Here is a 59,877-nt window from a genome sequence, read left to right as displayed (position 1 = left end):
CAAGGCTAAGAGTTGCAGTATAAGATAGAGTGTTAAAATAGCATCCAAATATGTCCGTTTCCATCACTTTGGACGCTATGTTACATGTAAACAAATGAGAATTTAGAATATAAACATAGATTCAGAAAAGGGTATCAATATGATGGTTAATCTTGGATACATTTTTCGTCCCCACCCTCAGCAATATTCCCTGTATATGACAGCGGCCTTTACATAATCGGATATGGAACAGAAAAGCCAGTGATCGATAATGAGACCACCACCGCTATAAGGGCACGATGACACTAACGTTCCCAAATACGACCCCATTTGGTCGTCACGTACGACGAGCAGTCGTTGCTGGGGACATAATATAAAGGTTAATTCTTAAAGGGGCTTCCAGTTATTTACTACATGTAATAGCCCGGTACACAGTACCCCGGTTACCATGTAACGTAGTGACTAGATATATATCAGTGATGTTATCAGAGGCCTGTATTTGTATAGTACGATATACATATCCCTGACACAACAACCGCCTCTCACAAAAAAACCCAATCCACACAGGATAATATTACTGGGTCATTTTCTGATTATATCTGTCATTTTAAAACACACCATTTTGAGTTTTAAAACGCAAAGATAATGACTTTTTAAATTAAAATGCAATAATTTTGAGGGTTTATTGTTGTCTAACATTTTCCATGAAGGTCAGTGTTAGAATTTGTCTTTAGCGACCCATGTTTATCGCTGCCTTGGTTGACACTATGCATGGCCATGCTGTTGATCACTGGATTGTCTCGACCAGACTCTATTACAGACAAACAGAACGACAGACAAACGAAATCAGTAGCATTCCGTTACGGAATTATGATTGACAAACACATGCAAAATGTTGTCTGTATCGTAATACATTCACAACTTGAAATAAAGCACATTTATGTTGAGGAACATAGGATATCTAACAGTAACAATAAGCTATTTCTATCTGTGCCGAGTCAGTCCACCGACAAACTTACTCAATCGAACATCGGCGCATTTTATCAGAAGGAAAAAACATCTTCTGTATAACTGTTGTGAAACAAGTCATTTTGTTACACCTGGAATCTTAACCTAACATATCCATCATTCACAAGAGATCGTGTTGATGACATGGAATGTTTCTTTTTTTTTTAAATTATCTATTTCGTCAAACAGATGTATTCAAGGTAATGACAGCATCTAACCTCCTTCACATCGTGGGAAATATAGTGTAAACAAAGCCAGTCCCGACTTCGCTCATCTATCTAACCGAACACGCCCCGCAAACAGTGTCTCTCTACATAGTTTATTTGTGTTCAGTTAATGGCATGTCATGTCAAATCCTTTTTTGTCTGCACAGACAACCTCTTTTAACATTAATACCTACTGATGATAAATGTTTACACAAAGTCGCCAGTCAGAAATACACGACGAATTTCCCTTGAGGAGAACACGCGGAAAGCAATAAGGCAATACTTTCTTGCTGGCGTCATGTTTGACTACAGATCGGATATCATCAGGGCTACAATGATGACTACACCACCTCATTAGCATATGCATACCATGCAGAGGTGAGTGCCCAGTATGTACATATGTGTTTGCAACCAAGGCAGTTGTAATAAGTGAGTCAGTGTGAGTGAGTGAATATAGGTTTACGCCGCCTTCACCCTTCATGCACAACTTTTTGTCCACCCTGTATACTTTCTGATCTCATTCAACCCTTCACGCACACAATCCTGACCACCTTACATACTTCCTGATCTCATGCTAGCCTTCACGCACACCTTCCTGCCCACCTTACATACTTCCTGATTTCATTCCACCCTTCACGCACACCTTCCTGCCCACCTTACATACTTCCTGATCTCATTCCACCCTTCACGCACACCTTCCTGCCCACCTTACATACTTCCTGATTTCATTCCACCCTTCACGCACACCTTCCTGCCCACCTTACATACTTCCTGATCTCATTCCACCCTTCACGTAACACACCTTCCTGCCCACCTTACATACTTCCTGATCTCATTCCACCCTTCACGCACACCTACCTCCATCTTCTTACCATCGCCCACCTTACATACAATCTCCTGATCTCATTCCACCTATTCACCCTTCACGCACACCTTCCTGCACATACCTCTTATCTTTATTCCAACACCCACCTTCCTGCCCACCATACTTCCTGATCTCATCCCCATTCCACCCTTCACCACCTTCCTGCCCACCTTTACATACTTCCTGACCTTTCATTCCATCCTTCACGCACCATTCCTGCTACATACCTCCTGCTCCACCTTACATACCTTCCTGATCTCATTCCACCCTTCACGCACACCTTCCACCCCACCTTTACATACTTCCTGATCTCATCATTCCACCTTTTCACGCACACCTTACTTTCCACCTATTCCACCTACATACCTTCTTCCTGATCTCATTCCACCTTCACGCACACCTTCTTGCCCACCTTACATACTTCCTGATCTCATTCCACACTTCACGCACACCTTCCTGCCCACCTTACATACTTCCCCTGATCTGATCACGCACACCATCTTGGCCCACCTTACATACTTCCATCTCATTCCACCCTTCACGCAAACATCTTCCTGTCCACCTTACATACTTCCTGATCTCATTCCACCCTTCACGCACACATCTTCCTGGCCACCTTACATACTTCCTGATCTCATTCCACCCTTTCACATCTTCTTCTTCACGCACACCTTCCTGCCCACCTTACATACTTCCTGATCTCTCATTCCACCCTTCACGCACACCATCTCATTCCGCCCTTCACCTTCCTGATCTCATTCCACCCTTCACCCACACCTTCCTGCCCACCTTACATACTTCCTGATCTCATTCCACCCTTCACGCACACCTTCCTGCCCACCTTACATACTTCCTGATCTCATTCCACCCTTCACGCAACACCTTCCTGCCCACCTTACATACTTCCTGATCTCATTCCACCCTTCACGCACACATCTTCCTGGCCACCTTACATACTTCCTGATCTCATTCCACCCTTCACGCACACATCTTCCTGGCCACCTTACATACTTCCTGATCTCATTCCACCCTTCACGCACACCTTCCTGCCCACCTTACATACTTCCTGATCTCATTCCACCCTTCACGCACACCTTCTTGCCCACCTTACATACTTCCTGATCTCATTCCACCCTTCGCGCACACCTTCCTGCCCACCTTACATACTTCCTGATCTCATTCCACCCTTCACGCACACCTTCTTGCCCACCTTACATACTTCCTGATCTCATTCCACCCTTCACGCACACCTTCCTGCCCACCTTACATACTTCCTGATCTCATTCCACCCTTCACGCACACCTTCCTGCCCACCTTACATACTTCCTGATCTCATTCCACCCTTCACGCACACACCTTCTTGGCCACCTTACATACTTCCTGATCTCATTCCACCCTTCACGCACACCTTCCTGCCCACCTTACATACTTCCTGATCTCATTCCACCCTTCACGCACACCTTCCTGCCCACCTTACATACTTCCTGATCTCATTCCACCCTTCACGCACACCTTCCTGCCCACCTTTACATACTTCTGATCTCATTCCACCCTTCACAAACACCTTCCTGCCCACCTTTACATACTTTCCTGATCTCATTCCACCCTTCACGCACACCTTCCTGCCCACCTTACATATTCTTCCTGATCTCATTCCATTCTTCACGCGCAAACATCTTCTCCTGTGCCCCTTTACATACTTCCTGATCTCATTCCACCCTTCACGCACACCTTCCACTTTCATTCCACCTTACATACTTCCTGATCTCATTCCACCCTTCACGCACACATCTTCCTGCCACCTTACATACTTCCTGATCTCATTCCACCCCTTCACGCACACCTCTTCCTGCCACCTTACATACTTTCCTGATCTCATTCCACCCACTTCACAAACATCTTCCTGTCCACCTTACATATTTCCTGATCTCATTCCACCCTTCACGCACACATCTTCTTGGCCACCTTACATACTTCCTTATCTCATTCCACCCTTCACGCAAACATCTTCCTGTCCACCTTTACATACTTCCTGATCTCATTCCACCTTATTTACATTTTTGTCTACCCATTTCTCCGCTTCTCCTCAACCCTGCCTTTCTATTCAGTTTCCCCTTATCTCAATTGCAGCTCCTTCTTTCTAATCCCCTGTCTACCTTTACCTATATATTTCTATACACGTCTCCCTTTTCAATCCGTCTTCCTACCTCTATCTCTTTTCTTGTCTCTCCCTGTCTGCCAATTTTTCTCCCTTTCTCAAAGCTACCGTCTACCCAGTAATCCTCTTATCTCTGGCTACTCTATGCCTTCTACACATCAATCAGCCTTTCTACCATCTACCCTTCTTGCTAGGTAAGTCCTGGGACAAAATGCTGTGGCATGGGTTAAGTTAAGAGTTAAGATTAAATCTAAATAAGCACAGTCGTTATTACGCTTTGAACCAAAGCAACAACGACCATTGACCGTAATAATCCCCTGAAGCTGTAACAAAAGCATGGCTTGTGCAGAGCAGCTGCGTTTAGGGATAAATGTGTGTCTCTGTGTTATCGCAGGATAGTTCCTAACTTTTGAGCTTGAATTTATCAGATGTAATGATAAATGATATCTTACCTTTTATACTTTGAACAGGACAAATCAACACGTAAAATAAACACACATTCCCTGAGACCGATTTAGCCATTATCCACCACAAGGTGACAACAGCTGTCTGTTTGCATGTGAACTCAGGTGGAGTCAACCGCTAGGACAGTGTTGAATGGAACAGGCTGGGCTCTTCACAGGTTCCTTAATCACAGCCATACCTTATCTGCTTCCCATTCAAACGATATAGAGTGACGGGTCTTTCCAACCGTTGGTTTGTGAGTAGTTGGAGGTGGTGGAGGCTGGACCATGAAGGCTCAGGACTCCAGGGCACCGTATTTACTCAATAAACAAACTCATCAGTTATAACAATGTGTCAAGATATATTTGATACAGAATGTTTAGTCCTTGACCATGACAGTAATTACGTATTAGGGCCACAGTGTGAAAAATATCATCCCGTAGAGAGATGCGTAGCTGTATGTGTGCGTGTGTATGTGCGATGCGTGCATGCATGCATGCGTCTATTCATTCACAATGGGAACTTCAGAGTATCAGCGATAATTTTTTAAAAGAAATAACAACTCCACGATGAATTTATTTAATAAAACAACAAATCCGGTCATTATCAATTTACCAGGGTTTACATAAAACAGAACGGGAATATGTGTCGATTGCAGGAGGAAACGATGGATCACAAGACCGATAATTTAAAGAAGCTAGATGATACTTTTACATTAAAGTGGGTTAAAAATATTATGCACGTAAATGTAAGTGCGGTATTAATCTTCTTCCTCAAGTAGAAAAGCATTGTCCAACGCAGGAGAAGGTAAATATAGAACAGAATTTCAACAATAAGCAATCATGATCAAAGGAAAAAAGTCAAAGGTATTCTTGGCAAATATCCCCACTCCATGCCCCTAGCCCCCACCTCAAAACTTGACTCAGTCCTCACTTGGGTCCTTAAACATTACTGCAATCACTTGTGTGTATGTATATTTGTCTCCCTTCTCTCCTCTTTTCAATCATCTATTTACCTATTTACATTTTTGTCTACCCATTTTCTCCTTTCTCCTCAACTACCTTTCTATTCAGTTTCCCCTTATCTCAGTACGCTCCGCCTTTCTAATCCCTGTCTACCTTTACCTATATATTTCTATACACGTCTCCCTTTTCAATCACCTTCCTACCTCTATCTCTTTTCTTGTCTCTCCCTGTCTACCAATTTTCTCCTTTCTCCAAGCTACCGTCTACCCAGTAATCCTCTTATCTCTGTACTCTATGCCCCTTCTACCATCCCGTCAACCTTTCTACCATCTACCCTTCTTGCTAGGTAAGTCCTGAGACAAATGCTGTGGCATAAGGTTAAGTTAAGAGTTAAGATTAAATCTAAATAAGCACAGTATCGTTAATACGCTTTGAACCAAAACAACAACGACCATTGACCGTAATAATCCCCACAAGCTGTAACAAGCATGACTTGTGCGAAACGGCTGCGTTTAGGGATAAATGTGTGTCTCTGTGTTATCGCAGGATAGTTCTAACTTTTGAAGCTTGAATTTATCAGATGTAATGATAAATGATATCTTACCTTTTATACTTTGAACGAGACAAATCAACACGTAAATAAACACACATTCCCTGAGAACGTTGGCCATTATCACACGGGTGACAACAGCTGTCTGTTTGCATGTGAGCTCAGGTGAGTCAACCGCTAGGACGTGTTGAAGCGGAGCGGCTGGGCTCTTCACGGAGTTCACTTAATCACACACCCATACCTTATCTCTTCCCATTCAAACGATAGAGTGACGGAGTCTTTCAACCGTTGGTTTGTGATGAGTTGGAGGTGGTTGGCTGGACCGCGGGGCTCCAGGACTCCAGGGCACCGTATTTACTCCAATAAACAAACTCATCAGTTATAACAATGTGTCAAAGATATATTTGATACAGAATATTTAGTCACATGACAGTAATTACGTATTAGGGCCACAGTGTGAAAAATATCATCCCCGTAGAAGATGCATGTATGTGTGCGTGTATGTGCGTGCGTGCATGCATGCGTGTATGTATGCATTCACAATAGAACTTCAGAGTATCAGCGATAATTTTTAAAAGAAATAACAACTCACGTCAATTTATTTAATAAAACAACAAATCGGTCATTATCAATTACACCAGAGTTTACATAAAACAGAACGGGAACTTGTGTCGATTACAGGAGAAACGATGGATCACAAGACGATAATTCAAAGCTAGATGATACTTTACATTAAGTAGGTTAAAATATTATGCACGTAAATGTAAATACGTGTATCTTCTTCCTCAATGAAAACATTGTCAACGCAGAGGAAGGTAAATATAGGTAAATTTCAACAATAAGCAATCATGATCAAGGAAAAAAAGTCAAAATTATTCTTGGCAAATATCCCCACTCCATACCCCTAGCCCCACCTCAAAGCTTGACTCAGTCCTCACCCGGGTCATAAACATGCAATCACTTGTGTGTATGTACGTGCATCAAGGCACTGGGGTAAAGCGTATTATTTGTGAGACAAGTTGACCGCGAAATTGGGCGTGATGATCAATGGGTTCCAATATTAAATACGTACCATTTGACACACACACGTGCCGTTATGGGTTGTTATTGGTGGAATCTGCAAGAGATCCAAATGAGAAGTAAATGAGAAATATATACACATGAAATATCACAGACAAATGTGATTTGTTCTTAGTAATGCATTTAGACACATTGTTGTATACATAAGTACATATTGGTGCTGTACTGGTGCTGGTAGTATATGTCGACCTAGACACATTGTTGTATACATACGTACATATTGGTGCTGGTAGTATATGTCGACCTAGACACATTGTTGTATACATACGTACATATTGGTGCTGGTAGTATATGTCGACCTAGACACATTGTTGTATACATACGTACATATTGGTGCTGGTAGTATATGACGACCTAGACACATTGTTGTATACATACGTACATATTGGTGCTGTAGTGACGAGTATATGACGACCTAGACACATTGTTGTATACATACGTACATATTGGTGCTGGTAGTATATGACGACCCTAGACACATTGTTGTATACATAAGTACATATTGGTGGTGCTTGTAGTATATGACGACCTAGACACATTGTTGTATACATAAGTACATACTGGTGCTGGTAGTATATGTCGACCTAGACACATTGTTGTATACATAAGTACATATTGGTGCTTGTAGTATATGTCGACCTAGACACATTGTTGTATACATAAGTACATATTGGTGCTTGTAGTATATGTCGACCTAGACACATTGTTGTATACATAAGTACATATTGGTGCTGGTAGTATATGTCGACCTAGACACATTGTTGTATACATAAGTACATATTGGTGCTGGTAGTATATGTCGACCTAGACACATTGTTGTATACATAAGTACATATTGGTGCTTGTAGTATATGTCGACCTAGACACATTGTTGTATACATAAGTACATATTGGTGCTGGTAGTATATGTCGACCTAGACACATTGTTGTATACATACGTACATATTGGTGCTGTACTGGTGCTGGTAGTATATGTCGACCTAGACACATTGTTGTATACATAAGTACATATTGGTGCTTGTAGTATATGTCGACCTAGACACATTGTTGTATACATAAGTACATATTGGTGCTGGTAGTATATGTCGACCTAGACACATTGTTGTATACATAAGTACATATTGGTGCTGGTAGTATATGTCGACCTAGACACATTGTTGTATACATAAGTACATATTGGTGCTGGTAGTATATATGTCGACCTAGACACATTGTTGTATACATAAGTACATATTGGTGCTGGTAGTATATGTCGACCTAGACACATTGTTGTATATATAAGTACATATTGGTGCTGGTAGTATATGTCGACCTAGACACATTGTTGTATACATAAGTACATATTGGTGCTGGTAGTATATGTCGACCTAGACACATTGTTGTATACATAAGTACATATTGGTGCTGTATATGTCGACTGACACATTGTTGTGCTGGTAGTATATGTCGACCGACCTAGACACATTGTTGTATACATACGTACATATTGGTGCTGTACTGGTGCTGGTAGTATATGTCGACCTAGACACATTGTTGTATACATAAGTACATATTGGTGCTTGTAGTATATGTCGACCTAAACACATTGTTGTATACATACGTACATATTGGTGCTGGTAGTATATGTCGACCTAGAAACATTGTTGTATACATAAGTACATATTGCAAATAGTAATATATGTCGACCTAGACACTTTGTTATACACACAATATAGCGGTGGGTAGCTTACGCAGGCAAAACAAGCATTATACATCCAATCATATCTAACAGTGCTGGTCGTTATGCACACATAATTACAAGTCTGAGCATATGGATTTAATTCACACAATCCTATTTGTTTGTGAAAGTGGTTCGCCGATACTGAAACCTGGGTCAAGTATTCCAAAGCGAAACTTGCACGACACCCGACAATGGCTGTAAAATGAAGATTCAAAATATGTATGTAACCGCTGCTTTCAATTGGAAATGAACACAACAAAACATGCTAGCACCATGTATGTCCTTCGGTGTAGTGGGGACAGTTTCACCGACTGTCGTTCCTGCAATTGTTCCTGCAACTAAGCTCGTCCAAAGCCCGCTTCGATTTGTCGACTCACACCCGACAAACCTGTTCTCATACTTCCTGGTTGTGCCGGGCGTGATCATAGCTGGACAGACATGGGCTGTATTGGAAATCTCCGAGAGGCGCGTCCTGTACAATCACAATGATTGAAGGTTAGTTTGTACATTCATTTATCTGTGCTCACAAAGGCGTTTTCTGGCGAGAGAGTGAATAGCTTGGGTTTGAGGCTGAGTTGTGCCGGCAAAAGAATAATCTGCAATCACCATATTATTTACCTGCCGATATTTTGCCAAGACGTTGACTTGTTCAATGCACGATATTTCTTGCGATACATGGAAGAAAATACGTTGCACGTTAAATTGATGACGATACGATGTGTTTCATGGTACATATGGGGACACAGTGTGTATCATGGTACATACTGGGGATACTATGTGTATCATGCTACATATTGGGATACAAAGTGTATCATGGTACATATTGGGGATACTATGTGTATCATGCTACATATTGGGATACAAAGTGTATCATGGTACATATTAGGGATGCAGTGTGTATCATGGTATATATTGGGGAAACAATATGTATCGTGGTACATATTTGGGATACAAAGTGTAGCATTGTACATATTGGGATGCAAAGTGTATCATGTTACATATTGGGGATACAATCATGTGTATCACGATGCATATTGATGATACAATGTGTAGCATGGTACATATTGAGGGATACAATGTGTATCATGGTACATATTGGGGATACAATGTGTATCATGGTACATATTGGGGATACAAAGTGTATCATGGTACATATTGGGATACAATGTATCATGGTACATATTGGTGATACAATGTGCATCATGGTACATGTTGGGGGTACGATTATGTATAATGATATTTTGGTGACGATACGATTAATATGATGATACGGTGTATGTCATGGTGGAATGGTCATATGAATTGTACCATGATACATAAATGACAATACCATTAATACTAAAGTACAGTAGTATGTATATACAGCGATACCGTTGTGACGATATTATGTGTATCATGGTACATTGGCAATACGATGTATACCACGATACACAGAGACTAGTGATGATAATGATTAATAACCCCAGTACACCAGTAATGATACGATGTGGACATGGATAAAGTTGTGACGATTATATATGAGTCATGGTACATTAGTGACAATACTATGTACCCATGGTACATTATCTATGATACAATGTGAACAGCGATACAGTAGTGACAATCCAATATGTGCCGCTGTACATTGGTGACGAGTAAGGACAATACGTTAGTGATGATACGACAAGTCCAAAGATACGGAACAGCCATTTTGTACCCACGGTACATTAGTGACAATGTACCACGGTACATTGGTGACAATACGAACAGTGTTACCGCGGTACATTGGTGACAATACAGTGTGTACCGCGGTACAATACAATGTAGTGTACCGCGGTACATTGGCGACAATACAATGTGTACCGCGGTGCATTGGTGGTACAGTGTGTATTATTACCGCGGTGCATTGGTGACAATACAGTGTGTACCGCGGTACATTGGTGATTAATACAGTGTGTACCGCGGTACATTGGTGACAATACAATGTGTACCGCGGTACATTGGTGACGATACTATGAGTACAGCCATACATAACTGGCGTTGTGATGAGTAAAGATAATACGTCAGTGATGGTGCGATATGTCACCAAGATACGTTATATAATTAGTGACAATACAGTGTGTACCGCGGTACATTGGTGACAATACAGTGTGTACCGCGGTACATTAGTGACAATACAATGTGTACCGCGGTACATTGGTGACAATACAATGTGTACCGCGGTACTTTAGTGACGATACTATGAGTACAGCCATACATAACTGGCGTTGTGATGAGTAAAGATAATACGTCAGTGATGGTGCGATATGTCACCAAGATACGTTATATAATTAGTGACAATACAATGTGTACCAAGGTACATTATTGACGATACAATGTGTAACAAAAGACACCGGTAATGACACGTTGTTATTGTGATAGAATGCCATCATATTCAGTGCATGTCCAATGTTCTCGCCTTGCCATCAGGGCTGGTCTAATTCGATCTGACATTAAGGACGTAAAATTCTCAGAATTTGCAATATCGGATTCTGCCTGGGCATTACAATGTTTTCTGGATCATTAAACCTCTTATTTTTGGAGTAGTCATAATGGAACTAGCCATACTATATGTAGTTATAATGGAATAGTCATGGGAATAATCATTCTTGGAATAGTTCTATACATAGATTTGATTCTTACAATCTGGTTTGTTTGCCGAAAGTGGTTAGCTCACACTGAAACCTGGGACAAGTGTACTTCAAAGCGAAACTTGCATGATACTCGACAATCGCTGTAGTATGGTGATTTAAAATATGCATGAAGTAAGGTAAATACAACCACTGCTTTCAAATGGAAAAGAACACAGCATGTTCATATAAATATAATAACAAATATGCACATCTACATCTAAATAATCCTGATCAATTCTTTCTGCAACTAAGCTCGTCTATAGTCTGTTTGCAGTGAAAATGTACCGATGAATTTCACTTTAAACAAAAAGTAAATCAAATATAGTGAAATTAAGATTGCGAATCCTCATAATTTGACCTTGCCAATTGGACATTTAAATTTCAGAATTTTATTCAACTGAAGATAAAAGTTGTTTAACAAACGATCATAGTTTCAAATCGCTATTTGGGGTTTGTGTTACAAGGGGGTAAGCAGAATTAAATGAAACCCCGAGAACAAGATGGGTGGTTTCTACGGTAGTCTAAGTTAACGCTCATCACGCACCGCACGTGCATTTGTTTCACTGTTCCAACTACTGCGCGTACCCCCTTGTAATACAAACCAATAATAGCGATTTGAAACTATGATCGTTTGTTAAACAACTTTTATCCTAAGTTGAATAAAATTCTGAAATTTAAATGTCCAATTGTCAAGGTAAAATTCTGAGGATTCCCAATCTTAATTTCACTTTATTTGATTTACATTTTTGTTTAAAGTGAAATTCATCTGTACGTTTTCACTGCAAACAGACTATAAACCCTGCTTAGATTTGTCAACCCGGCAAACCTGTTCTCATACTTCCTGGTTGTGCCGGGCGTGATCAAAGCTGGACAGACATGGGCTGTATTGCAAATCTCCGAGAGGCGTGTCCTGTACAACCACAATGATTAAAGGTTATTTTGTACATGCATTTATGCGTATTTAAGTAAGTGAATAGCTTGGGTTTGAGGTTTAGTTGTGCTGGCTATACCTGCTGGTATTTTGCCAAGGCGTTGACTTGTTCAATACACGATATTTCCGGCGATGCATGGTTTCCAAGAGAATACGTTGCACGTTAAATTGACGACTATACGATGTGTATCATGGTATATATTGGGAATACAAAGTGTATCATGGTACATATTGCGGATACAAGTGTATCATGGTACATATTGGGGATACAAAGTATAGCATGGTGCATATTGGGGATGAATGTGCATCATGGTCCATATTGGTGATACAATGTGCATCATGGTCCATATTGGTGATACAATGTGTATCATGGTACATATTGGGGATACAATGTGTATCATGGTATATATTGGGGATACAAAGTGTATCATGGTACATATTGGGGATACAAAGTATAGCATGGTGCATATTGGGGATACAATGTGCATCATGGTCCATATTATTGATACTAACGTGCATCATGGCACATGTTGAGGATACGATGTGTATCATGGTACATATTGGGGATACGATGTATATCATGGTACATATAGGGGATACAAAGCATCATGGTACATATGTGGGATACAATGTGCATCATGGTATATATTTGTGATACATTGTGCATCATGGTACATATTGGTGATAAAATGTGCATCATGGTACATGTTGATCATACAATATGTATCATGGTACATATTGTGGATACAATGTACATCATGGTACATATTGGTGATAAAATGTGCATCATGGTACATGTTGATGATACAATATGTATCATGGTACATATTGGGGATACAATTGTATCATGGTATATATTGGGGATACAAAGTGTATTATGGTACATATTGGGGATACAAAGTATAGCATGGTGCATATTGGGGATGAATGTGCATCATGGTCCATATTGGTGATACAATGTGCATCATGGTCCATATTGGTGATACGATGTATCATGGTACATATTGGGGATGATGTATATCATGGTACATATAGGGGATAAGTGCATCATGGTACATATGGGATACAATGTGCATCATGGTATATATTTGTGATACATTGTGCATCATGGTACATATTGGTGATACAATGTGCATCATGGTACATATTGGTGATACAATGTGTATCATGGTACATATTGGGGATACAATGTGCATCATGGTACATATTGGTGATAAAATGTGCATCATGGTACATGTTGATGATACAATGTGTATCATGGTACATATTGGGGATACGATGTGTATCATGGTACATATTGGTGATACAATGTGCATCATGGTACATATTGGGGATACAATGTGTATCATGGTATATATTCCAGTGATACAATGTGTATCATGGTACATATTGGTGATACAATGTGCATCATGATACATGAGTAGTACATATTGGGGACACATCATGGTACATATTGGGATATAATGTGCATCATGGTACATATTGGGGATACAATGTGCATACAATGTGCATCATGGTATATGTTGAGGATACGATGTGTATCATGGTACATATTGATGATAAAATGTGCATAATGGTACATGTTGAGGATGCAATATGTATCATGGTACATATTGGTGATACAATGTGTATCATGGTACATATTGAGGGATACAAGTGTATCATGGTATATTGGGGATACAATGTGTATCATGGTATATATTGGGATACAATGTGCATCATGGTACATATTGTATACAATGTGTATCATGGCATATATTGGGGATACGAAGTTTATCATGGTACATATTGGGGATACAATGTGTATCATGGTACATATTGGGGATACAAAGTGTATCATGGTGCATATTGGGGATACAATGTGCATCATGGTCCATATTGGTGATACAATGTGCATCATGGTACATGTTGAGGATACGATGTGTATCATGGTACATATTGGTGATACGATGTGCATCATGGTACATATTGTTGATAAAATGTGCATAATGGTACATGTTGAGGATACAATATGTATCATGGTACATATTTGGGATACGATGTATATCATGGTACATATTGGGGATACAATGTGCATCATGGTACATGTTGGGGATACAATGTGCATCATGATACATATTTTGGATACAATGTGTATCATGGTATATATTTGTAATACAATGTGCATCATGGTACATATTGGTGATACAATGTGCATCATGGTACATATTGGGGATACACAATTGGTACATATTGGTATACAATGTGTATCATGGTACATATTGGGGATACAAGGTGCATCAAGGTATATATTGGGGATACGATGTGAATCATGGTACATATTGGTGATACAATGTGAATCATGGCACATATTGGTGATAGAATGTGCATCACGGTACATATTGGGGATACAATGTGAATCATTGTACATATTGGGGATACGATGTGTGCCATGATATTTTGGTGATGAAACCATCAATAGCATAGTGCTTTCTTAATGATACGACCTGAGCTGGGATAAACTGATGATGACACAGTGTGCATCATGGTGGGATGGTCATATGAACTGTACCATGATACACTAAGGACGATGCGATGTGTACCACTGTACATTAGTAATGATACAATTTGAACAGCGCTACAGTAGTGACAAAACAATGTGTACCGCGATACATTAATGACAATACAACGTGTACCGCGATACAGTAGTGACAATACAACGTGTACCGCGATACAGTAGTTACAATACAACGTGTACCGCGATACAGTGATGACAATACAATGTGTACCGTGTTAATTATGAATGATGCAATTGAACAGCATACAGTGGTGTCAATACAAAGTGTACCGCGTTAATTTTGAATGATACAGTTGAACAGCATACAGTGATGTCAATACAATGTGTACCGCGTTAATTATGAATGATACAATTGAACAACATACAGTGGTGTCAATACAATGTGTACCACGTCAATTATTCATGATACAATTTGAACAGCGATACCGTAGTGACAATACAATGTGTACCGCGGTACATTAGTGTCAATACAGTGTGTACCTCGGTAATTATGAATGATACAATTGAACAACATACAGTGATGTCAATCCAATGTGTACCGTGTTAATTATGAATGATACAATTGAACAGCATACAGTAGTGTCAATACAATGTGTACTCGCGTTAATTTTGAATGATACAGTTGAACAGCATACAGTGATGTCAGTACAATGTGTACCACGTTACATTATGAATGAAACAATTGAACAGCGATACAGTAGTGTCAATACAATGTGTACCGCTGTACATTAGTGTCAATCCAGTGTGTACCACGCACATTAATAACTGCCAATTTGAACAGTACCTCGATACAGTAGTGTCAATACAATGTGTACCGCGGTACATTAGTGTCAATACAGTGTGTACCACGTACATTAATAATGATGCAATTTGAACAGCGATACCGTAGTGTCAATACAATGTGTACCGTGTACATTAGTGTCAATACACGTACCACGTCACATTAATAATGATGCCAATTTGAACAGCGATACCGTAGTGTCAATACAATGTGTACCGCTGTACATTAGTGTCAATACAGTGTGTACCACGTCACATTAATAATGATGCCAATTTGAACAGCGATACCGTAGTGTCAATACAATGTGTACCGCGGTACATTAGTGTCAATACAGTGTGTACCACGTCACATTAATAATGATGCCAATTTGAACAGCGATACCGTAGTGTCAAAACAATGTGTACCGCGGTACATTAGTGTCAATACACACGTACCACGTCACATTAATAATGATGCCAATTTGAACAGCGATACAGTAGTGTCAAACAATGTGTGTACCGCGGTACATTAGTGTCAATACAGTGTGTACCACGTCACATTAATAATGATGCCAATTGAACAGCGATACCGTAGTGTCAAAACAATGTGTACCGCGGTACATTAGTGTCAATACAATGTGTACCACGTCACATTAATAATGATGCCAATTGAACAGCGATACTGTAGTGTCAATACAGTGTGTACCACGGTACATTAGTGTCAATACAGTGTGTACCACGTCACATTAATAATGATGCCAATTGAACAGCGATACTGTAGTGTCAATACAATGTGTACCGCGGTACATTAGTGTCAATACAGTGTGTACCACGTCACATTAATAATGATGCCAATTGAACAGCGATACCGTAGTGTCAATACAAGTGTGTACCACGGTACATTAGTGTCAATACAGTGTGTACCACGTCACATTAATAATGATGCCAATTTGAACAGCGATACCGTAGTGTCAATACAATGTGTACCGCTGTACATTAGTGTCAATACAGTGTGTACCACGTCACATTAATAATGATGCCAATTTGAACAGCGATACCGTAGTGTCAAAACAATGTGTACCGCTGTACATTAGTGTCAATAGAACGTGTACCACGTCACATTAATAATGATGCCAATTGAACAGCGATACCGTAGTGTCAATACAATGTGTACCGCGGTACATTAGTGTCAATACAGTGTGTACCACGTCACATTAATAATGATGCCAATTGAACAGCGATACCGTAGTGTCAATACAATGTGTACCACGGTACATTAGTGTCAATACAATGTGTACCACGTCACATTAATAATGATGCCAATTGAACAGCGATACCGTAGTAACAATGCAATGTGTACCGCGGTACATTAGTGTCAATACAGTGTGTACCACGTCACATTAATAATGATGCCAATTGGAACAGCGATACCGTAGTGTCAATACAATGTGTACCGCTGTACATTAGTGTCAATAGAATGTGTGTACCACGTCACATTAATAATGATGCCAATTGAACAGCGATACCATAGTAACAATACAATGTGTACCGCGGTACATTAGTGTCAATACAGTGTGTACCACGTCACATTAATAATGATGCCAATTGGAACAGCGATACCGTAGTGTCAAAACAATGTGTACCGCGGTACATTAGTGTCCACGGTGTATGTACCGCGTCACATAATAATGATCAATTGGAACAGCGATACCACGTCAATTAATAATGACCGCCAAGTGTCAATACAGTACCACGTCACATTAATAATAGTGAACAATGCACCGTAGTGCAAAACAGTACATTAGTGTCAATACAGTGTGTACCAGTGTACCACGGTACATTAGTGTCAATACAACGTGTACCACGTCACATTAATAATGATGCCAATTGAACAGCGATACCGTAGTAACAATGCAATGTGCAAAGCAGTACATTAGTGTCAATACAATGTGTACCACGGTACATTAGTGTCAATACAGTGTGTACCAATACGTTAACTTTGTGATAGAATGCCATCAGTTCTCGCCTTGCCAACAGGGTTGGTCTGATCCGATGTGACGCTGTTGGAATAAACGGACGTAAAATCCACGGAATGTGCAATACCGGGGTCCGCCCGGGCAATACAATGTGTCCTGGCTCATTTAACCTCTTCTGTTTGGAGTAGTTATAATGGAACCTGCCATATTATATGTTGTTATAATGAAAACATCCATATTATATATAGTTATAATGGAACTAGCCATATTATATATAGTTATAATGGAACTAGCCATATTATATGTAGTTATAATGGAACTAGCCATATTATATGTAGTTATAATGGAACTAGCCATATTATATATAGTTATCTAGCCATATTATATATAGTTATAATGGAACTAGCCATATTATATGTAGTTATAATGGAACTAGCCATATTATATATAGTTATAATGGAACTAGCCATATTATATATAGTTATAATGGAACTAGCCATATTACATATAGTTAAAGTGAAGCTAGACATATGATATATAGTTACAATGGGAATAGCAGTAAAGGGAACCGCCAATTGTCATAAAAATCTTTGAGCTATCACCACGGGAAGTTTCATCATTGGAATAGTCTTAATAGGAATAGTAATAATAATGGGAATAGTCATACTAGGAAGAGTAATAATGGGAATTGTCATACTAGGAAGAGTAATAATGGGAATTGTCATACTAGGAAGAGTAATAATGGGAAATGTCATACGAGGAAGAGTAATATTGGGAAATACTAGGAAGAGTTAATAATGGGAATAGTCATACGAGGAAGAGTAGTAATGGGAAATGTCATACGAGGAAGAGTAATAATGGAAATACTAGGAAAAGTAATAATGGTAAATGTCATACTAGGAAGAGTAAAAATGGGAAATGTCATACGAGGAAGAGTAATAATGGGAAATGTCATACTAGGAAGAGTAATAATGGGAAATGTCATACTAAGAAGAGTAATAATGGGAATTGTCATACTAGGAAGAGTAATAATGGGAATTGTCATACTAGGAAGAGTAATAATGGGAAATGTCATACTAGGAAGAGTAATAATGGGAAATGTCATACGAGGAAGAGTAATATTGGGAAATACTAGGAAGAGTTAATAATGGGAATAGTCATACGAGGAAGAGTAGTAATGGGAAATGTCATACGAGGAAGAGTAATAATGGTAAATGTCATACTAGGAAGAGTAAAAATGGGAAATGCCATATGAGGAAGAGAAATAATAGGAAATGTTATACTAGGAAGAGTAATAATAGGAAATGTCATATGAGGAAGAGTAATAATAGGAATTGCCATACTATGAAGAGTAATAATGGGAATAGTCATACAAGGCAGAGTAATAATGGGTAATGTCATACGAGGAAGAGTAAAAATGGAAATACTAGGAAGAGTTAATAATGGGAAATGTCATACTAGGAAGAGTAATAATGGGAAATGTCATACTAGGAAGAGTAATAATGGGAATTGTCATACTAGGAAGAGTAATAATGGGAATTGTCATACTAGGAAGAGTAATAATGGGAAATGTCATACTAGGAAGAGTAATAATGGGAAATGTCATACGAGGAAGAGTAATATTGGGAAATACTAGGAAGAGTTAATAATGGGAATAGTCATACGAGGAAGAGTAGTAATGGGAAATGTCATACGAGGAAGAGTAATAATGGTAAATGTCATACTAGGAAGAGTAAAAATGGGAAATGTCATACGAGGAAAAGTAATAATAGGAAAGTCATACTAGGAAGAGTAATAATGGGAAATGTCATACTAAGAAGAGTAATAATGGGAATTGTCATACTAGGAAGAGTAATAATGGGAAATGTCATACGAGGAAGAGTAATAATGAGAATTGTCATACTAGGAAGAGTAATAATGGGAAATGTCATACTAGGAAGAGTAATATTGGGAAATACTAGGAAGAGTTAATAATGGGAATAGTCATACGAGGAAGAGTGGTAATGGGAAATGTCATACGAGGAAGAGTAATAATGGAAATACTAGGAAAAGTAATAATGGTAAATGTCATACTAGGAAGAGTAAAAATGGGAAATGTCATACGAGGAAGAGTAATAATAGGAAATGTCATACTAGGAAGAGTAATAATGGAAATAGTCATACTAGGAAGAGTAATAATTGGAAATGTCAAACTAGGAAGAGTAATAATGGGAATAGTCATACTAGGAAGAGTAATAATTGGGAGATAAACCTACTGTGTGGAAAATCAGAGGTATATAACAGAAATTATAATAGCTCTAAATTTCATTTAAAACCGAACGCGTAGCGTGAGGGTTTTAAATGAACAATTTAGAGCTATTATAATTTCGTTATATACCTCTGATTTTCCAACACAGTAGGTTTATCTCCATTCTACCATGACAATTTTATGAACAATTTCAGGTGGAGCTCTTTCTTTGGTTACGAGTCAATACGTGAAGCGGCCTCGCATTCCAATCTCAAGTGGTATCGCCTGAAACGGGGTGTTTGGTGGCAAACCGTCAATGACTAACAAACTCCAGATTCAGTAATATCAAATCACGTTTTGTTTTTCAATGCATCAATCACCAATCATTAACTGATAAGTTGGAAAACATATATCAAATAAGTTTCAAAAAAGCTTGGTTCACATTTGAAAATTCCACCGTAGACCCTTTCCCCACCAGAATAGTGGCAGCAACCTCATGGCCTTGACCTTTTCTCGAAGTCATTGTTTACATTTGGAAAGATGCGACAGGAGAGCCACTGACAGTTTGCGCAAGGTTAACCTGATTGTATGACTGAGATAGTCTTTGATATCTAATTACTGGTACTGGTACAAAATTTAAGAGTAGGGGCGCTTTGCTGTAACGAGAAGTCCGTGTTGTACCGAATTTAGATACTGTTGAATTTTGCGCCCTGTCAACTTGACGATTTCACGCACCTCTACGTCTGCGTGCGACAGCTGTGGTGACTCTTACACACTCATGTGTGTACTTTGTGCTCAAATTCGATTCTACGGATATTATTTTCTACATTTTGGAAAGTGTTTTGTGACCTAGTGGCTTCAAAGTGTAGTGAATTCAAATTGAATCGGATTGGCTGGCATGTTCGCGAGTCTGTTGACAAAGAGCCAGATTTGTGGTGATATTTCCGAAAGGATGGATCAGGACACGAGGGTGTACCTCTGGGATAAACACGGTAAGGTAATTAATTATACTTTAATAGACTACTTTAGATCAAGCAGTGTAATGGATAAGAGGGATCATGACTAAGCTAAATAACTTTTTCAACGATATTATACATTTAGAAAAGAAAAAAATATGTTGGGCTAAAAACAGAACGGTTTGCAGATTCTGTAGATCTAATTGTGTTTTACTACCGCTAAATTTGAAACAGTACAAATTTCAAAATATCATTTTGTTTGAATTGATAACCCAACTGTTTATTTATGTGGACGGAAGGCATTAGAATCTAAAAATTTCTTCGGCGTTCGATGTTAATGCATCCTCCGTTACCGGATCAAGATCAGTGGCGATATCGTTGACGAAAGCTGATAATAAATTTAACACGGAAATTTTGTAGCAGTCAATTGCTGGATCTATTCTGACATAACATAGAATCAACGTAAACATATTTGTTTTTGCAGAATTTTTATTCGGAAAGCAGACGATGTTTTGATCTTGTTCGACTGAATATTTGTTTCCATGCTTTCGAAGTACTTTTGTATGTATAAACACCTATTGCTGTGATTTACGCAAGTAGTGAGTCGTGCCCGTCATCGCTAAATCCATCTTTAAAGACATATGTGTAATTTCCGACAGTAAAATCGCCGTAATTTATCGATGCATCGGTAGGTTGTTCGGTGTCCGCCATGTTAGTGGGCAGACAAAAATAGTGCATTACCGTAAACCATGTATGATTGCGCACGGAAAACAGAGACCTGTATAACGTAATTATATACTTCTGAATGACTTTAATTAACCAATCACAATCCAGTGTTTACTGAAGTCATGGTAGAATGAGAATTGTCATACTAGAAATAGTAATAACGAACAGTTAAAATGACGGATATAATCAACAAAATCAGAAACTGACTGTCTATGCTGTATAGACGTACTCATCACCGTTATCATCGTCCTCCTCCTTCTCTTCGTCAATGAGCTGGACTGGTGCTGGCATTTAGACATGGTCAAACGTTTCAAAAACTAATTTGGTATAGTATGACCTAGTATGACCTGGTCAAATCAAAATTTGATAGAAATTTAATCTGTACAAAATGGTAGAGGCCATGTGATTTCAGCTTCATTTCTTACCCCGGGCTTCATTGAACAAAACTATCAGCAAAATTACCCAGCCACAGATATATTGTACAAACTGTTAGTGTTTTACTGTTCTTTTTAACCAAGATACACTTTGTCTGACGCCTAATTAACCGTTCATAGCACGTCCATTGGTGATATACTTGACAGTAAACAACACCACTGTCGACCTACTATACGACGACGACGGCGAGGTTGTTAAATCAGCTCAAAACACCACCCTATACGTGTAACGCCTTCAAGTGGCTGATTATGCACTTGCACACACCCATATACTCTCCCACCCATTGCACACCACAAACATGTTTACGGTCTGGTAGTCTGTTACTCAGCTATTTCGCACAACGGCGTTCACAAACACTATGCTTTCAGACTGAATGTAGGTGTTATTCATATATATATGTTGGAGAAGATCCGTGTCGTGTGATTATTTCAGAAACTTCTTCTTATATATATACATTTTCGATTTCTGGAGAGAGAGGGAGCCAGTAGGGAGGTGACAGAGAGGGAGAGAGAGAGGAAGAGAGAGAGGAAGATAGTGGGCATATATATATATATATATATATATAGAGAGAGAGAGAGAGAGAGAGAGAGAGAGAGAGAGAGAGAGAGAGAGAGAGAGAGAGAAAGAGAGAGAGAGAGAGAGAGAGAGGGAGAGATAGGAGAGAGAGGAGAGAGAGTCAGTAGGCAGGAGAGAGGGAGAGAGGGGGAGAGAGTAGACAGAGAGGGAGACAGAGACAGACAAAGAGACAGGGAGGAGAGAGGGAGAGAGAAAGAGGAGGAAGGGAGAGAGGGAGAGGGACAGACAAAGAGACAGGGATTCAGTAGGGAGGAGAGAGGGGGGAAGGGAGAGAGGGAGAGGGACAGACAAAGAGGCAGAGAGAGAGGGAGGGCAGAGAGGGAGAGAGAGGACAAATGACCATTTTCGGTCACACACGAAGAGAGAAAGAAAGAGAGAAAAGGAGATAGAGGAAAAAATACGCATTACGATTGCCAGTCACGTCCGAAAATAATTTGTAGTGCGTGCCATACTCACCTGCATCAACATGCAGCGTACCTGAACAAGTGGCGAGATTTCGTTCTGCAACATTCTCTTGTCGTGGCGTGTTTCTTGTCGCATGTAGCTTGATCACCCAACTGCCACAGAATGCTTTGGGGATGTTCGTCAGTTATAACGTAAGTGTTCGTTTTTCTTACCTTCTCAATGCTTCCATTTCACAATAGGAGCAAGGTGGTACACGTATAGGAACAGACAGACAATATTATATTACATATCCAAAGCCAAGTCATACTTAATTTTATCCACAATCAATGTAATCGCGTGCCTTAGGATTCAAATGTTAAAGAATTATTGTTGCTTACGATGAATTCCCCTGTTTGGATCAGATAACAAATCTTTGATGATATTGAAGTATCAAATACCTTCCTACAAAGATTACTACCTTAGTACAAAAATTACTACCTTGGTACAAAGATTACGATCTTGTAATCTATAAGACTGATCTTCAAAGTTTTGTGAATCATGTCTTTTGTAAACTATGTATGTATCAAGAACATAAATAAATACTAGAAACTGAGTATCATTTTGGACATTCTCGGTTCGTATGGACGACTTGGTAAAGAATGCAGGAACGGCCGTTATAAATAAACACTGGGACATGATGTGGTTTTACTTGGTGCTGGGGATAATCAAAGTTTATAACCATTTTTTATTAGTAAAACTTCAATAGGGTTTTATTGGAATAATCCTAACTTGTTCCAGTCAATTTATTATAAATATCATAATTAATTTATATTATTATAACATTCACCTTTTTTTTTTTAATGTTTAGTGAATTGTTTAGTGAATTGTTTAGTGAATTGTTTAGTGAGTTGTGCAACGTTAATGAGAAAAACCTTTATGTTAAATAATGTTGATAAATAAAGTAAGGTACCCAACTATCATTGTAAAATGAAAGCTGGTGTATTTATGTACACATATGGCCTTTTTATAAAACGTCAGAATTATATTCTGACGTACAAAGTGAGTACACACTTTGTGCTTTGGCGGCATTTTAAATAAAACTGAAAAAAGCAAACAATGTAAATATTTAGCAAAGTGTTTTGGTTGTGCCTTACAAATCATACATAGTGTATACAGTTTAGATAAACAATAACAATCTAAAGTTGACTGCAAGGAAAGAGAATCGTGTGGCATATTTTAAGTATTGTAGAGGCGCTTCTTCCAATATCTGGCACGCCGCTGATTGCGTACGCGATCTACGGACGATTGCAGAGGCGGAGTTTTATATAACATGTCTTATTGACGAATCGAGGCATAATGAGGACGAAAATAACATATGTTTACAACACGTTCACTGCCTTTTCAGCTGACGTGTAATGTCAAAATACCGATCCCCAAACACAAGGATAGCGTGACTGAAAATCCCGTGGCCCATGCTAAGTTTCAAAGCCAAATTCCGTTTATGACTTTGATTGTCAATCTCACTTTTAGTAGCACGCCGAAGTGATGTTTAGTGTAAAGAACTTATAGATAAAAACTACCAAGTATTTTGCTTGATTTCACAGAAATGTCAAAGGGATGTCACACATGTTTCATGCCTTGGAAAGAAGCGACAATAAAATATGTTAATGCCCCTGACCCATCCCCCCAATGCACATGTATTTACACACACACACACGCACGCACACCGTCCGCATTCGCCTGATAATAAGCGCCAATATGCATTGTTTAAAAACAGTTGCGGATGTATCTGAGTTCTCGGAGAGACGGGTTAAACAATGTTGTTTGTAAATGAGTTATGTTTTAATGTGTAGCCTCAAGTCATTAGTCCTGGGGTGGGGGTGTTGGGGTGTAGCCTAATGGTTAAAGCGTTGGCTCGTCACGCCGAAGACCTGGGTTCGAATCCCCATATGGGTACAATGTGTGAAGCCCATTTCTGGTGTCCCCCGCCGTGATGTTGCTGGAATATTGCAAAGAGCGGCGTAAAACTAAACTCAGTCAGTCAGTCATTAGTCGTGCTGGGAGCCTACAGTTTACGTATTCAGTGGTTATTCATAACTTACATACACTACAATTTGGACAAATAATAATCATTTGGTAATGGGTCATAGCTGAGTTACAACAAATCGCACAACCGCATGTAGACTACCGAGGTCAGGGGTCGTTTCTAGTCTTCAGTAACCCATGCTTGTCGTAAGAGGCGACAAACGGCATTGGGTGGTCAGGCTTGCTGTTATGGTTGACACATGTCATCGTATCCCAGTTGCGTAGATCGATGCTCATGCTATTGATCACTGGATTGTCTGGTCCAGACTCGATTATGTACAGAGCGCTGCCATATAGCTGGAATATTGCTGAGTGCGGCGTAAAACTAAACTCACTCACCCTTCTAGTTTGAAAAACCTTATAATGTATTCACTTCAGAAACCTCCTCAATGTTGTTGACATGGATTTGAATATTTGGGCGTGCGTGGGTGTGGGGTGGTAAACGCGGAGTTAAGAGTGAGTATGGCTTTACGACGCTTTTATCAAAATATTTTAACAATGCCACTTCAGGGACACCAGAAATGGGCTTCACACAATGACGTGACGAGCGAACGCTTTAACCACTATAGTCCGTTTGATTTAATTTGAGACAACTTGCTCACTAACACAAAATCTAATAAATGCGACCAAACCAAATTTTGCACAGTCCCGTGAAATCGACACACCAACTCTGATGATTTGTCTCATAATTTTGGACACCCGAATAAAGCAATTGTTTAACAAACGATAATTATTTTGTTGTCACTTTATGCTATTTCTTACGAGAGGGAACTACTTGCTGGTAGAACAGCCAGGTGTGCTAGTTGCACGTGTGAAATTTAAATTTCACTGCACACGCATGTTGATTACCTAGTTGTGAAAAACAAAATGTCCCAAACTTCTGGTGAGCATATTCATCCTATTGAATCTCCACAGTCGCATTGTATGCCACATCTGTTACCATGTATAAGTCACCAAACGAAGGATACATAATCAGGCCGCTGCTATATAAAGGGTATATACCTTGTGCGGGGTAATACAATCAAACAAAGGTGTGTCGAACATCCGGTTGTCCCGAACCTCGGATATGTCGAAGTAGTAGGTGTTAATGGTGTTTTGCTTTACACATGTGTATGCTTGTGTGCATGCGTGCTTGCATGTATGTATGTATGTATGTATATATATATGTATGTATGTATGTATGTATGTATGTATGTATGTATGTATGTATGTATGTATGTATGTATGTATGTATGTATGTATGTATGTATGTATGTATGTATGTATGTATGTATGTATGTATGTATGTATGTATGTATGTATGTATGTATGCATGCATGCATGCATGCATGTATGTATGTATGCATGTATGTATGTATGTCGAGTCCGTCTCATATCTGAATCATCTGAAGTATGACTTACCTAAGCGACGAGGCTAATTATGAACAAGTATCCCTCATCTAGCATGTAATATACGTTTCAAAATATTTACGCTGTGTTTTGGAAACCAATCCCCAAGCACCAAGTGTGTACTTTCTTTTATTCGTCAGTTTAGTTTAAGCTTCGTTATTGGTAATCACTCTCAGTAAACCCTCACACGTTCACTCGACCACTCTAACCACCAGATGTGCCTTGCCAATACAATCTAAAAATGACACGAAATGTCACTAAACGGACTCGCTGTAACCTGTAAATAATTAAGTTCCACCATGGCAGCGCATGCCACAAGCTCTGTCACAGTTACTAAATCGTCTCGTCACGTAATTTTAGCTCGAATGTAAACACCGCCATATTGACTGCTGCGTTGGGAATATACGAATACCTAAAGGGATTATCGCCGTCTATTTTGATTTGAGACCTGTAACTTGGCCTTATGTGTATGTGTGTTTACTTTAAGCCATGTGTTGACTGCTATGTCTCAAAATAATATCAACTGAAAATATGCCGATCTTCAAATCGCTGTTTGTACAGGTTGAACACTTCGCTGAATATGCGATGTTCGGACATATGCCAACTTTCCGTTTTTCAGATGATATTTGACAACTGTATTCTTCCACTCGCAATTTCGCATTTGGTTGCTAAAAATAGTTCCAAGAACGTGCAATCGATGGATGAAATATAATTAATACATTAACACAAATACTGTATTTTATTATTTTAATAAGGATTAAATTTAATAATTATTAAATTAAACAGTCACTTCCATTCTTATCAAGCCAACTTTTAAGTTTGATTACAGAATTTATTTCACAATAGCGACGGGTGATGATTTATATTTTAATCTTATTCGTACACGTTATGCGAGCGGATTCCTCAATCGCGTCAGATAAAGACCTAATTTAGGGTCTAAACAGTTTGTAAATAATCATATGTATAAAATCGCAATTAAGATAAACGCAAGGTAATGAATTAGTGATGGGGGTTCTGATATTGCCGTATTGAATCAGCACATCAAAGCTAAATTGTATCGCGATTTAATTAACTAGCGTTTCTGGATACAGTGAGTTTTTGAAACCGTAAGTAAGAACACGTGGACAAAAGGATGATGATTATTGTTACAGTGTGACACTATGAGTCTTTACACAATTGTTAATTAAGTCAATAGGAAACTATGGCATTGTTCGTATGCCGAGCCTGACATGCTTGTGTGCGTCGAATCGATCTGACCCCGTCACGCAACAGCTGTTGCTATGGCAACAACAGCTACGTTGTCAGGGCCCGACGCTAATTGATACTTTCATCGACAAGATTATTACTGGCTCAACTTAGCAAAGCGTCATATGACCTTGTCTAGTGAAGAAGGGGGTCAACAGCCGCTTGTTGTGTCTTTTGTTGAGGTACTGTGGAGTTCTGCAAGGTAGGTAGCTTTGAGCCTGATTATTCAACGTGCTGTGACCAGTGATCCCGTTTCATGGTTGTTCATCGCCGCACTCCGCCATATTCCAGTAATATGGCGGCGGTCTGAAAATATTCGAGTCTTGACCAGACAATCCAGTGACTGACATCATGAGCACGGATATACACAACTGGGATATGATGACATGTGTCGACCAAGTCAGAAGGCCTCGCCATCCGATACCGTTAGTCGCCTCTCACGACAAGCATGGATCGTATCTCAATTGTGTAGATTGATGCTCATGGTGTTAATCACTGGATTGTCTGGTCCAAACTCGATTATTAACGGACTGCCGTCGTGCAGCTTGAGTATAGCTGAGTGCGGATTTAAACAACAAACAATCACTTTTAACCCTAGGGTCCCAACATATAAAGTAAAAACGTAGATGTTTTTCACACCGGCTTCGAATTGAAACTGGCAGATATGTTATAGAGACTAATGAAGAATAATGACAATTATTATGGATCTACAACTTCTTTTATTCTGTGGAGGCGACGTTTCGACATAGGTTCTAATGTCTAATGTCGTTGTCAAGCAACCTATGTCGAAACGTCGCCTCCACAGAATAAAAGAAGTTGTATATCCATAATAATTGTCATTATTCTTCATCAACTCAACTTCTAAAATGCCCATCAAAGAAGTATAGAGACTAATGTTGATAGATTATGCCTAGTATGCAAAGAACGATATATTGAAGACGAGTACAATTTTTTATCAACATGTAACGCATACCAACGTCTAAGGCCTCTATATTTGACAAATAAATACTATTTGAATCATACTGCACATAAATATAACGTGTTAATGTCAAATGTAAATCCAGAAACTTAAAAAAATCTAGCAGTGTATGTATATAATGCTATGCGACTTAGACATTCATTTGTACATATTGTAACATAACCGAACCGTATGTTATTGTTTATATTGTATATACTCTCTCATAGCCAATTATCAATGAAGAATTGGCCTGTGGCCTCCACAACAAGAAATAAAGATTGATTATTTGTAGTAAAAACTCTATCTAGTTGGCGAGATACTGAATCATTTACAATAATTGCCTCAAGGTGACTGGGACAGGTCCTTGGAACATGGACATAGCATAAAACAAGATTTCATTCGCAACCCCAAGCTCTCTTGAATAACTTCTAATCTGCCTGCCCAGTGGGATTTCTATCTCATTACGATATCCTGGTAGTCTAATGCGGTTAATTTCATACCGGATATATTCCGAACGTAGCACTAATTACCAGCAGAGAAGGCCGCCTTGAAATCGGATTAATTCCCACCAGAATCATACATCAAGGCACTGATACAGCTTTGACCAGAATCGGAGGCAGGGGGTGGCGGGAGCTGGTAGTCGAGTATTCTTCGAACTTCATACTTTAATCCCTCTGTGAGGGATGCTAGCTACTTATCTGGCAATGACGACGACGATGACGATGATAATGATGATGATGATGATTCGATCAATGATGATGATGATGATTCTTTCAATATATTTACTTTCCATGGGTTGTTCTCTTCAGTAAAAATGTTATACGTTGTCACTGTCATGAACTAAGTTCAATGTCCAAAGGTTATTGGACGTGTTGAGGGTTATACGAACGATGGGTCAAACTGACCTAACACGGAGAATATCGGCGCGGGGTATTGCATGATGCGATAAACGTACAAGGGAACAATGAGTGTGTTGTCTGGCTGTTCTTTCCCGCAGCTGGACAACTTGTGCTGCTGTGGTCAGTCAGTGCAAGACAAGGTTGATCAATAATCTGTTCAACGCTCTATTTGCGGGATGAACTGAGGATTTCTTTCTACTTCCCAACATTTGTTAATCAACATGTACAGCGAGGCGTAGAACCATTTGAGGCATTAACTATGTTCCAAAACATTGGTGATAAAATCGATGTATTAAACGCGCCTTAAACTACGTATTTCATTTCACGGACCCAAGCCTACCATGAGAACCCCGAATGAGATAGTGGGCTCCACCCGCTGCTTGATGTTCGGGGTTGTAACACCCTGCCAGTGTTGGGAAAATTGTGTGGGGTGGGGTAAGGGTGTCTAATTCTGAAGAATACTGGTGGAAGTAGACTAGTACTGGGTATATGCTGGATGCCCCGGTATCATGATGTGGAGGAAATAGAAACATTCAGTGGAACTGGTCTCATAAATATGTTGCCGTTTTCATAGTAAATATGATGTGGAAAAGCCACATTTCGTGATATTGTTGACGAATACCTCCAGTCGCATAACCAGTTTCACATAAAATTTTTAATGACGCCTCCAAACGATTCATATATGCACCAGAGCGCATCTCGATGTAAATGATCCAGAATGTGCTGACTCAATGTACAATTACTCCAAATACATCACAATAATCAAATATAGATGAAAGAGTTATACAATATCTGTAGCGGTATTGTTGATATGGACTTGCCATTGACAATCATTCTGATTGACAATCATTTAATTTACACTGGTCCCAATTAGCTCTACTGTGTAAGTCTCACTCTATAGATACACGCTAAATGATGCAGGATCATAGATCTTTACACACGAAGAAGTGTCGTCCGCATGGGTTTATTTTGACTCCCAGTGGGGATTCAGAGACAGAACAGATCCCAGTTGGGTACTCATGTTTGACTCCCTGTGGAGATTCAGTGACAGAACAGGTTCTCAGTGCCTGTGTTTCACTCCCTGTGGAGATTCAGTGACAGAACAGGTTCCCAGTGGCCAGTGTTTGACTCCCTGTGGAGATTCAGTGACAGAACAGGATCCCAGTGCCTGTGTTTGACTCCATCTGGAGATTCAGTGACAGAACAGGTTCCCAGTGCCTGTGTTTGACTCCCTGTTGAGATTCAGGGAGAACCTGTTCCAAGTGACATGTGTTTGACTCCCTCTGGGACAGTGACAGGAACCATGTATGATGAGATTCAGGGACACAACCTGTACCCAGTGACCTGTGTTTGACCCCTGTGGAGAGTGACCTGTGTTTGTGTTTAACTCCCTCAGTGGCAGAACAGGTTCCCGAGATTCAGTGACAGAACAGGTTCCCTGATGTCCTATGTTTGACTCCCAGGTTTGGTCTGTGTTTGACTCCCCTGTGGAGATTCAGTGTGGCCCATGTTTGACTCCCCTGTGTTTGACTCCCAGTGACCTGTGTGGAGATTCAGGGACAGAACAGGTTCCCGATGTCCTGTGTTTGACTCCCCTGTGGAATCTGTGTTTGACTTGTGGAGATTCAGTGACAGAACAGGTTCCCGATGTCCTATGTTTGACTCCCTGTGGATAAATCTAACTCACTGAACCGAGGGGGAACCTTATTCAGTAAACTCTCATAAGATTACAGCAGTAATATTTAACAGGGCAAAGGTGCCCCATCCACTCTTTCCTAGCACTACCGGGTTAGATTTGGTCTTCAGCATCCCATGCTTGTCGATATAGGCGACTAACGAGATCGGCTGGTCATGCTGGCTGACTTGCTTGACACACGTCATCGCATCCTAAATTTGTAGATCAATGCTCATGATGTTAATCACTGGATTGTGAGGCCCAGACTACATTATGTACAGACCGCCGACATATAGCTGGAATATTGTGCGCCGTTAAACAACAAGAACCAACCAACATCTAACCCATAGGGGCGGTGGGGTAGCGTAGTGGTTAAAGCGTTTGTTCGTCACGCCGAAGACCCGGGTTCGATTCCCCACATGGGTACAATATGTGAAGCCCATTTCTGGTGTCCCCCGCCGTGATATAGTTGGAATATTGCTAAAAGCGGCGTAAAACTAAACTCAATCACTCTAACCCATAAATTAAAACGCTAGTAAATCCGGCTGCCACTCGTTCCGCTTTGGTAAAATATTCCTGTGCATACATGTATTGCTGTAATCTACGTTGCTAAGCAGCCCGAAAAACAGCTCCAGGCCGTACTTGCAGTAAACTGTACGTTAATCTCCTAAGACGCGTATCCATCCATCAATGTGACCGTGTTTAGTCGGCAGTTGCATAACACATTCGTCTCTCCGGAAGAGCCACGACCTTCGCAAAATAAAGTGCAGTTTACATCCCCATAACAACCGCTACTGGGGGAACATAAACAAATAACAAAATAGAGTATTATCATTTATTTACATGACATATGTGAATACACAATGCCATTTAGAAAGTGGTCAAATGTAACACATGTTATATTTGGGATTACACTTTCTCAGTAAAGTACCGATTCTAGTAATTGTGTTGGGTTGGGTCCTATCCAGGATTCGAACCCATACTCTCACAAACAGGCACCTAATCATCAGCACACAAAGTCAGCGATCTTACCCACTCAGCCACCGCAACTTCCACAAGATGGAAGAATGGCAAACATAGTGTGTTAATTTGCAACTTACTGAATAGATTTTTGAGTTATTCATTGTTTTAATTCTTTAAGGTAAAATGAACAAAATAAGGGTTTAAATGTAAACATATTTATAAATTTTACAATAATGTATTGTAATGAAATGTTTCACAAAGCTGTCTGTTTTCCCTGGCACAGCCAGTCTGTGTGAATAGTTCAAAATGTGTACCTGCTGAACGAAGGTAGTTGTTTTAGATATTGGTAATATCATTTGCCCCTAACCTCAGGACTTCATGATTTATGTGCTCCCGAACCCGCTGCTTTTAGCAATATTCCAGCAATATCACAGCGGGGGACACCAGAAATGGGCTTCACACATTTACCCATGTGGGCAATCGAACCCGGGTCTTCGGCGTGACGAGCGAACGCTTTATCAACTAGACTACCCCACCAATCTCTTAATAACATAGCCCGGTTTCTCTAGATCTGCCTATGCTTTATTGATGGATAGTTGAATTGCATCGATATTTTCACGGGATGAGTCAGCAAGATTCCTACGGTGCAACATACATTATGTGAGCAGTTCCTTACTGGTCTACTGGTCGTATACTATGGGAATATATACTGAAAACATGATGGCATGCAGATAGAACATATATCGTCTATCACACATTGCCTTTACATGTGTACTTTTGAAACAACTTAGCATTTCCCAAAAGGCCTTTTGCAGATAAATAAACCCATTACAAATATATACAAGTGGATAATCGTATTTAATAATGGAAGATTTATTGTGAATTTAGCGAGTACGAGGCATGCATAATTCATAAATACAACCACAGAATCTAAATTTGAGTTCCTCAGCCAGCTCTTCAGCACTAAGCTCCAACTCCTCAATATGATGTTTGCCACATACACAATAATCTTGTAGCCAGTCCTTGCAGTTACATCGCCAATAACAAACAACGTTTTCAGAACATATAGCAAATACATTCTGCTGTAAAAACAAGTTAAATTTAACACATAGTAAACAGAAGATAGATAACACTAAGACTAAAATGTTAGCTAATATCATCCTTGACTAGTGCTCCTATTCCACTTGATCGCCTTGTCCAGTTAAGTCTCTGTTTGATGGATTTTATCTTACCTTCATGTAAAATACTTTAATTTCATTGGTCAATGACGCTTTAACAAGCTTCCGTGTCACCCCTCCCAGGAGGGTGACAACTGGAAAAAATATTACCCGCTGCCACGGTAACCGCCAAACTCTCCGCAGAGAAGCTGTATCGCTAACAATCGTATGACGTCATAATATGACGCATGCAGAGCACGGAGTTCGAAAACCGTTCGATTAGCTGTTTCAGAGTTCACTATGTACACATTTATTTTACCGACTATCATTGCTTTATTTAAACATTAAATCGTTTGGACACTCAACTTAAAAATATTTAATCATGTTATAGCAGTTTTAAGCTTGTCAGAATATGCTTCACTGATGTTAAAAATCCATTCGAGAGGCAGACGCCATTTTGTCATAACAGATGTCATATTGTCGGTAGCGAGGTTATCGATCTTCAACATAAACTAGAATGATATTTTGTATATTTAATGGCGGTAAGATAAATACGTTGTATGCTTCTCCCTCGGGTCTGATGTACGCCTTTTTGTAGCAGTGTCATCCCTCGCCTACAAAAAGGCGTATATCAGACTCTATTACCCTCGAGAGAAGCATACAAGTTATGATATACTACATAACCTTCAATTTGGATGTCGTCTCGATCTCTCTTAGATTCTCGGATGCTTATCATATAATAGTTTCCGATCAGCTCACAAACCTCGAGTAACTAGTAACACGTGCAGCGTACGCGTGCTACCATGATTAGCGATAACAAATAACACATCTATTAAGGTAGTTTACCCTCTTGTTTCTGGTAAATCAGTATAACCTGCGTCAACTGTACATGTCGGTTAGCTTGAAGGTTTTTAGAGTTTGGCTTGGTTAGTTTTTACTTCAAATTCAAATACATGAAATTCACACGAAACAGATTCATAATTCATTTCAATACGTTTCTGTTCTTGAAGGCATATAGGAAAAATAGCATATAAGATTTGAAATCTTTGTAGTTTGTGGATGCCATAAGGCGAATAAATTATTGCACTTAAGGTCGAATTAAGTATTTATTAAGTACGTATTGCTTTCAAGTGTTATTAAAGATGAACAAATAAGGGTGAAACGGTACGGGACTTATTGTTTAAGATACAATGTGTACACACACTTTCAGATTTTGAAATTTTATGGTTTCGACCGGTATCAATATTTAGCCTTGTACATCCAACTGTTTCTTTGACTGGCATTCCAGAAATTCAGGATATGAAGAATAAGGGCAATTTTATGGATATACAACTTCCTTATTCTGTATAGGCGACGTTTCGACATAGGTTCTAAGGAAGCTTGACAACGACATTAGAATCAATGTCGAAACGTCGCCTATACAGAATAAAGAAGTTGTATATCCATAAAATTGTCCTCATTCTTCATCCAACTGTTATTGATGTATATCTTTGATAGTGATTAACTCTTATTGGACAGATTTTACAAGTATACTTGTCCGGTCTCGACAGTGTGTGAATAAGATCAGGTCTATATTATGTGAAATTCTTAGCGTTTTCATTTTTCCAGGTGTCGACGGGAGACGATGCGCCTGACACCACGGCGCTGCGCCACTGCGGGCGTAGTATGCATCGCCGTCGTCGTCCTCATCTGCGTCATCCACTCCTCCACCAACACCTACTACGGCGACCCAAGACTCTTGCCATATGAAGACTATTTCGTTCCGTCGTTAACAGAAAAGATCTTCCTGGATTACGATTTCCTTATTAACTCTCATGTGTGCTTACATTCCAAAGGACCATTCCTGTTAGTAATGGTGCTATCGATACCGGAAATGACGTCACAACGTGACGCGATCAGGGACACGTGGGGTAGCGTTGCACGGGGAGGAATATGGCCTGGCTTTAAGGAACGGGTAGATGTTAGGATGGTGTTCTTGTTCGGGAACAACAGTGTAAAGTATAATCAAGAGTTGAGGAAAGAGTCTTTGTCTAAAGGAGACATCGTTCAGACAAGTTTCAAGGAAGCGTACACGAACCTGACATTAAAAGTTCTCATGGGGTATAGATGGGTGGAAAAGCATTGCCCAAATGCAAAGTTTGTGATGAAAGTTGACGAGGATGTGTTCGTGAATGTGCCATATTTCATATCACAGCTGTATGCTTCCGATTGGTCCAGACATATTCTCGGACCGTTTGCTTATTCCGAATTTACGATAAGAGATGGGAAATACGGCGTTGACAAATCCAGCTATTTCCCGCCGATCTACCCGCCGCACGTCAAGGGGAATATATACGTCATGCAGAAAGACGTTGCCGTCCGGCTACTTCACACAGCGCCTTACATGCATTACATGAACATGGAGGATGCGTTCATCACAGGGGTCCTGGCCAAAGTTCACGGACTGCGCCACGTTGATTTACCGGAAGCCTATTATGATCGCAATATATCTGCGACCTTTTGTGAGATCGCTAATGGGATCAAGGTGGTTTCACAACAATATACAGCGAAGATGATGCATGGAGTTTGGGAGAAGCTCAAGGACAGTTCATCATGTTCGCTGATCGGGAGGATAATAAGCTATTTTCGCCACATTTTTAGAAATGAATACATTCTTTAATCAAAACACCCCACCATGTAACCATGTCACCGACATGACTTCCAATGTACGTTCTGTGAATGGCGCCATGTTATATCGAATATATGATGATATACAGAACTGAGTGAGTGAGTTTAGTTTTACGCCACACTCGGCAATATTCCAGCTTTATGGCGGAGGTCTCTAAATAATCGAATCTGGAGCAGACAATCCAGTGATCAACACCATGATCGATCTCTACAATTGCGATACGATGACATGTGTCAACCAAGCCAGCAAGCCTGACCACCCGATCCCGTTAGTCGCCTCTTACGACAAGCATGGGTTACTGAAGATGAATTCTAACCCGGATCTTTGCGGGTCTGATATACAGAATATACAAAGTCAAGTGGTTCCGATCCCCACTGGATTGCTTTTGTCATCTGATTTCAGAAACGTAAGCATATCCGTTTGTTCCCTGTAGTTCCAACTTCGTTCGGAAAGCGAGATTTTCCGTCGAACGGTGTCCAGATTAACGGGGTTTCCGGTCTAACCAGATCTAGAGTTCTTGGAATTTCGACTAATGGTGTCCAGATTGACGAGGTTTCCGGTCTCACCAGGTCTAAACTGATTGGAAGTCCCGATGGCGGTGTCCGGATTAACCAAGTTACTGGTCTAACCAGGTTCATACTAATGGGTGTTGGGGTCCAAAATGTCAAAGTTTCACGTCTGACGGGATCGAGTTTCAACGCGAATTTATCACATATATTTAAATGATTGGTTCGCAGTAGTGACTTTATTTTAGGCCATTTAGAACCAGAAATGGACTTCACACATTGTACCCATGTTGGGAATCGAACCCGGGCCTTCGGCGTGACGAGCGAACGGTATAACCACTTGGCTACTCCACCGCCCCCTATCGGAAATGATATCTCTAAGCGGATATATTTACAGTGTATGAAGTGGATGTTGCTTTAGCTTTCTTACATCCTTAGAGAGCAACGTTTGTAGTATCTGGTGCGGTGGGGTAGCCTAGTGGTTAAAGCGTTCGCTCGTCAAGACGAGTTCGATTCTCCACATGGGTACAGTTTCTGAAGCCCATTTCTGGCGTCCCCCGTCGTGATATTGCTGGAATATTGCTTAAAGCGGCTTAAAACTCATTCACCGGTTCTACGTTATCTATGCCCTGAATGTCTGATGTGTTTTGGGAAAGTCTGTTTGTGAATAAACATGTTTTTGTAATGAATGTTCCGTTGTTATTACATTATCTACACGTCGTCTTGGTAAACATCGATGTGACTGGACCGCCTATGTGGCCTAGTGGATACAGCGTCTGTGTAAGGAGTGGAAGGTTCGATCCCCAGCTGCTTCATACCAAGCTGCCAGATAGTCGGCATAATGGGGAGGACACAAGGGTATTAGCTCTGACCAAAACGCACACACAAACACACATGCACGCGCACACGTTGGAAGCTGCTTGATAAGTGCAACAATCTGGGGTATGACGTTAACCCCAACGTATTTAAGATGGATTTTTGAATGAGGGTAGTGGCCACGTTGAAGGATAAAGTGTTCGCACGTTATGCCTAAAGCTCGATCCCGCAGTGTGTGAAACCAGGATACGGTGATCCCCGCCGTGACATTGCTGGAATATTGCTGAAAGAAACCTCCCTCACTCAACAAAAATATATTATCACCCATTTATGTAAATCGTTTACCGTCATGATCTAACATGCCCACAACAGCTGATAAAGTGTCGATGTCGTAATGTACAATTTATCAGTTGATGGCTAAATGTCAAACTGAACTTAAGAACTGAGTGAGTAAGTGAGAGAGTGAGTTTAGTTTCAGGCCGCTTTTAGCAATATTCCAGCAATATCACGGAGGGGACACCAGAATTGGGCTTCACATATTGTACCCATGTGGGGAATCGAACCCGAATCTTCGGCGTGACGAGCCAACGCTTTAACCACTCGGCTACACCACCGCCTTTGAGAATTATGAGGCTTTGGGGGGAAACACCTAGTTCTTTTATAGACTGGTTATAAGAAAGATACTTTATAGATAACAACTTTTTTAAATATATATGATGCGATGTTTCGGTATAGGTTCTTATCTCTTGCTCGACAACGGTATAAGAATCTATACCGAAACGTTGCATCATATATAATACAGATGTTGTTATCTCTAGAGTATCTTACTTTCTTATTGCTCACCAACTTCTAAAATGTCAATCACACTGGTTCATGGTTAACGTTTTAGTTCCAACTTATGAATCAATATGTAACAATGCAGGTTGCGGAGGCCAAACAATCAGGGCTCCAAGGTTCACAGCCTCTAGCCGATGGAATAATGACGATAGTCAGCTACAGCTAGATGTCTTTCACGTCTGTTACGTATGGAATCCTGGAAGGGACATTGTCGCGTTGTCGCCCTCTCAAATACAAGCAAAATTAACCAAAAACGCGACACGTGACATCACGACAACGCGACATTTCGCCCTTTTGTCGCATTGTCGCGATGTCGCGTGTCGCGTTTTGAATAATATTTTTCTTTATTCCTCCAAAGGGCGACAATTTTCAAGGTCAAAAGATGTAAGATGTGTAAAAACAGCCTAAAACTTTACTAAAACGCGACACGCGACAATGCGACAAAAGGGCGAAATGTCGCGTTTTAGTGATTTTTTAGGCTTCTTTTTACACATATTAGATAGGGCGACGCGCGACAAAGCGACATATTTTGACCTTGAAAATTGTCGCTATGTCGCGTGACTCCCTTTGGAGGAATAGAAAAATATTATTCAAAACGCGACACGCGACATCGCGACAATGCGACAAAAGGGCGAAATGTCGCGTTGCAAATGTCATGATATTGAACTGAGAATGAACAAGAATACAACAACAGAATATCATGAAATTTAACTGTACATTATTCCACTGAATCATGAACAATATACTTGCTGGTTGTCAGTTGGTCGACAATTAATAAATAACAGGGCCTTTTAGAATTGCCAGGCTTTTTTCTGCGTTCTATAGCAAGATCGATATCGTGATTAATTCCATATATCCGGGAAACTGTTGCCATATGGGACAGCACTACGCTCCATTGATGTTGGTGAAGACAATGGGAAACAGCTGTCACATCTGAAATATGGTTGACTATTCAGGGTATCGAATCCGGAAGTGGTGTGTCTTAAGTGACACAATTCAGCGATTGGAACATAATGATATAAAACCACACCCTTGCGATTGACAAGCTCAATTTACAATTACTTTTCATGAACACTTGGCTTCTTCCATATTGCCTCAATGTATTATTTGCAATATTCCAGCTATATGGCGGTCTGTAAAGAACCGATTCCAGACCGGACAATACAGTGATCACCAGGATAGTTCTACGGAAATGGGATACGATGACATGTGTCAATCAAGTCAACGAGCCTGATGCCTAAGTCGCTTCTTACGACAAGCATGAGTTGCTGAAGACCAATTCGAACCCGGAGTCCTAAGAGGATGAGTGAGTGAGTGAGTGAGTGAGTGAGTGAGTGAGTTTAGTTTTACGCCGCATTTAGCAATATTCCAGCAACATCACTGCGGGGGACACCAGAAGTGGGCTTCACACATTGTACCAATGTGGGGAATCGAATTCAGGTCTTCGGCGAACGAACGTGATGACGAGCGAACGCTTTAACCAATACGCTACCCCACCGCAGCCCTAAGAGGATGAACTATTGTAAGTAATTTGGAAACACCAAATGCAAATGAAACAAATCTTCAGGTCAGGAATCATTATAATGTTTGGTCAGTTGGTATACAATGTATAATAATATTAAAAGAAACACAACATATATGTACACCGTAACATGCCTGTATTCTTGATAAATTATACTGCGTGCATTACCCAAAGAAACAGTCAGTACCCAATGTGACTAATAACACATGGTTCTTGAACGCTTGTGCCCCATCCAACAAGAGGTGAGGTGAAATTGGGTTTTACGTCGTGCTTGAAAATATTTCGCTCATATGACGACGTGCATGCGTGTGTATATGTATGTGCGGCTGCTTGTACTAGCCCAGACTGAAGCTGGTTTTACAGTGCTAGCCCACTGAGATACCATGCCGCAGTGAAGCATGAATACCCCACTCAGACACATTATACTGACTCCGAGCCGACCAGTCCTTGTTGTACCCATTAATGCCGAGCGCCAGGCAGGGACCAACAAGTACCATATTTTAACGTCTTTTGGTATGACGCGGTCAGGGATCGAACCCGCGACCTTCCGCTCTCCGGGTGGACGCTCTGACCACTACACCACGGAGGCGGTTCCATCCAACAAGAACTGGCGGGTGAAGGGAAACGTGATTCAAATGAAAAGAGGCATGTGTCAGCATGCAAATCGTGTTTGACTCAGTCAGACCCTTAGCGTTATAAGGAGTGAGTAAGTGAGTTTAGTTTTACGCCGCACTCCAGCTATATGGCGGCGGTATGTAAATAATCGAGTCTGGACCAGACAATCCAGCGATCAACAGCATGAGCATCGATCTGCGCAATTGGGAACCGATGACATAGCGTTATAAGGAAATAAGGTCATATGAGCCTTGATGGCATATGTTTCAAGATATGTCAAAATATACCAATGCGTGGAGCAATGTTGGAAGTTTTGTTTCACATAGCAGAAACATCTATGATCATATGCATGTTGTTTTTGTGAGTACACACAAACTGTTCAAATGCATTCCCTTGATAATCAGAATTGAGGTAAAATAAAAACATTTGAAAATTTACATATTTACAAATGGTAAAGGTTTCATATTTAAAACCCTGGAAATATTTAAGAAAACAGAATACTGTTTCGTTGGTGTAAAATCTGGATTGTCCCTGCTATAAGCCTACTCTGGTGCCCCAGTGATATTGCTGGAATATCATTTTAACCACATCCATTTGCTCAATGCCCTGAATTGACATCACGCCTCCCCTTTCCCCTGGGACGTCTTCACTGGCGAAGCACAAATGTCCTGGAAAATAACTCTTCCGTACTGTTACTGGGCGGAACGGTAATATTTAGGTCGCTGGTGCGTTTAGCTGGCAATTAGTTAGTCACTGGGAACGGCGTTTCCGCTTTAATCCTCTCAGTGCATTTACTAAATGACTGGTACTATTTATTAATTTTTTAATTTTTTTATTTTATTCACATTTTGATTCATATTTTGATATCTACAATGTTACCAAGATTTACCTGTGAAGCTAAAGTATACAATTTCATGGAAATCTCAAACATTTATTATTTTAGAAAATATTACTTTGAAAAAGTCTAATCTCATTTTCAATACTTTTGGATACGATGCCCTTTGCGTGAAGACCTGATCTTGAGCGTCTTGTGAAGTATTATTTTTATTGCTTATTTGTACACATTGCACTGGTAGAGCACGATTAAGAAAAGACATATCACTCGCTCTCTCATTCATACCCATGCATTCTCTATCATAAAACTTACAAGTTTTACGTACATTGCCCATTTGCCTTCGAATTCATTAAAATTGGATTTATTCCAATATCTGGCTTTTTCTACAAGATAATACTTTAATTCCTTAATGAAGTCTGACAACATAGGAATTATCTTTCGATGCTTACAGTTATAAACATAATATTTGGCTAGTAGTAGTATCAAATCAAAAGTATCACCTGTATGAAATGTGTGTGAACACACAAAAAGAATAAAATCACAGTGAAGATATGAAGTACCTGTGTGTACACAGTTGAGCTTCAGCCAATATGAGAATTTGGGCCAAAACGCCTTGCTTGCTCTACAATTCCAGAACTGATGAACTATTGATTCAGGTTTGCCCCACAGAAAGTGCATAGATTACTTTCAACAATGTGCATTTTGAACCTGTAGTATTTGTTGATCATATTTTCCAGCTGGCCTCATCCAATTGTATGCTACATGTTTCAGATCAAGCATAGTTATTGTTATTCTGCAGCTCGTCACTTGTAGTCACGTTTAGCTTGATAACGGTGTAGGAATCCACACCATTTCAGTAAACAAGAAGTCTTCTTTGAGTGGCATTTGTAGAAGTTGGAGAGTCAGATAAGGACAACATTTATGGATGAACAACTTCTTTATTCAAGTGATCGACGTTTCGATACAGATTCTTGTATTGTTGTCAAGCAGATATAAAACAGGTAGAAACTGTGAATACATGCTCAACTTCTGCTCTGTACATCCCACAGGTTTCTAAATGTAATCCCTTTTCATCACATCACTGTATTTCTCCAATATCTTCTTTTGGTTTTTGTTGATTATGTATCGTTTATATAAAGCCCTGTTTTCTACCTGATTCATGCCTCCTTGACAACGATACAAGAATCTGTGAAACGTCGCATCACCTGAATAAAGAAGTTGTTCATCCATAAAGTCTGTCCTTATCTATCAAACAAGAAGCAGATCCATAAAGCTGTGATGTTCGTTACAGTACGGAGAATGTGTTCTGGAAATGCATAAATTAGTCAGATACAAGAGACACAAACACAGGATAACACAAGTTGACCAAAACCCAGTGAGAGAAGAAATCCCCAACAGAGAAAAATATACTCGGAACATAGAACAGTTTAATAAAACGGGTACAGATTAATGGACAAGACTTCAATGCAATGAAAAACAAGTTGCATGTAAAATATGATCAATTTTTGCGGTATTCAACACATACACTAATGCTTTTCATGATACTGAAAAGTGATATCGGTCATGATGACGTCATACAGATTGACACCCATCAGTCATCGTGACGTCATGATTCTTTTGTGCTTGAGTCATTATGTGCCGCTATTGAACTTCCACAAGCTGTATTCGTCCTCCAAACATTACACGTTGAAGGGTTTTAATGTTTTCTACATTGGACGGAATCAGATACAACGATATTGAGCGAAGAACTGTTTGAATATTCTAGCATATCGATCGAGGTCGAAAAAACCTGGGCTCACGCATAGCAGAGGCAGCCAACCTGAGATTTGTGGTTTTAGAATAAATACTTCTCTGTACTCGTCTCTGCACACTTTCATGCATCGGTTTTATCAAGCCTTTTCGTCATTATAGAGTGAAAAGTTCATCAAAGTGTTTTAGCATAAGTAAATATATAATTTAAATTAAACTACCGATTCCGCATCAAGATTCCTGATGATAAATATCTCCCCGATCACTTGTTGTCCTCTGGGAAAAGATGTGGGTTTAATTTCGCCAGAAAAGTGACACCAGCTCTCGATGAAACCATACCCTGCCAATGTGCCTTCACACACTCTAGGTCCATGATCCTTTCCAGTGGATCCGAAGTCCACACATAACCCATGCTCTTGAGCAATATATTGTCACAAAATGGCTTCCATGACAACACTGCCTTTACGTTAAACACAACGTCGGATCCTCAATAGCATCCCATATCCGATATGCAACCGATGCATTTACTTGTTGAGCTGCGATCTTCCTGCTTAAAGCGAAGTCACAGACGTCCGGGCCACCGTAAGGGTTGTATTGATCTCTGGGGATGTCGTAATGTCTGACGTCGAGGATCTTGGCGAGAGTACCGGTGATGTGAGCGTCTTCCATGTTGACGTATGGTAAAAACTGGGACAGCAGCATAATGCGTGTTGCTAGCGGGGTGGGCATCACATATATGTTCCCTTTCACATGTGGCGGGTACCTTTGTAAGGGGTACGCGTCTTTAGACACCTTCGTCTTTCCATCTCTCTGCACTTTGTCGTCATAGTGGAAGTGGCCGTAGATTTGGTTGGTCATATTGATGGACAGCAATATGTCCGTCATGCGTGGTATATCTATGAATGAGTCCTCGTCTGCTTTCATAATGAATGCAGTTTTTGCACAGTACTGCTGCGCCCACTTAATTGCCATTAACACTTTGTATGTCAAATTGAAATACGATTCGGTGAAATTGACTTGCACAATATCATTGTACAGCTTTGCTTCTTTTTCGATGATATGGTTCTCCCGCGACGAGTTGCTGACGCCGAAAAAGAAAGCCATCTTCACTGGTCCAAACAACTTCTTGCCGGGCCAAAAGTGTCCTCTAGCGGTACGTCCGTACGTCTGTCTTATTGCCTGTCTCTGTTCTGTTTTATTGTGCAGAGACATCACCGCCACCAGCAGAAGCTGCGTCTCGTTCGGTCCACAGACGTCAGCGCCATCTATGATGAAGGGGAACTCCAGGGGCGTGATGATACGTTCCCTGGGGTCAAAGTACCACATGGACTTGTAAATGTCAGCGTGGCCGTAGAAATTGTTTTTGACAAGAGTTCTTGATATTTGACGATACAGAAGCTTGATTTCCGAGTCGTGTGGTTCTACTGGTGAGCTCCTGAATAGCAGCATCGCGAACCAGATGAAGACCACACACACGAGGATCACGCGCTTGTTGAGTAACAGTCTCCATTGCCCTGGAACAAAACAAATGTAAGCAAATGTACCAAGTATGCTTTCGTGGACGATATGCACATATTAAAAGTGTTAAGAGGACACAAGGGTTGGCTTACAGAACTTAAGTCATGATAAAGAGAAGACAAGTTAGTAGTTCCAAAGACAAGAAGACGGCTACATTCGTCGAGTAGGTGTCTTCATGGTGAGCTACTGTATGCAAGAGATCCGTATGCCAGCATAAACACCAGGCGATGTTAGAGGGCTAAAATGGATCCTCATGTAACAAGCAAGAACATATTTACATTTCATTGAAGGGCATTTTAGAAGTTGTAAAGATGAAAGAAAACCAAGTTGTATGGATAGTCAACTTCTTTATTGCAGTGAAGTTTATACGGTGAGTACCTGCACCGTAACGTCGTACTCATTGCAATATAGAAGTTAACTATCCATACAACTTGGTTTTCCAACATATTTACATGTTTTCATAATGAGCCACAACACAAAGTGACCATGGCGATACGGCAATCGTCGAATGTTGTATACATGCCATCATGGTTAGGAACAGTGCTAAACAGACCTGGCCCCGATTTCTCGAAACAAACTTAAGTCTGAGTTTCGACTTAAGTTAGAGTTTTTACTCAAATTTGAGAAAACGCATTTCCCAGAATGAACTAAAATCGATATTAAACTCAAACATAGTAGACAATTTGAGTTTGGTGGATAGATTACTTAAGTTGTTTGGGCATTTTTATTTAATAAATGCAGTTGAGTTAAAAATTCATCTGTTTCAAATTGTCCAACTCAGTTTGAAATTTGAGTAAAAACTTAAAGTTTGTTTCGAGAAATAGGGGCCTGTACACAACAACATAATACAGAAGGTGTTAGAAGGAGTTACGGGTGCCGGATACTATTTCACAGGGAACAAAATAAGGGATTAAGGGGATTATCACACCCCAGTGATTTCTTCTACTGAAACAATAGGAGTTGGGTAAGGGAGAAGACCCCGATCCGGGTTAGAATTGGTCATGGACAACCCATGCTTATCGTAAGAGGCGACTTATGGGAACGAGTTTGGTCAGAGTCGCTGACTTGGTTGACACATGTCATCGTATCCCAATTGCGTGGATCGATGCTCACGATGTTCATCACTGTATTGTCTGGCCCAGAGTCGATTATTTACAGGCCGCCGTCATATAGCTAGAATATTGTTAAGCGCCAAGAAATTGATAAAACAATATTGCGTTTTAATCAAATCGGCTGTACTTTGGACACTTACTAGACGTAGACAATGCATTTTTCACACTGCCCCACCGAAGGCTCATCATGGCGGAGGCCAAATGGTATTTTCTGGTCTTGTAGGGATCGATTATGCGGAGACCGTCACTGGGCATGTGACATCCTGTAAATAGACCATTTGAAATATGCAATCATGGGTAGGTATTTGTGTGGATCTATTGTGCTAAAGCGTTTTTATGTCCTATAGTAATATATATAGCTGGACCCAACGATTCTCCCTCATTCTGATCTCCAAACCACCACGCCTGTGTTTATAATAAGGCAAGGAATATAGAATACGCATTGACACGTGTGTGTGTGTGTGTGTGTGTGTGTGTGTGTGTGTGTGTGTGTGTGTGTGTGTGTGTGTGTGTGTTAGCGTTAGCGTTTACACGCAGGCATGTACGCACGATTACTCACACTGTGCTGGTTGTTGCAATACCGTTGCTTGATATATCAAACAATACTGTATACGTTACCCCAAAATACTATATATTCGTCCACTGCAGATTATCATACGCAACTATATTCGGTTGGCCTCATCTCATGACCCTGGTCAGCCCGCGGTCAAGCGTCATGTTAAATACTTCTTTATTTAGGTGATGCGACGTTTCTTTACAGATTTTTATCGTTGTCAAGCAGGTATGAAACCGGTAGAAACTGCTTGTGAAAACGGCATCATTCCTGTAGCCCCCGTCCCCCTAGCCCCCTGTTGTTCCAAGCCACTGATTAGTACCTCTAACCCCTCGCCTGGCTGTTCTGTTAACTGTACTCACTCCCCTGTAACTGGATTAACTGCTACTAAGCTGGTTAGGTTAGGTTTCGGTTGTGAATAGGTGACTACCGGTACTTATTTATCCACGAGGAAGCTTCCAGCAAGTACAGCTGCTCCCAAACGTAGGAAGCAATAGGTAGAGTACAATGATTAGAGTACGTGCTATGTGAAAGAAATCTTGACTCATACCTGTGTGCCATTGGACATACGATGGACATTATGTATGTTGCGTAAAAACAACTGATCTGACTCAGCATTCAGAGAATGTGTTACGATCTGAATTAATATATTTGTGAATGTATATAAATATAGAATCTTCATATTTGTTTTGTCAAATTATTAGCAACAGGGATCATCTACTGATCAATAATGATCACTGAGCCGTGATTCTATATTATCTATACCAAGTACCGGTAGTCACCTTCTCACAACCAACGCCTGACCTAACGAGTTAATTAATAGTAGCAGTTAATCCGGTTACAGGGGAGTGAATACAGCCAAAAAAACAGCCAGGCGAGGGGCTAGAGGTACTAATTAGTAGCCTGCAACAACAGGGGGCTAGGGGACAGGGGTGGGGTCGTGAAAACATGCTCAACTTCTGCTCTGTACATCCCAGATGTAATCCCTTGTCAAACATCGCTGTATTTCTCTATTATCTTCTTCTTGCATTTGTTGATAACACTGTATATATAAAGCCCTGTTTTCTACCTGATTCATGCCTGCTTGACAACGACACAATATTCTGTAAAGAAACTTTCCAGCTCCTCAATAAACAAGTTGTTCGTCCATCTAGGTATACACCAAAACATCACATACATTAACACCAAATACGACATTAACAAATGTAAACAATACCAAAATTGCAGAACTGAGTGGCTTGGAATTAATTGACCAAGAACTTACGACAAGTATATAGATTTATATGTATATTCCGGGTTGTTGGTTCTCGAACGCTTAACACATATAGTTCTCTGGATTATCGCAAGAATTGTAAAGCATGTTATTAAAAACAACTGTATTTTAACACAAGCCAACATCGGAGTATTTACCATGTCTCGTTGTAAAACGCCCGAAAATGTATGAAGTCCGAAAAAGTATAATCTGACGATATATTGACTTTATATATACATGGTGGTTACTATTAGGCCACCTAAAATAATTTCTTGTTTCTCAATACCGCCCGACCCTATTTTTTATTTATCGCACTGGTACATTTGCGTATATAAAGCTGGCAGACTTCCGAAATCCGTCTCAGCTTCCGACTTTGTATAGAAAATCAGAAAACAAATTTATTACAAAATAAAAATGAAATCCGCCCTATCTAACCAATTTCTAAAAGAAAAGAAGAGAAACAAGAATTTTATCTCATGTGGCCTTACGGTTAACCAAAAACAAGCACTTTTTATGTAGGTGTCATTTATTTTCAGCGAATATTTCATGACACTTTGCGTTTAACCATGTGCATTTATCTATCATTGATAGTATATAAATTAAAAACTATAAAACCATCTTGGTGCGTTTTCAATACGACCTCCGGAATTCTCAATCTAAACTATAAATCGAAAACATGGGTGATAAGTCTCTTTAAGCATTCGAGACATATCACTATATTAATTCACATTATAACCGCTATGTTATTCACAGGCAGAGGCTTAAACTTGACAAATATCCAGTTACATTTGTGCATTTAGATAATATGTGTGACAGAAACATACCTTGTTTGGCGGAGACCACAGCCATGATCTATCAAAAGTGTAAACTTTTATGCAAGCGATGCCACTTACACACGCTTTTACCTGTTTCAGAGTACTGCGTTAAATGCCAACAAACTAACGTTGCCATGGATACTCCAATAAGCGATACTCCGAACAATAGGTCTCATTACAAACAACGCGATAACACGGGGTGGATTGTGAGTCCTAGAGATGTAAGCCTCATTGTAACGTATCTGTTGTTCTTAATGATGCTAATTAGAGCCTTTGTCAGCCAGATTCATTAAGCAGTTTTCGAATCGTTGGTAATTGTTTTGTTACTATTTATAAACACCGAGACAGATAATACCTTGTTTGATATTGTTTGAACCAAACCGTAGCAGATGACGATTAATCAGCTAGTAACACCTTTAATTTGTCATTCAATTCGAGACTGTTTAAACCAATTCAGCGTGTACACAATATAAGTCTTTGAATAGTATTTAGAAGGGATGCACATATACGAGGAGATTCGAAATCTATTCCTACTCAAACTCATAAATATAAAAATGAAACTGGGCGTTATGAAAATATTGATAGGGAGAAAAGATATTGTATCTACTGTAAAGAAAATAATGTAAATGTTATTGAAGATGAATGTAATTTCATTCTAATTTGCCCCAAACATCATGTACATTGAAAACAGTTTATTAAACCTTATTTTTGGAAGAAACCAAGTATGCTGAAATTTTACAATTATTAACAAATCCATCTAAACATAGTATAGCAAAATTATGTAAATACATTAAGTTATGCATGTAAGAACCAACATGTTTTGTCCAGCCAATGTATAACCAATGTATATTTCAATGGATAACCATATTGTATCCTGTATACAGTGTAAAATGATGACGAGGGGCATGTAGCCCAAGTCGTTACTGAATAAAGAATCAAACAATCACCGACTCCATAATGGACTGAGAACATTCTTAAAATGTTGTGTTCCTTAAAATTAAAAAGTTGACTTCCACACATTCTTTTCTTTTATCCACAAATAAAAATAACAATTTCAGGAAGCAGTTTATCACATTTCATTCGAAAAGTAGATTTGTATTCAACAGTGATGGAACTAAACTCAATTTCTCTGAAACATATCGTCCAACTGGGATTAAAATGATAGGGCATGTATTTCAATGCTAATCAATATTTCTCAGCCGCTTATATCTGCCAAAAACGTAGCACCCCAGAAGAGATTTAACTAGTCCTTCTTAAATACTAAAATTATCGTTTATTCGTTTTTTAGGCCATCGGCCCATGTACATCGTTGAACAATAATATTTGATGATTTAGTGAAAGTGACAATGATTATAAATTGCGGAGAGGCAAACAAGTTTTAACATATTTTGCTACATTTAGAATAATTTCATGATCTTTACTGCATACTAGTAACTTATAAGAATAAGTAGTAGGGTTATCAGAAAATCTAGATGGTATATATTTTCTTCTTACCAAATTATACATTGGGCAGACAAACAAAAAGTGTATAACATTTTCAACTACATAATCATTACAATTCTTACAGAAGCACAAACATTTATTTATACCCTGCCTACGACCAATAGTTGTTTGAATAGGTAACTCGTCTAATCTGAGCAAACATAAATATCTCCTCAACTCCCAGTTTCTCATATTCATGACACGATTTTAACTGGAGATAATATTTTAACCTATCAGATGTACTTATGTTATTAAAAATTACCTGTATATTACATTCACATATGCGTTGTTTAAATAGCATTAAAAACATATCCACATTACCAATATCCTGAAACAGCCACACATCACCAAGTATTTGCCTTACACCACTTGCCCAGGTTGTTCCGCCAGAGCCGTCAAGTCGTTTCATTAAAAGATAACTCTGCCTGGGATGCCTACTATTATCCATCCTCAAAAGTTTGCACTAATAGTTAACATGATAATCTATATACAGTTGCTATCTACCACACTCCGCCAAAATAGCATTACTAGAATTATATTTGCTAACCCATAGCACAAACTTACAGAAATTAGTACAAAATGATTCTAGCACTGGATATCTCTGAAATCCCCAAACTTCGGCACCATGCAATAACACAGGTTTAATTATAATGTCAAACAATTTGAATGAGATATAAGCTGGCAGTACTGACAACTTAAAAAGTAGCGTTTTGATGAAAAATAGAGCCTTATTACCTTTGATAGCTAACGTATCTACACACTTTGACCAAGACGATCCATTTGAGAACAAAATACCCAAATAATCATAATAAGTAGTAACCTTTAGCTGAGAGCCACTAAATAACCATTTTTCATAATGTCTAAGTATACCACCATTTCTAAAGACCATGACTTCTTTTTTATCTAAAATAACCTGAAGAACCCACTTATTGCAGAAACTGTCAAGAATATCTATCTTCCCCTGCAAACCAATGACACTATCATCAACTAAACACAAATCATCCGAATATAATAATAACATTATTTCCATAAACTCATGACCGACTGATATACCTCTTAGAGTAGAAGATTCTATCATGCTCTGAAGTTCTAACATAAACATGGAAATATAACAATGGGCACCCTTGACGAACACAACTTAGTGAATCAAAGAACTCTGAAACCGAAGTATTAGAAAGTTTAACTGCACACTGAAGTTTAGAATACATATTCTTTAAAAGAACTAACATATGAACCCATTCTTCATTATAGAATACCAAAGAAGTTTCCTGTTAAAAGAATCAAAAGCCTTTTTGAAATCTACAGAAATGAAATAAAACCTTCCTCCCTTTTTAGATAGACATTTTTAACCAAACATTGTAAAGTATAGATATTATCAACAGTACAGTAGCCACGTCTAAATCCAGCCTGTGCTTCTGGGATCTTCTCATACAAATCATCAAACTGAGCTAATCTACATTCAAAACCGCAGTCAAACATTTTCCTAATGTGTCTATCAAAGATATACCTCTATAATTATTAACATCTTTCACACTTCCCTTCTTATGTAAAGGTATAATAATACTTTTAGCCCAAATAGAAGGAAACACGCCCGTACGCATGACACAATTAAACAATACTGTCAAACACGGAACTAAAGTACTACAACATTCCATGATTATTTCCGGGGGTAGACCATCTTGGCCAGGTGCAGTCCCACATTTCAGCCTGTCATTTAAAGTTTCATCTTGACAGTAGTTACAGTTCTCCTCTGTGTGATTGGATTCATATAGAGTTGCCGAGTCCAGATTGTCAGCGTCCACTTGAATGTCTACTAGATTAAGAACGTGTTTAAAGTACTCAGTCCACTCCCCAGCGGGAATGTTATCACAATTTATCTGATCCTGTGTGTGAGTTAAAGAATTGAGTTTTCGCAAAAATAATTTGCCGTTATTTCTGGTGGCCACAAGATTATTTACACAGTCATCTTCATTTAAGCTTTTTTAACTTCTGCACACACGTCTGTATTCATTTCTAGCGTGCTGGTATTCTTTGAGAGTTTCTTTATTTCCCGTTATTCTAAAGGTATCCAGTGTCTTAAACTTTTTCTGTTTTAACGAAATACACTCATCGTCATACCATTTCTGATTATTTTCAAAATTTGTACGATGTCGAGTAGATGAATGGTTCTGGAGACCACAAAGACGAGCAGATTCTTGAATAATGTTCACAAGTGTATCAACAGCCACATCAATATCATTCAGACAACAGTCCCCACAATCCGCCAGTGTGAAATGAAGATGAATGTAATTCCATTCTAATTTGCCCCAAACATCCTGTACATTGAAAACAGCTTATATAAACCTTAATTTTGGAAGAAACCAAGTATGCTGAAAATTTTACAATTATTAACAAACCCATCTAAAGATAGTATTGCAAAATTATGTAAATACATTAAGTTATGCATGTAAGTACCAAAATGTTTTGTCCAGCCAATGTATATTTCAATGGATAACCATATTGTATCCTGTATACAGTGTAAAATGATGACGAGGGGCATGTAGCCCAAGTCGTTACTGAATAAAGAATCAAACAATCACCGACTCCATAATGGACTGAGAACATCCTTAAAATGTTGTGCTCCTTAAAATTAAAAAGTTGACATCCACACATTCTTTTCTTTTATCCACACATAACAATAACAATTATCACATTTCATTCGAAACATATACAATGTATTTGTATTCAACAGTGTTGAAACTAAACTCAATTTCTCTGAAAAATATTGTCCAACTGGGATTAAAAGGACAGGGTATGTATTTCAATGCTACTGCTAATGCTAGAAGAGTTCGTAAAAACCACGGTACTGACTGCTTGTATGTATTTCAGCAATATCGTGTGTAAATCCCTAAATACAGACCTCATTCCCCGGTGATGGCAGCCGCGTCTGTCAGCCCCGACGTCCATGACAAGTGTTGACTACGGGTCGACGGGCATGCATGTACACGCCAATGTCCTACATGACATTACGCAATGACATTATCCCAACTAAAAACGGACATTATGCATTGGTTCGCTGCTATCGATCTGTCCACTAATTCCATGTTTTGTAGAAACCCAGTACACATAATCTGTTATACAATTATAGTATTGCGTGGAGGAGTTACCTAAGTCGCATTAACACCCTGTGTTGGTCAAGACCATGTGATAATGGAGAGGCTTTCCGTTGAGTATGTTAATCTGCAAGCAACACAGAGAAAAATACAACAAGGTAGTTTTCACTCTGGCTTATTCTCGCCTAGTAACGCTGTAACACTCCATTAGCTGCAGTTAACGTATCCGCCCATTAGAATAACGTTGATTGTCACTTGTCACTATATAGTCAGCAGGCACTAAGGTAGAAAGCCTGTTAATCCCCATATACACAACTACAACATTTACACATTGCCAGACTGGAGGCCATATGGGTACAGGTGAAATATAAATCTCGTTCTTATCTGATTGTGACTGTGTACTGGGGTGAAAAAAGTTATGCACATTGGGGATTAATTGACGAGTCAATAGGTAGCACTCTTGATTTAACATTTGTAAAATAGTCCCAAGGGGACTCATCAGATATGTTCCTAAACCAGGGCGAAGTTGATACTTCTAAAGGTACTGGTTCGGATGGGATCGGCAACAAAATTCTGAAAATAACGGCTAATGCCTATATCCATATTAACTAAGTTCTTAAATCTTTCCCTACAGAAAAAAATGATATTTCCGTCCTTGAGGAAGGATACGAATGTAAATTCTCTCCATAAGAAGGGAAACATAAAAAAATGTTCTAACTACAGACCCGTGGCCTTAACGAGCTGATTATCTAAAATCTTTGAAAAATGTGTATTCAAGCATGTTTTTATAATTAAGTTAGAGACAACAATTTACTCTCTAATCATGAGTCGGGATTCATGCCGGGCACTCTTGTACTAACCAATTGGTTACATCCCATTCTGCCTACAGTCCCAATTTGTCTACATCCCAGTTTGCCTACAAAATACTGTAGGCAGAATGGGGAATGATTTTTGACCTATAAAGTAATGGAACAACCCACTTACCAGGCACTGAAGGGTATGTTGTTGGGTTTGGGGAAATGGTAATTAATGCAATTTCACTTAAATTAAACGACATCATGATATTGGTGACAGTGAATGGCAAGTTAAAGTTTTAAAGCTGTGGTTGGTCCTTATAATCCAATAAAGAGACATAAAGACATACATGTATACAATGAGTCTGCTCAGTTAATCAAAATCCGGATAAATTAGAATGGGAACCAACAGCACCCATCACACAAAGACAAATGTTCATCGTGTTGAATTGCAATCTATACAATGTCTAGATATTACAGTCATGTTATAAATTCACTATAAGTATAAGCAGATCGTGTGCTTTTTATTAAGTTTCAAAATGCATACAAACATGACAATAGACTAATTAGGATTATAAGACAAAATATAAAAACGCACATTGACTTCGTCATTTCCTAACATTTTTTATAGATGTTGATCAATCTTTACTTATAATATCAATTGCGCAAGCGGATGGCGCAGCAGAGGTCACGAACCAGTCAAGAATTCTAGGATATCATCCGGGTTCTCACGGGAGAAAAACAATAACAAAAACAACAACCAGTCCACGGAAATTGCCCTGGATCACATCCTCGATAATCTCCGGGGTATAACGTATACCCTGGAAATTATCGAGGATGCCTGGATCAGTGCCCCTTTTAATCTAAAACGCAACACAACCTAGCCCCATTAGAATGACTTCAGTGACTATATGACCAGCACATGGGTGGACTATGAGGCATGCTTTCCTGTAGGAATCTGGACACAGTTCGGCAATATTGGGCCGAGGACGAATAACCATCTTGAGGTGTGGCATCATGAGTTGAAGAAATATATTCCATGACATATTGTCAATTCCAATGAATGAAATGCATTCAGAATAAAGATACCTTATACGTACAAACACTAATTTTGTCATTTTCCCCGTATTGCCTACAACTGAGTTTTAGTCAAGTTCATTTTAGTAAAGGTAGAATAGGTCAGCACATTAAATTTACTTCCTGATCACTGGACTATATCATGTTGTTTTAACGTGTAGGCAAAATGGGAAGACACTAACCAGTTAACATACTTGTACACCTTTTCGCTAAAGGCCTGGATGAAGGTAAAGGAATAAGAGCAGTTTTCTATTTAATTAGTAAGGCGTTTCACAAAGTCTGGCATAAGGGCATTATCCGAAAACTTCAATCAATTGGAATTAAAGGAAACTTACTGAAATGGTTACTCTACAAAATAGAGTACAAAAGGTTGTTATAAATGGTTTCAGTTCCAAATTAAGACCTGTAATGGCTGGTGTTCCACAGGGTTCGGTCTTAGGACCACTACTTTTTATATATACATAAAAAATATAGTCGATGGACTTAACAGTGACGATAATGCATCAACTTATGTTACCATAGACGATCCACTTGCAGAAGCTAACTGCTTAAATGACGATCTAGAAAATAATATCCAACTGGGCTGTTACGACGTAAATTGTAATAAAAACGCAAATTGTAATACTTGCAGCAAATTGTAATAAACTTAACGTAAATTGTAATAAAAAACGTAAATTGTAATAAAAATTGACGTAAATTGTAATACGCAAATTGTAATAAAAATTGACGTAAATTGTAATAATTTTCGTTGCGGTAAAATGTAATAAATGTTGACGTAAATTGTAATAACAGTTTTAATCACTCGTAAATACGCAGGTGTTTGTTTTTCGTTGCATTTCATACATCAGCTTGTTAGGGCGATAACTCAAGAAAGAAATGATGGATATGGTTCAAATTTGGTACCAAGGTATTTTGGCGAGATTCACAGACACAAGTGAAATGGAGTGACCTTGAGATAATTTTCAAGGTCACAGCAAAAATCTGAGGGTTTTGCCAATATAAAGATTGTTAGCGCGATAACCCAAGAAAGAATTGACAAATCTTAGCTAAATGACAAAAATGATATTCGTCCTGATATATAATCGATATAAGATCTCTTACTGTCCTCTGTATCATGTTTTTTCGCAAATATCTTTTGAGGTTTTGATATGTATAAATATAAAGTGGGGTGGGGTGGGGGTGGGTTTCTAACGGGTATATCAAATCAAATCAAATCAAATTAGACATTTGTATAGCGCTACATATCCAGAGTCCTGCTCATGTGCGCTTAGTCGAATGCTCGTTTGAAGAGGATGGTTTTTGCGACAAGATCGGAAACTGTTGAGATTTTTCGATTTTCTGACATTTTCAGGTAATCAATTCCAGAGTACAGCACCCGGTCTGCTAAATGATCTGTCTCCGTATGTTGTGGTTCGGACAAATGGAATAGCCTAGCTGACTAGCAATGAAATGCATCACAAATTAAACTTCAGGAAACAAAATAAGCAAGAAACATTTTTGTATGTTTGAGATTGGTAGAGGTCGGCTTGCTTAGATATTAAAGCACATAAGGCAATTTGAAACTACAATCGCTTGTTCAAATGCTAGTAAATTGTAATAAAACAAATTGTAATATAGTTATTTTTAATCCCTCTAATACAGAAACTTTTCAGTTAAACTCCAAACCGAACACATAAATGGGGCCATCCAAGATGTTGAAAGTCACAAACACCTTGGAATAACACTGCAAAAACTGTTCACGGGACGTACACTTGTTCATGAAATGAGTTTCTCCCCTAGAGACCATGTAATGCTAAAATGTAAACATAGAAATCGAAATTGGTACATCATTTATAATTTTAATTACTAAAAGCAACCGATTTGTAAAATGTTTAGGCAAGTTTCAAAGGTTTAATGATTGCAAAATCAAGAAATTTAGAACTTTGTATGTTTGTATGATTTACTTGTTTTCATCGCAGCACTAGTAGATTTTGCTGTTGTTGTTCAGGAAGTTCTGGTAACCAACAGCAGTGTGGGGAGTAGCGTTATCCTGCCGCGAACAACACGCCTCGATATGCTGCTGGAGGAAGGGTAAATACCGACAGGTCGTAAACAACATCAATGTATCGACGGGCATTCAGGGTTCCCTCTATCACCAACAAGTCAGTCTTCCTCTCGCCACAAATTCCCCCCCACACCATCACACTACCGCCGCTAAACGTCTCAACTTCCTGAACGCAACAACGTGCTGTGCGTTCGTTCCGACGATCTGTAGACTCGTACCCGACCATCAGCTTTGTTCAACTGGAAGCGGCTCTCGTCACTGAAAGAATACCCGGCGCCAGTTCCGCAGCACCTGCCACTGCCGAGCTCATTACTTACGGTGCCCCAAACCAATCGACGACGTCGATGTTCACGCGATAACATCACGCCCAGGAATGGTCTGCTGGAGGCTCTGATACCGAATCGGCGGAGTCGTCTGGATATGGTCAGTATATATAGAACAGGGGTACGAAATCACTTTTGAGTCGTGATTTCTCGCCCACCTGTGATGGGGAAAGTATACTTAAAAGCCCCATCAATCCGCATTATTTTCAATATGAACCGAAATTTGAAGCGCCCCAGGCCATTCAGTTCCTCTTCGAGTATACCGATGATCAGAGGTTTGATGACGGTGACGGGTATGCTCTCGGCTATATTCATCCACCAGCTTCTCAGGTAACCTTTCAGGGTGGTAGTTCGCACGAACACAGGCATCATTATACCTAGGTGTACACAGTTTTTAATTGGGCCTCCGGGAGGGCCCTTACACTTCCATCCTGAGGAGGCGCCTACGTTCGTTTATGTAGTCCTTTTTCTTCTCGTAGATAAGCTGGTGCTGGACTACATTTGCCCCGTGGGCTTTACATAGGCAGTAGTGGCATTTCACTCCGATGCCACACGGAGCACGCGTAGTTCATGAAACACATCCTATGAAAACAGCAGTACCCCTCAGTCCTGCATCTCCTACCACAGGTCTCGGTTTTCCCCATAAGCACGTACTGGCAACGATACGGGGCAGGTGTCATCTTTGGTATACTCATATGGGTACCTAGTTTAATTGCTTTGCGATTAACACAGTCGCTGCTAGGCCCATCACGACGAAGGCCAGTTCTCGATCCTTTTGCTCCGGGGAGGGTGCGTAGTACTGAGAGAGTGTGGGTTCATCGAGTGGTTCGAGCTGTTTGCCGGTCAGCAGGTAGTATTCTTTTGCAGCGTCGTCGACGTCCTTGAACCTTCGAACGGCATGGTTTTCACGCTCGAGTTGGTCGTTAATGTAATCAAGTCTCTGCATACGTTTCTTCGCGTACTCGGCTTGCGCGGCTTGCAGTTTCTCCACGGCTATGTCGTGCCGTTTTCGTTCGGCTCTTACGTCTGCCGCGTTCGACTCCCGTAGTTTCTAGAACAGGTAATTGCTCCCGGAAAATGCCAGGGCGTTGACTAAAGCCCCCCCGACCATCATAGCGATCGTAGCCATCCTATATATACCTATATTTACTTCAAAATATTCCCCGGTATGATCCCTTGTTTCATGAGGATGTTCTTGGTGGCCATCGCCATACCCAGGTTCATGATGAGCATGCCCATATCCTGCAGGCCGAAATCAAGCTTGATAGTCGGTTGTTTGAGGACCATCTTGGTCAACCGGGCGATCACAGTGGCGTGGTATGCTTCGTTAATGAACGTTTTCCCCTCAGACATGATGTATATAATATAGAAATATATATTTAATTATAACATAATATGGGGGTTGACCTCTCCTCGTGTCTGTGGGGTTGGGGTTGGGGTTGGCTTTGGGGATTTACGATGTAGCATGAATGATGAGAGAGCAGCAGCAGCAGTTGCACCTACAGCTATCCACCGAGTATAGTTACTCTTATGGTGCTTAGCTAGGCCACCTTTTCTACCGGTGGCGACTCTCATAGGGTTCTTCTGCTTAGTGATTTGTGTCCAGGCCTCCTGTGTCGGGGTTTCCTCCTCTGAGGTCGGAGTCACTTCTTGCTGGGCAGCATCCATCTTGTATACTATTATTATTATTTTTCCCCTCTTTAAATTGGCAATGCTTTGCCGTAATGATCGCCGCCGTCATCGGGGCTAAAAACATGCCGTATTTGTGGTACAACACGCAGCTGACGGCGCCCAAAGCATGTTCGATGAACGGGTCTTTCTCGAGATCCTACCACAGCTAAAGTCGGCGTTCCGGGGGAATAGGAAGGCAGTACGACGCCAAACCGGTGTAGATCTGCGTCATGGCCGACCCTATAGTTTTCGTCATCTCGGCCCTGAGCCGGGTTTCGTATATCACGTACAGCTTATCGACCTCATCGGCGAGCAGTTTCTGGATTTTATCAGGGGTATAGTCCCCACCAAAGAATTGTTTGGCTTTGCTGCCGACCGCCAGCGATACCAGTTTCTCTCGCTTGGCATCGTCCACCAGTTCCTCTCTCTTATCACTCTCCACCAACAGTTGTTTTAGCAGGTCGTTGCACTCCATCCTATAATGTAACAAGCGATTTTTAATTCTAATAATATAATACCTGAGGCACGCGAAACACAGGGAGATGAAGGTTAGGTTGCACACGATAAGGACTTATATAAACAATGATATAAACATAACCGAGTGACAGTGCCCGAGGTATTGATTTTACCTCACGTTACAATGGGGTCACGTGACCAGGAAAGTGTTGGCTCGTGGTCATAGTGACCAGGAAGTCGGCTGAGTGGTATATACAATAGGGGAAGAGATCGGGGCCTGATAAAGGCTTTATTTATGAAATAAATCTTTACAGAGGCCTTTGGCAAAAGTAATCTCGTACCCCTGTTCTATATACTACTGTGCCACCCCTCCACCTGCTCAAGGCAAAGTTCCACTAAGGCGCGCTTTATTTTTTTACCTAGAGCTGGAGGAGTTACCTCCCTTGCTTAGCTGGTGGCCCATTTAGAGATTGTATACACCTGAGTATACACCTGAGCATAACAATGTCTACTGTCCTGGAGCTACGGTTTGTGCGGACTGAACACGCTATAGGTAATTACCTGAGGGGCTGGCGAATGTAGACCAAAACATAGACATCGACGACGTCAATCCCCT

General features: G+C 39.8%; 3 protein-coding genes and 2 long non-coding RNA genes across 6 annotated transcripts in view; 1 reads left to right on the top strand and 4 right to left on the bottom strand.

The window, feature by feature from the left end:
• Positions 1-6,410, bottom strand: part of LOC124262308 — a 42,375-nt gene extending 35,965 nt beyond the window's left edge. The window contains exon 1 of the mRNA XM_046696796.1: positions 6,230-6,410. Within this exon, the coding sequence (XP_046552752.1) occupies positions 6,230-6,296 (67 nt within the window). The 5' untranslated portion in view covers positions 6,297-6,410. The remainder of the gene's footprint in view (positions 1-6,229) is intronic.
• Positions 22-2,953, bottom strand: LOC124262310. Of its 2 annotated transcripts, none has more exons than XR_006894546.1 (4): positions 2,804-2,953; positions 2,447-2,530; positions 1,901-1,980; positions 22-1,744 (listed from the first exon to the last, which is right to left on the bottom strand). It is a non-coding gene; the product is annotated as an uncharacterized LOC124262310 (long non-coding RNA). The 2 variants fall into 2 exon arrangements; XR_006894547.1 differs by having other exon boundaries at positions 2,447-2,522; positions 2,848-2,934.
• On the bottom strand, positions 3,051-3,889 carry LOC124262309. Its single transcript, XR_006894545.1, has 3 exons — positions 3,861-3,889; positions 3,415-3,582; positions 3,051-3,360 (listed from the first exon to the last, which is right to left on the bottom strand). It is a non-coding gene; the product is annotated as an uncharacterized LOC124262309 (long non-coding RNA).
• Positions 6,411-27,996: 21,586 nt separating the features above from the next.
• LOC124262277 (beta-1,3-galactosyltransferase 5-like) lies at positions 27,997-36,334 on the top strand. Its single transcript, XM_046696764.1, has 2 exons — positions 27,997-28,074; positions 35,133-36,334. Exons 1-2 carry the CDS (start codon positions 27,998-28,000, stop codon positions 36,181-36,183), a joined length of 1,128 nt encoding a protein of 375 aa, XP_046552720.1. The 5' UTR covers position 27,997; the 3' UTR covers positions 36,184-36,334.
• Positions 36,335-42,736: 6,402 nt separating this feature from the next.
• On the bottom strand, positions 42,737-45,953 carry LOC124262266 (beta-1,3-galactosyltransferase 5-like). Its single transcript, XM_046696752.1, has 2 exons — positions 45,843-45,953; positions 42,737-44,586 (listed from the first exon to the last, which is right to left on the bottom strand). The coding sequence occupies exons 1-2, from the start codon at positions 45,889-45,891 to the stop codon at positions 43,535-43,537; spliced, it is 1,101 nt and encodes a 366-aa protein (XP_046552708.1). The 5' UTR covers positions 45,892-45,953; the 3' UTR covers positions 42,737-43,534.
• Between the last annotated feature and the right edge of the window lie 13,924 nt (positions 45,954-59,877).

Source organism: Haliotis rubra, unplaced genomic scaffold (genome assembly GCF_003918875.1).
Source record: "Haliotis rubra isolate DU_JTF1 unplaced genomic scaffold, ASM391887v1 Scf83, whole genome shotgun sequence".
In the NCBI taxonomy this organism is placed as follows: Eukaryota; Metazoa; Mollusca; class Gastropoda; order Lepetellida; family Haliotidae; genus Haliotis; species Haliotis rubra.
Note: the sequence above shows the minus strand (reverse complement) of the source record. Positions and strands in the feature narration are given on the sequence as shown.

What these genes read in the sequence shown, in the direction of transcription:
- LOC124262266 (XM_046696752.1), bottom strand. Translation starts at nt 45,891, where the DNA reads ATGATGAGCCTTCGGTGGGGCAGTGTGAAAAATGCATTGTCTACGTCT. An exon ending in AAATGCATTGTCTACGTCTA is followed by an intron (nt 44,587 to 45,842) that starts GTAAGTGTCCAA and finishes GTTTTGTTCCAG; the next exon opens with GGCAATGGAGACTGTTACTC.
- LOC124262277 (XM_046696764.1), top strand. Translation starts at nt 27,998, where the DNA reads ATGACCTTGTCTAGTGAAGAAGGGGGTCAACAGCCGCTTGTTGTGTCT. An exon ending in GTACTGTGGAGTTCTGCAAG is followed by an intron (nt 28,075 to 35,132) that starts GTAGGTAGCTTT and finishes TCATTTTTCCAG; the next exon opens with GTGTCGACGGGAGACGATGC.